Source organism: Heteronotia binoei, chromosome 7, assembly GCF_032191835.1.
Source record: "Heteronotia binoei isolate CCM8104 ecotype False Entrance Well chromosome 7, APGP_CSIRO_Hbin_v1, whole genome shotgun sequence".
Taxonomy (NCBI): domain Eukaryota; kingdom Metazoa; phylum Chordata; class Lepidosauria; order Squamata; family Gekkonidae; genus Heteronotia; species Heteronotia binoei.
This window is the reverse complement of record NC_083229.1, coordinates 24,836,875-24,908,636: the sequence shown is the minus strand read 5'-3', so window position 1 is coordinate 24,908,636 and position 71,762 is coordinate 24,836,875. Positions and strand designations below refer to the sequence as shown.

The 71,762-nt window shown below is 47.3% G+C and overlaps 1 protein-coding gene across 1 annotated transcript; it reads right to left on the bottom strand.

Annotated features, from left to right (window-relative positions):
• Nucleotides 1–28,399: 28,399 nt before the first annotated feature.
• HAS2 (hyaluronan synthase 2) lies at nucleotides 28,400–46,424 on the bottom strand. The gene is made up of 3 exons (XM_060243258.1): nucleotides 45,798–46,424; nucleotides 35,210–35,311; nucleotides 28,400–30,179 (listed from the first exon to the last, which is right to left on the bottom strand). Exons 1-3 carry the CDS (start codon nucleotides 46,422–46,424, stop codon nucleotides 29,250–29,252), a joined length of 1,659 nt encoding a protein of 552 aa, XP_060099241.1. The 3' UTR covers nucleotides 28,400–29,249.
• Nucleotides 46,425–71,762: the final 25,338 nt, after the last annotated feature.

The following is a 71,762-nucleotide window of genomic DNA, read 5'->3' as shown; positions in this document are numbered from 1 at the left end:
TTCAGGGACATCTCATTCGGAAAACGAGTATAAACATAGCAAGTTTGGCTACAGGGTAAAGTTGGCCTGATCCAGCAAACTCTCCCAGCCGTTATGGTTAGGATAGCTTGAGAATTATTGGCTATTCTAAATAATCAAGTTGGGGTGTTTTTTTTACAGTTGGCGCTACAAAAAAGTGAAATATTCACACACACACACACACACACCCCTACACAAAATTCCTGTTATAAAGGGCAAGCTTTCTCATGACATCATAAAAAAGATGCATTTGTTTGTATTTCCAGTAAGGTTTCCTTCAGCCTTCCTGTACCTCAAGATGGGCAAACACTGATGTGTTATTCTCGGAGAGATGTTTCTAAAACACTGGCAGACGCTTGTTAGAGAAGGGGCTGTACTTTTCCCGAGTCTGAAGCCGCACCAAAAAAAAAAAGGTGGTACAGAGCTCCAGAGATACAAGGACTTAATTGTCTTGATGTTTCACTCCACGATGTTCTTGAGTTTTCATACAGCTCACCCACAAGGATATTTTAAGAACATGAATTTTATGCCTCTTAACTGGAAATAGTTTGCAATGGCAGCGAGGTTGGACTCGATATTGTTTTAATGAAGGGAGGTTTATAAAGTCCACTGAGAGAACAGAGGAACCATTTTGTAACTTGCTTTCCTGATTTAGAAGAATCATTGGGCTGGTGTAAAAAAAATTGGGCTGGTGTAAAGAAAAAGACAGCATCAACTAACTGTAGCAGCGAAGGAATCTGTTAGGAGCTCAGCCCAGCAACTTCTCAACCTGAGGGAGGGGTAATGGGTTTTTCTCACCAAGAGATATGACTCAGCCTGTAGGTACAGTACATTGAGTCCTTCAAGTCTTCTTTAGGCACAAAAATCAGCCCTATGGTTGGCAGGCAGTATTGAAGCTCTGGATTGGCCAGGCCTGCTGTAACCATTAAGAATTTAGCAATCTGCACAGTACCTGCTGCCTGGTGGACATCAGGCTCAAACCCTCTGGTGAACCTTGTGGCTTAGGCCTCAGATCCAAGCACCCAGCTTAAACATCCAACTTCAGCAATTGATGCTCAGTTGGAGAACTTAAACTTGAGCCTTGATGTATTCAGCTCTAGCCTAACCCAAGCTAGAATCAGTGAGGTAAGTATTGGTGGTGAGGGAAAGTACCATAAAGTCATATCCAACTTATGATGACCTCTTAGGGTTTTCAAGGCAAGAGACATTCAGAGGTGGTTTGCCATTGCCTGCTTCTTTGTAGTGACTCTCACCTTCCCTGGTGGTCTCCCATCCAAATACTCACCAGAGCTGACCTTACTTAGCTTCCAAAATCTGATGAGGTTGAGCTAGCCTGGGCTATCCAAGTCTGAGCAAGATAATTATTAATGCATCCTAGTTCAGGCCTTAAAGTTTGACTCTGTGAGGTATCAGCAAGCTGTGTCTGGTGACCCAGAACTGGTGATGCTACCTCAATATCCACCCAAGCTCTGTCCACCTAATGAAGTCTCTCCTCTTTTCACTATCCCTGCCTCTTACTGACCAAAACCCTCCCACTGCCTCAATGCCGGTTCCATCTGCTGCTACATCATCAGCAATTGTTCTCCAGCTTTGTAAAACATGGTCATATATTTCTCTGTCTGTATATAATGGACTGGGAACTTTATCAAACTACAAGAGTTTAAACTTTACAACAGGAAAAGTGTCATATTTTGCAGGTCATTCTCTGGAGCCTAGGGTTACCAACTCCAGGTTGGGAAATACCTGTAGTTTGGGGAGCGGAGTCTGCGGAGGACAGAGTTTAGGGAGGGGATCGACCTCCATGAGGTATAATGTCACAGCCCCCCCCCCCTCCAAAGCAGCCATTTTCTCCAGGGGAGCTGATCTTAGTAGCCTCAAGATCAGTGGTAATTCTGGGAGAGCTCCAAGTGCCACCTAGAAGCTGGCAAAAAATACTTATCATTATACCATACATTTAAGCCTGCAATACCATCTGTTTTCTGTTCTAAGAATGTTATAAACCACATGCCGACTTAATCATCATCTTCTTTCTCTTCCTTTGCCCCTGCTGTGGTGTTGAGAGCCAGTTTGGTGTAGCGGTTAAGTGTGCGGACTCTTTGATTCCCCACTCCTCCACTTGCAGCTGCTGGAATGTCCTTGGGTCAGTCATAGCTCTCACAGAGTTGTCCTGAAAGGGCAGCTGCTGTAAGAGCTTTCTCAGCCCCACCCTCCTCACAGGGTGTCTGTTGTGTGTGTGTGTGGGGGGGGGAGAATGTGAAGGAGATTGTGACTGCTCTGAGACTCTGAGATTCAGAGCATAGGGCGGGATATAAATCCAATATCATCATCATCTTCTTCTTCATGATGTGTGTGTGTGTGTGTGTGTGTGTACTTACTGGATAGCTTTTCATGCTATTTTGTCAGACTTTGGTTGATCTTAATAAGGATATTATATTACTGTTATTTTTAAATCCTGCCTATTTAAATTTTTGAGTAGCAATACCATAATGTAGTTTAATAGAGTAATTGCTTAAGTTTGGTTGCTTTAATCTGTAACCCAATATTGTTTTTTTTAAATGATTGTTAGCTGCCCTGAGTCCACTTGTGGAGAGAGCAGGATATAAATCCAAGGTAAATTAAAAACGAGTGAGCATGTGGCTGGTGCTCCATGGCCTGTACTGGCTGCCCATAGAGTACCGGATCCGCTTCAAGGTGTTAGTTCTGACTTTCAAAGCCTTATGCGGCCTGGGACCAGCATACCTGCGGAACCATCTCTTCCCATATATGCCCCGGAGGTCACTTTGCTCGGCCTCCCAAGATAGGCTGGCTGTCCCCGGCCCAAGAGATGCCCGTCTTGCCTCTACCAAGGCCAGGTCCTTCTCGGTCCTGGCCCTAACCTGGTGGAATCAGCTCCCTATGGAGATCCGGGCCCTACTTGGCTTGCTAGCCTTTCATAGGGCCTGTAAAACGGAGCTGTTCTGCCAGGTCTTCAGGTAAGGTGGAGGGCATCTACCCATTAGATCGGTTGGCCTCCCCTACTGTACTATCTTGCTGTGCTGATTTGCTGCACTGTCCTGCTTCACCGTCACATCATATTGTTCTGCCAGGCTATTTTGTTCTATTGAATACTGAAATTGACTTTTATTATTATATGATTTTATTGTAATTTTTTTATTATTATGTTACGTTCTGCCCTCAGCCCCTATGGGGGAATGGGCGGAATATAAATAAACTAATAATAATATAAAATAAATAGATTTTAGATGTAGTAGCTTTAAAACCATTTATCTAGGTAAGTATTGTCTATTTAAAAAATTGTTAGTGTGGGCGTGCGCAGAGGAACTCTTGGAGAAATGCCCTTGAATTAAATTCTTCAAGACACCAATGAAAAACAAGGGGGCTCACATTTCAGACAAATAAGCAGGCCTCAGATTCAGTGGGAGCTCACAGGAGCACAGCTCCTGAACCTTTCTGAAAGTTCCACCTCTTCCTTCTGAGAGTTCCACCTCCTTGTCCATTGAATAGTAGGTGCAGCTGCATAACAATCCCTGGATGAGCTCCACCACCTTTTTTTCTACAAAATGACCCCTGCAAATAGGTGTTAATTACCCTTCTACTGAATGGAAGACCTTTGAAATGCCAAAGTCTACATCTACAATGATTCAGATGGGCAGGCTAGCATGTTAGTCTGAAGCAGCAGAATGAACGCTTATACCATGAATGAAACTTTGTTGGTCTTAAAGGTGCCACTGGACTCGAAGTCTATGATGGTTCAGCTTCCCAGAGAACAGGCTATGAAGTGACATCCACACCAGCAATAAAGCTAAGCTAATTGCCTGCTTTAATCCCAGAGAAGATGCATACAAGACCAGGTCTTTAACACTGTGGTTTGAAGAATCTGCTTCTTACTCTTCTATCTTTTAAAATTTTGTTAAGGTCCAGCCCAATAAAGCTTGTGCAATGTTTTGGGTTAGCCCTATTTTTAAAAAAAAAACCCGTATTGCACAGAGTTCATTCTTGGTTTTGGATTTTACACAGACCAGCATGGCTGTACAACTTTTGAAACAGCACACTGAGCCACTTATCTCAGCTCATAAAAACCACAGACTGACGTTTGCATAGTTGAATGTTTGCAACAACTGTTGCTTTTCCTGGTGCTGAGCAAATGCCAGAGTGTTGTATCAGCTAAGCCAATGAAAATCCAGAAAGTAAAGGTGCAATTTCTTCATCGCTATCAAATTCAGCTTCCGATGCTCATCCAGCACTCATATCCTGAGAGGTGATCAGAGGAATTAGCATGTATGCCATTCAGGGCTTTTTTCATAGCAGGATCTCCCTTGCATATTAGGTCACACACCCCTGATGTAGCCAATCCTTCTGGAGCTTACAAGTAGGCCCTGTAAGAAAAGCCCTGTAAACTCTTGGAGGATTGGCTACATCAGGAGGGTGTGGCCTAATATGCAAAGGAGTTCCCGCTATAAAAAAGCCCTAGGGTTTGGGGAGGAGAGCGATTTTATTTCAAAGGAGGTATGCCATAGATTCCACCTTCCAAAGTAGCCATTTTTTCCAGGTGAACTGATCCCCTGGGGATCAACTATAACTAGTCATCACCTGGAGGTTGGAAACCCTACACTTTAAAGATTAATAGCGTTATTTGAGCATAGGTTTGCATGGTTTAGAGCTCACTCCATTGGATACACAGAGTGAACTGCCTCTCTGGAATTTGTCATCCACTCCTAGTTTCTCCAGAGGGATCTGACAGTGGCATAAGATCTTGATCGGTTTCCGTCACTGATTCTCCTGTGCTTACTTTAAAGCCATATCTGACCCCTTGGTGTCTCAAGGCATGCAGATGTGGAAGGATCCTTCATGACATCTCAAAAGAAGTGATAAGAGCAGGGGTGGAATTCTAGCAGGAGCTCCTTAGCATATTAGGCCACACCCTCTGATGTAACTAATCCTCCAAGAGCTTCCAAGGCTCTTTTTTGTAAACTCTTGGAGGATTAGCTATATCCAGGAGTGTGTGACCTAATATGCAAAGGAGCGCTTGCTAGAATTCTACCCCTGGATAAGAGGGACAAAGGAAATGAAGGGGGACGCAAACTGATACAAGGTATTCAATTCTAGGCCCAAGAAACAAGAAAATGTTTAGGAAGAGTGGAACTTGCCAGAGTGATCTAAACCAGTGGTGGTCAATGAGATGCACCTAACTGTGGATACAGCTTATCCTCACTCCTAGACACAGACCACAACATCAGCTTCATGTTAATTCACCTGAGAGGGGTCATTTTGTAGAAAAAGAGGTGCCAGAGCTCATTAGCACAACTTATTTGCATAACTCATTTGCATATGCCACATACCCCTGACATCACCAGAAGGGGTACTAAATTACAGCAGCTCAGCATTCACCTTAAAATGTTTCTTGAATTATAATTATCATAAGAAAACCTTACTGCCATCATACTTTTAAAATTACTTTCTCCTATGTGGCCACAGTGGCATGAGAAAGACTTCCATCTGTCTGCTTTGTATGTTTTGGTTATTTTTTGTGGGGGAGAATATTAGAAAGTTTGTCAAATCTTAGAGTTCAGCAAAATTCTCACAGGGGGTTTGAACAATGGAGCCTAGAAGCTAGTATTTGGGGGGGGGGGGCAGTAAGAAAGAAAGAGGACAATAAAATTTAGAGGTTCTGGAGCTCTGCTCCTGTGAGCTCCTGCCCAAAATGAGGCCTGCCTGCTCAGATGTTTTCCATAAAATAAAAGAGAATAGAATCACAATGATTTTCCAGCCAACCCTAAATAAATGAACTTTGTATTGTATAAAATAACAGCGGGAATAAATTACAGTGGTTTGAATCCTGCCTAGAATTTCCATGGGTATGAACAGTGGAGGTGATTTTTACGTTACACACTATTGACACTTAGGGTTGTCAAGTCCAATTGAAGAAATATCTGGGGACTGTGAGGGTGGAGGCAGGAGCAAGGGTGTGACAAGCACAATCGAACTCCAAAGGGAGTTCTGGCCATATCATTTAAAGGAACCTTTTAAATGCCTTTCCTCCATTGGAAATAATGAAGGATAGGAGCACCTTCTTTTACGGCTCATAGAATTGGACCCCCTGGTCTAATCTTTTTGAAACTTGGAGGGGTATTTTGAGGAGAGGTGCTGGATGTTATGCTGCAAATTTGGTGCCTGTACCTCAATAAACAGCTCACCCTGAGTCCCAGATACCCACAAATCAATTCTCCATTATACCCTATGGGAATTGGGCTCTATAGGGAATAATGGAGTGCCCAACAGACATTTTCCCCCCCCCCCGCTTTCTGGTGACCCTGAAGTTGGGGGAGGGCCTCCAAACTGAGGGATCTGGCCTTACTTGGGGATTGGCAACCCTATTTGCACTCCAATTAGGGTTGCCAAGTCCAATTCAAGAAATATCTGGGGACTTTGGGGTGGAGCCAGGAGACTTTGGGGGTGGAGCCAGGAGACATTAGGGGTGGAGCCAAGATCAAGGCTGTGACAAGCATCACTGAACTCCAACGGGAGTTCTGGCCATCACATTTAAAGGGACGGCACACCTTTTCAATTCCTTCCTTCCATAGGAAATAATGAAGGATAGGGGCACCTTCTTTTGGGGTTCATAGAATTGGACCCCCTGGTCCAATCTTTTTGAAACCTGTGAGGTATTTTGGGGAGAGGCACTAGATGCTGTACTGAAAATCTTGTGCCTCTACCCCAAAAAACAGCCCCCCCCCAGAGCCCCAGATACCCACAGATCAATTCTCCATGATTTTCTATGGGAATAAATCTCCATAGGGAATAACAGAGTTCCCAGCAGACATTTCCCCCCCCCACCCCGCTTTTTGACGACCCTGAAGCGGGGGGGGGAGGGCCTCCAAACCAGGGGATCCCCTGCCCCCACCTGGGGATTGGCAACCCTAACTCCAATAGACTTAAAAAAGATGTGACTGTTTAGGATTGCACAGTTGCTCTATTATAATGCCACTCAAAGATCTCAGTGAGGCAGCTGTGTTAGTCCTTTGCAGCAAAACTCCTCCCCTTCCCCCAAGTGAATTGCAGCACATTAAAGACTAGCAGATTGCTTGAGGCTTGAGCTCTGGGGGACTGGATCCTATCAGAGGTATGAAGTGTATCCTAAGTTGGCAGATAGATAGGTAGAATGGGGGGGGGACTGTAAACAGGGTCAAAGAGCAATGAAATGGAAAAGGAGCACAGAGCGTTTGTAATTGATTTCATTCAGTTGGCAAGTTTTAGCCTTGCACACAGGTTACAGTGAACATGCATATGTTGTGCACGCATGAACATATTTTGGTTTGTAAGGGAAAGCTGATGTGCATTTGATTTAATAATGCCATGGACCAGCAGTTGGACCAATGTGGGTTCCAACTGTATAGAATCATAGAGTTGGAAGGGACCTCCGGGGTTATCTAGTCACCCCCTGCACAATGCAGGAAACTCACAAACACTTCCCCCTAAATTCACAGGATCTTCCTTGCTGTCAGATGGCCATCTAGCCTCTGTTTAAAAACCTCCAAGGAAGGAGAGCCCACCACCTCCCGAGGAAGCCTGTTCCACTGAGGAACCGCTCCAACAGTCAGGAAGTTCTTCCTAAAGTTGAGCCGGAAACTTTTTTGATTTAATTTCAACCCATTGGTTCTGGTCCTACCTTCTGGGGCCACAGAAAACAATTCCACACCATCCTCTAGATGACAGCTGTTCAAGTGTGATCACTGTGTAGAAAATAATGCAAGAGTTATTTGAAGGGTGCACTTCAAGTATGGTGTCCTGGTTGCAGCGTTAGACTAGAGTGCAGGCAACTTAGGTTTATAGATCCACTCTGACATGAAGCTCATGGGGTGACCATGGCCCACTGGGGTTGCCAGTTCCAGGTGGAGAAACTCCTGGAGATTTGGGGGTGGAGGACAGGAACCTCAGTGGGGTGCAATGCCATAGAGTTGAGCCCCCAAAGCATCCATTTTCTTCAGGAGAACTGAAGGCTGCAGATAAACTGTAATTCTGGGGACCCCCAGGTTCCACCTGGAGGCTGACATAACTTCCCTGTGCTAAATGCTCCTTTAGAATAAACTACCTCCCAGGATTGTTGTGAGGATAAAATGGAGGGAAGGAGAATGAAGTACTCTGCTCCAAGTTCCTTGGATTAAAAAAAAAGTGTTAAATCAACAAGAACCTAAAGAAATAGGCTCCCGTTTGCAATAGCTTATTCTGTTGCAAATCTGATTAAGTTGTCCTAGGCTGTGTTCACACACACTAAATAATGCGCTTTCAATTAACTTTCAGTGCACTTTCCGACCGGATTTTTATTTATTCCAGAGTTGGAGTGCCTGCCCCACCACCCCTGCCGCAGCCTGCAGGCACCTTATCAAAAGCCCCTTTGACAAAGCTGCAGGGGAGAGGCAAAGAGAGGCAAACTTGGCCCCACCGCCAGCAGCAGCTGCACCAGGCAAGCTGGGCAGAGTGGCTCAGTTACTGGCTGCGCATAAAGACTGAAAGGGCTGCAAGCAGGGGGGAAACCAGGGGGGAAAGCTGGCTTGGGACCCCTAAAGCCATGGGGGCCCATAGGCCAGTGCCTACTTGGCCTAATTGTTAATCCAGCCCTGCTTTGGCTGCTTGATAATCAAACTCAGAAGGGACTTTCCCATTGGTTGCAGCATCCCAACGGTCTTCTGTCTTGGATTTTAAAAGTGGCTATTATCAAGCGCCAATGGAACCAGCAGATTGCCAGAAGGCAGCAATTACCACCCCGTTTGGCAATTTAAAATGATGCCCCCCCCCCCGAAGGCGAACCAATGCTCTATCAACGTTTCAGAAAATGATGGAAAATGTGATGCAGGTTTTGAGTCTTAACAGAAACAGTTGCCTTTTGGAAGGACTCGATTGTACTCTCTGCAACTATGGAGGACAAGAGGGACGTCTCCTCGTCGCAAAGACTTCAGAAGCGTGGATCGAAGTCGGCCCCTTCTAAATGTAAACTATTCCACTCCTCAGTGAAATACCCATCATCATCATCATCATCATCATCATCATCATCATCATCATCATCATCATCATCATCACATTTTATTTGTATCCCGCCCTCCCCGCCGAAGCAGGCTCAGGGCGGCTAACAACAAGAATTCAATACATACATTGTACAATACAACATTTTAACTACAATTAATTAAAATCTATTAAAATTCTAAAAACAGTAAAATTAATATTTTTGTGCTATTACCTAGATGGCAAACTTTACTTAGCAGTTCTAATCAGTGAAGGCCATTCGAAACAAGATGGTCTTGCAGGCCCTGCGGAACTGTTCAAAGTCATGTAATATCTGCATCCGGAATAGAGCTATGCTTTTTTTCAAATTTTGGTCACGGAGATTGCAAGAGCAACCTGAGAAAAACGTAGGGGAAAGGCATCTTTTCAGGCTTCAGTTGGAGGTTGTAGGATTGCCTTGAAATTAACTGCAAGTGTTTACTTAAAAAAAAAAATTACACACAACAGAGCTCTATTGAAGTGCTTATCTCTCCCTCCTCCCCACTGCCTGGTAGGCCAGAATACTTTGTCAGTAGTCTATTGTCAAAATAATTCATTGGCCCTGGGGAAATCAGAGTTCAGAAGCAAAGCCCGTCTTTGGTTCAACAGAGGTCAGCCACATCAAAGGGGGAAGGAGACATGTTCAGTCTCAGGGGTGGGGAAGGTGGTCTTGCCTGCTCTTGAAGTTGCCAGTTTTCCTTTTTCAATTCGGGGCAGGAAATTTGCTTGAAGAGATGGGAATCTGGTCAAAGAAAAGGAAGACAAAAGATAGTGGTTGGCGTTGAATCCTGAATGTCAAATGGATCGCTTTGGGGTCTGAAATTTTTAATGCAGCATCACTGGACCTGGTGGATCATACAGGATTGCCAACCTCCAGGTAGTGGCTGGAGATCTCCAGGCAACCGAGATCAATTCCCCTGGAGAAATTGGGAACTGAAAAATCTGTTCCCCCTTGGATGGTGAAGGGCTGTCATATAGAGGATGGTGTGGAATTGTTTTCTGTGGCCCCAGAAGGTAGGACCAGAACCAATGGGCTGAAATTAAATCAAAATAGTTTCCGGCTCAACGTTAGGAAGAACTTCCTGACAGTTAGAGTGATTCCTCAGTGTAACAGGCTTCCTTGGGAGGTCGTGACCTCTCCTTCCTTGGAGGTTTTTAAACAGAGGCTAGATGGCCATCTGACAGCAATGAAGATCCTGTGAATTTAGGGGGAGGTGTTTGTGAGTTTCCTGCATTGTGCAGGGGGTTGGACTGGATGACCCCGGAGGTCCCTTCCAACTCTATGCTTCTATGGAGAGCCAGTTTGGTGTAGTGGTTAAGTGTGCAGACTCTTATCTGGGAGAACCGGGTTTGATTCCCCACTCCTCTACTTGCACCTGCTGGAATGGCCTTGGGTCAGCCATAGCTGACCTTGAAAGGGGTTGTCCTTGAAAGGGCAGCTGCTGTGAGAGCCCTCTCCAGCCCCACCCACCTCACAGGGTGTCCGTTGTGGGGGAGGAAGGTAAAGGTGATTGTGAGCCGCTCTGAGACTCTTCAGAGTGGAGGGCGGGATATAAATCCAATATCATCTTCTTCTTCTATGATTCTATGGTGGGTTTTATGGCATTATACCCTGCTGAAGTTCCTCTCCTCCCCAAACGCTGCCATCCCCAGCCTCTATCCCCCAAATCTCCAGATATTGCCCAACCCAGACCCGGAAACCAATACTCCCTCTAAGCTGTGGAGTCTTGTGAGCAAGAATTCTACTTCATGAGCTACTGGCAGTAAAGCTGTGAGCTACTGCATAAATTAGCTTGCTCTGGGGCTATTTTTCCTGAGTTAAGATAAAAGTGTATGAGCCGGAGCCTGGAGGCTAAAAAATTGTGAGCTAGCTCACACTAACGCAGCTTAGAGTAAACACTGATGGCAACCCTATTAAATCATGCAGTTGCAGGCATTAAACAATTTTTAAAAACCTACACATTTTCTGCCCCTAGGAAGCCACACTTTATATTTTGATTGTGGGAACCGAGAAGCAACAATACCTTTTGCTGGGGTCCCTCTCCACCCCAAAGGCTATCCTTTTCAAGCTCCACCCCTAAATCTCCAAGAATTCCCCAGGCTGGAGTTAGCAACCCTGCTCCCTAAACAATGGCTGACTGAGCTGCCATCACTTGAAGAAATCCAGGCCTTCTAGTCACTCAAACCCATCTGCTTGTCAGTCCAAGAGCATGACAGAAAGAATCTGGTAAAGCCGTTTGCTTAACCCAACAGCTTGTGGTGTTTATTTTTTTGTTTCCAAGCTGGGAAAAGTTGTAGAAACTGGCTTAAGACCTTTTGAATGGAGAGAAATTGGAAGAGGGTGGTATTGTCATCAAGGTTGTCAGGGGACAGTGCAGATTTTTGGGCTCAAATATGAGGGAAACATTAAAATGTTCACAAGGAGAACGCTTGCCAATTGAACGGCCTGTTGCTGATTCAGGAACACCGCTGATGCCAAAAGACTTCATTCTGTGTCCTTGTTATTACAAACACTAACTTCTGAAAAACAAGCCTACCTTAAATTCATCTTTTTTATTTCCATCTTTTTGCAACTGATTGTCTATACCAGGGGTGGCCAAACTTGCTTAATGTTAGACCCACACAGAATAAATGTCAGATGTTTGAGAGCCGCAAGACATAAACGTCAGATCTTTGACAGCCACAAGGAAGGAAGGAAGGAAGGAAGGAAGGAAGGAAGGAAGGAAGGAAGGAAGGAAGGAAGGAAGGAAGGAAGGAAGGAAGGAAGGAAGGAAGGAAGGAAGGAAGGAAGATGGTGAGGGAGGAGGGAGGGAGAGATGGAAAGAAAGCAACTTTAAATGCATTCTCCAAGCCACCAGCTGACTTGGCTTGGAGAAGTGATTTAAAGAGACAAATGCCTTCTCCAAGCTGGCTGATGGGGCAGTGGGGACTTCGAGAGCCACACAATATTTATGAAAGAGCTACATGTGGCTTCCGAGCCACAGTTCGGCCAACCCCGGTCTATACATTTACCTAAGATACGCAATAGCTAACTGACAAGGCTTGTCCATTTTTAACATGGATTGTAAACGGAACACCTTGTATTTTTTAAAAAATAACTTAGCTACAGTCATAACTCAGAAGTACTATCACCCAAATCTCACAAGAGGCAAATGGTGGCAGTTACCCAGGTATCAGAAGAGGGGCAGGCACCCCCCCCCCATAGGGGGATGCACAACACCCTCCTTGTTCCACCTCAAAAACAGGGGTTAACCAAGCAGACTGGGCCAAAAAAACACAGCTCTGGGACTCTTTGGGATGTGGAGTGATGATGTCATCAACTGGTGCACTTCCTGTCCCCTCACCCAGTGTTGAGATTCTTGCCACAACTAGGATTGCCAACTCCAGGTTGGAAAATTCCTGGAGATTTGCAAGTGGATACTGGGGAGGGTGGGGTTTGTTGAAGGAAGGGGCATAATGGCATAATGGCCCTGAGCCACTTGTGGGAAGGGCGGGATACAAATCATAAATAAATAAATAAAAATAGAGTCCAGCCATTGTATTGCCACCCCACCACTGGTGGAGCCACCTCTGTGGCTTCACAATCCTCATTTCTATACCTTCTTCTTTGCAAGTATGCCAGTCTCTATGGGTAGACGTTATGTTTCTTTAGGAGCATGGGCCAAAAATATTCTACTACAGCAATAAACAATGTTTTTGGCCCTGGTTCTCAAAGAAACATGGTGTCTACCTGCGGAGACATGTCAGAGTGCAGCAAAGAAGAGAATGTAGGGTTGCCAGGTCCGACTCAGTGAATATCTGGAAACTTTGGGGGGTGCAACCAAGAGCAAGGTTGTGACAAGCATGACTGATTTCCAACCGGAGTTCTGGCCATCACATTTAAAGGGACCATGCTCCTTTTAAATGCCTCTGTTGGAAATAATGGAGGATAGGGGCTCATAGAATTGGACCACCTGGTCCATTTTTTTTTTGAAACTTTTTTTTAGGAGAGACACCAGATGCTATACTGAAAATCTGGCACCTCTACCCAGCCCCCCAAGCCCCAGATACCTATGGCCAGGGTTTTTTTGTAGAAAAAGCCTAGCAGGAAGTCATTTGCATGTTAGGCCACACCCCATAATGTCGAGCCAGACAGAACTGTGTTCCTGTGCATTCCTGCTCAAAAAAAAGCCCTTCCTATGGATCAATCCTCCATTGTACAGTATGGGGACCAGCAAACACTTCCTTCTCCCTTTTCTGCTAACCCTGAAGCGGGGGCGGGGGGGCTCCAAATCAGAGTACCCCTTGCCCCTACATGTGTTCCCTGTGATGTTTCCCAGGAGACTTGTTGCAGCCCTAAAAATGCTTTCATGGGAGAGAGTCCACTGAATCAAATGGGATTTGCTTCTGAGCAGACCTGAGGCACCTTCACTCTCTGGGGAAGATGAAGCTACATGCTTGGCTTTGTCAAATGGTTTTGGACAGGGGTGGAATTCTAGCAGGAGCTCCTTTGCATATTAGGCCATGCCCCCCTGATGCTCCTGCTAGAATTCCACCCCTGGTTTTGGAGCATGAGTTGTGAAACCAGCTAGTACCTGGTGAACTTCCAGGACATCCACACACTTTTCTAGGCTATGCTGGAAAAAATAAAATAAAAAACCCTACTGGCATGAAGAAGTGCAAATGACACCATGAACCCCCAATGTAGAAGAACAACTTCGAACACATTTAAAAAATCCAAAACCATCTTTTAATCACTTTGCATGACAACAAATCTAGCTGTTTATTGCTGGGAAGAACACTTTACAGAAACTAAAAGGAACTGGCGAGAGTGGGGAGAAGCTTTAAGAATGGAGTTGCACTACAGCCCATAATAATAAAAGGTTTGAAGTTTAATCCCATGATAGTGTTATGTACCAGTCTGAGAGACGCACGTAGGGCAACATAGTTTATTGCATGGTACAAACACGAGGTAAGAGAGAGAACACGCGGGCCGGGTCCCGCATATATACAGGTCCGGAACTATTCACCCTGCTGGCCAGTCCAATGCTGGCCAGCCATATTTCCCGCCACTCGCTGTGATTGGCGGATGACCAGCGCTCTTCGCGGAGGCGTCGGGTTGTCATCTTTGCCTCCGCGGCTTTAGCGGACTAACGCTTTATCGATGGTACGTTATAACGAAATGGTTGCGCTGTCAGGAATGATGGCGTTCTACGAACGCCATACACTACACCCCTCCCCCCTTAGTTAGTAACATAGTCCTGTAGGTAGGTGGGAGGCCGGCGCTCTCGAGTCGAACGTCGTGGGGTGGCTTGCGGAGTCGTGATGACTTCGGGCCCCGGCGCCTCCTCGGGAGCCTGAGCATCCGAGGGTTGCGGGGCGAGTTCGGGGGCTTGGTTGGCCCCTGTAGGAGGTGGCAGCGTCATGGATGGCGGCGGGGTTGTGGTAGGCTCCTCGGGTTGGGCTGCCCCTCTTGTTTCTGTGGGTGCTTCGGGTAGGGTTCTGCGGCGCATCTGGTCGATGTGCCGGCGCAGGATCAGGCCCCCCTCAGTGGATACTTCATAGTGACGGGAGCCCACGACTCGTAGCACCCGCCCAGCCACCCATTCGGGTCCCGCGGCGTAGTTGCGGGCGAACACTGGATCCCCGGCAAAGAACCCCCTGGCTGCCTCGCGGACCTCGGGGGACCCTCTTGTGTCCGCTGCACGGTCGGGGTGCAGCCTGTCAAGCCTTGTGGTGAGCTTGCGCCCCATGAGGAGCTCAGCTGGACTGACCCCTGTGGCTGGGTTTGGGATGACCCTGTTGTCAAAAAGGAATGCGGCCAGCCTGTGATCCCAGTCACCCTGCACGATCCTGCCCAGGGCCTCTTTGGTGGTGCGGACCATCCGCTCGGCCTGGCCGTTGGTGGCGGGGTGAAAGGGGGCCGACCTGATGTGCCTTATGAGGTACCTCTGAAGGAAAGCCTGGAACTCTCCCGAGGTGAAGGCGGCCCCGTTGTCCGAGACCAGGGTGTCTGGGATGCCGTGGGTGCATAGGACCCGGCGCAGGGCTCGGATGGCGGCTGCTGAGGAGGTGGATGCTACAGGGAGGACCTCCAACCATTTTGTGTATGCATCCACGATTATAAGGAATATCTGCCCCTGGAACGGCCCCGCGAAGTCTATGTGGAGCCTGGACCAGGGTTTCCTAGTGGTTTCCCACCTTGTGGTCGGGGCGCTGGGTGGGTCCGGCCGCGATTCCTGGCACGCACTGCATCTCCGGACCCAGTCCTCTATTTCTCCGTCCATTCCCGGCCACCACACATAGCTCCTGGCTAGGGCCTTCATCCTCACCATGCCCGGGTGCGTTTCATGTAGTGATGCAAGGACCCTTTTCTGAAGGGGAGGGGGAACCACCACCCGGCTCCCCCATAGCAGGCACCCCTTGTGGGCCGCGAGTTCCTCCCGCCTCATTTTGTACGGTTTGAACTCTCCCCCCAGGTCCCTCTCTGGCCACCCCCTCACCACCCAGTCGAGCACCCTCGCTAGGGTTTTGTCTTTCCCTGTGGCCTTTGCCACTTCGGCAGCGTGTATGGGCTGGTCAGGGAGTGCCTCTATTGACATCACCTGGTGGGCTGGTGCTGGGTCGGGCCCCGTGTCTGGCAGCGGTAAACGACTGAGTGCATCGGCGTGGCCCATTGCCTTGCCCGCCCTGTGTACCAGTGTGTAGGTGTATGAATTTAAAAATTGGTTCCATCTCAGCACCCTCTGAGACAGGATTTGGGGGGTTTGCCAGTCGGGGGCTAGCAGACCCAAGAGAGGCTTGTGGTCGGTCGCTATCGTGAACTTGCGACCGTACAAATAATCGTTAAATTTGTGAACCCCCGCTACGATCGCCAGGGCTTCCTTATCTATTTGAGCGTAATTACGCTCCGCTGACGTTAAGGTGCGGGAATAGTAGGCGACCGGTACCTCCCGGCCGTCCGATAGTTGGTGCCCCAGAACAGCGCCCACCCCGTACGGCGATGCATCGCATGCCAGAATGACTGGAAGGCGCTCATCAAAGTGGTGAAGCACCGCGTTAGAGACCAGGACGTCCTTCACTGCCTGGAACGCAGCGGCTTGCTTCTTCCCCCACACCCAAGGAGCTTTTTTGTCCAGTAACCGGTGTAGGGGTTCCGCGATGGCCGCTTTGTGGGGTATGAATGTGTGATAAAAGTTGAGCACCCCCAGGAAGCTCTGCAGCTCCGCTTTACTCGTGGGGGCTGGGGCTTGTACGATGGCCCTGGTTTTCTCCTCGGTCGGGTGGATTCCCTCTGCGTCCACGGTGAATCCTAGGAACTCCACCCGCGGTACCCCCAGCAAACACTTCTCCCTCTTCACCTTGAGTCCAGCGGTTTGGAAACGACGGAGCACCTCCCTGAGACGGTTGCTGAACTCCTCAGGGTTCGGGGCGGCGATTAAAACGTCGTCGAAAAAGGGCTGGACTCCTGGGATCCCTTTGAGGAGAGCGTCCATTATACTTTGGAAGATCCCCGGAGCTACGCTGACCCCAAACTGTAGCCGGTTCACCTTGAACGCCCCCCTATGGGTCACTATCGTCTGTGCCTCGGCCGTTTTGGCGTCCACCGGAAGCTGCTGGTAGGCTTGTGCCAAGTCCAGCTTCCCGAAAATTTTGGACCCCGCAAGGGCGGCCAGGACGTGGCTGACAACCGGCACCGGGTAGGGGTTATCCTGGAGCGCCTTGTTGATTGTGCACTTGTAGTCGGCACAAATCCTCACGTCCCCATTCGGTTTGACCGGAGTCACTATGGGGGTTTCCCACATGGCGTAATCGACCGGCTCTAGGACCCCTTGTGCTACTAGGCGGTCCAGCTCAGCCTCGATTTTAGGTTTTAGGGCGAAGGGGACTCTCCTTGCCTTAAGCCGGGTTGGTCTGACCGTGGGGTCGAGCGGCAGGGAGATGGCCGGGCCCTTGTAGCTACCCAACGACCCGTCAAAAACCTCTGGGAATTCTCGGCACACCTCCCCGAACCCCCCGTCCATGGTCGTTTGTGACACCTCAACTCTGATTCCTAAGGGGCCGAACCACGTGAGGCCCAACAGGGTCGCCAGTGGTCGCTTGACTACCAGGATATCTAGCGGGCCTCTGAAAGACCCTCGCTCCACGCGCACCCTCGCCCACCCCGCGATCTGGACCGGGTTTTTCTGGAAGTCCCGCAGTACAAAGTCGGCCGGCCGCAGCAGTCTCTTGTAGCCGGGGTGTAACCGCCTCAGGGTCTCCTCCGCAATTATGGAGATGGAGGAGCCTGAGTCCACCTCCATGAGGCAGGGGGCCCCCTCTATGCGGACCGACACTTTAATCTTGTTGGGGGTGGCTAGGGGCAGGTTCAGTACCTGTAGCGTGGTGGAGGCCGTGGAGGGGAACTCAGCGGCCTCGTGGTGCGTGGTTGGCCACGGGCGGTGGGGCTTGGCTCGGCAAGCCCGCGCTATGTGACCGGTCTTCCCGCAGCTCCTGCAGTCCCAGGTCCTGTACTTGCAGTCCCGCCGGTCGTGGGGGTCGCCGCAACTGGCGCAGTTCGCTCCTTCGTTGTTGCGTTGGTTCGATCTTTCGTTCGCCCGGGGCCGCTGTGGGGCTCGGGAGGCTGGTCTTGCAGAGCGGTGCATCTGGAGCGCTTCTCCTTCGTCCGGGTGATGGGGGTCCAGCTCCTCGTGGTGGACGGCTTCCGACTTGGCCCTGGAGAATGTCCGGGAGGCGCGCTCGAAGGCCACGGCCTCGCTGAAAGCGCCCTGAAGCGTGAGCTCTTCCTTTGCGAAGAGCTTTTGCTGGAGCCTCTCGTCGCGGAGGCCCCAAGCGAACCGGTCGGCCAAGGTCTCTTCCAAATTTGGGAAGTTGCAGCTTCCGGCGATCTGGCGCAGGGCGGCCAGGTAGTCTGCAGCAGATTCTCCCTGGGCCTGGTCCCTCTTGTGGAAGAGGAACCGTCGGGCCACCCGCGACGGCTGCGGCAGGAAATGGCCCGTGAGGAGGCGGACGACCTCCGTGTACGTTTTCTCCGTGAGGCGGGCGGGCGCCGAGAGACCCTTTGCGATCTCAAAGGTGGCGGCCCCGCAGACGCTCAGGAGCACGTCCCGCTTCATGCTGTCCTCGGTTACTCGATTCGCCCTCAGGTAGCAATCGACTCTCTCCGAATAGGATTCCCATCCCTCGGGTTTCGTGTGGTCGAAAGCTTCGATGTGACCGGTGTTCCCGCTGGTACTGGCCATGGCGGCGGTCGTTGCGAAGTAGCGATACAGCGATGAAGCGATGGGACGACGAGTTGCCCGGGCGTCTCCTTCGTAGCCCTTGTCGAAGGACTACGATCCCATCCTCGTCGCCACTGTTATGTACCAGTCTGAGAGACGCACGTAGGGCAACATAGTTTATTGCATGGTACAAACACGAGGTAAGAGAGGGAACACGCGGGCCGGGTCCCGCATATATACAGGTCCGGAACTATTCACCCTGCTGGCCAGTCCAATGCTGGCCAGCCATATTTCCCGCCACTCGCTGTGATTGGCGGATGACCAGCGCTCTTCGCGGAGGCGTCGGGTTGTCATCTTTGCCTCCACGGCTTTAGCGGACTAACGCTTTATCGATGGTACGTTATAACGAAATGGTTGCGCTGTCAGGAATGATGGCGTTCTACGAACGCCATACACTACAGATAGCCAGGATTTAGCTACAGAATAGGGTTGCCAGGTCTGTGTTGAAAAATACATGGAGACTTAGGGGAGTTCAGTCATGCTTGCCACACCCTTGCTCCTGGATCCACCCCCAAAGTGCCCAGATATTTCTTGAGTCGGACCTGGCAGCCCTAGGGACTCCACGTGGATGCATTGTCTTGAGCTTTGCGATCAGTTGCGATCAGTTCAGCAGTCTGTCTATCAAGCTCCCTTTGAAATTCCTTTGTGAGATACTTGCTCCAAGTTCCAGGACATTCAGTTGCTGACCTAAACGTTTCCTGTTCCATTACCTCTCTGCATATCACATCTAACCCAGTCACACCTTCTATTGCCATTTGCCTGCTCATGTCATTTGGCATCTGAAATCACTCCACTTTCCAAAACATAGATCAGAGGGACTCACATTCTAGCTGTGTCAGAAGAAGGCAGCAATTACTCACGAAAGCTCCTATCCTGCCACAAGTTTTGTTAGACTTTAAGGTGCTACTGGACTCTTTTCTACTGCTACAGACAGAGTGACATGTCTACCCATCTTGATCTAAATACAAAATAACAGGCCTCAGATTCAGCTCCACCGCCTATTTTTCTACAAAATGACCCCTGCATTCCTGTTCTGATTAGTTACTTCCTTTTTTCATTGAATTGTTTAAAAATATTTACCTCATTACAATGTTCAAGGCGGCTTATGCCCAGAAGGAAATCTGTGGACTAGAAAGCTACATCTTGAAAATAAGAGAACGCAGTCACCAAACTGTCCTCGTCTGCCATCATTTCAGAGGATCCTGTTTGTTTAAAGTGAATGATTACCTGGCTCCCTTAAGCCATTGTTCTGCTAGCAGTTAGTAATTGAGATTCCAGTCAGTAGGCATTTAGTGCTGAGGTGTTTAGTCATGAAGTATTTAAGAAAAGTTTTTTAAAAAATACCCAGAGACCTTTTGTGATCATTATAAGAACATAAGAGAAGCCATGTTAGATTAGGCCAATGGCCCATCCAGTCCAACACTCTGTATCACACAGTGGCCAATTCCTGTTGTCTTTTCCTGGTCTCTAGCATGGGTGGTGCATTTAAAAAATGTGTAACTTGCAAATAAAGGTACCAGTGAATTTTTTTGCCTAACTTCATTTCTAATTCAGATTTGTCTGTAATTTTATTTTTATTTAAAAGGTGAATTATTCTGTTTATTCCTTTCTGTTCCCATGAATGAAAGGTGTTTTGTATGCATCCTGGAACAAACCATTTTTGTGCTATAAGGGAAGCTTGATAAGAGATCCCAGGTGCCAATTGTGATGCTTTCCTGTACCAAAGCTTTAGAGAATTTTTGAGGAAATTATATGGTAAAATTTTAAAAACCTTCTGAATGTCTTTATCCCATAACTGATTATAAAGTGAGTTTTCAGTTCTATTTCCATTTTCCACCTGGAACCATTCAGGTGATTTTTGTGCAGTTGCTGCTGTCACTATGTTTGCAGTGTTGGATGCTTCATAATAGAGTAGTACAGGGGTGGCCAACAGTAGCTCTCCAGATGTTTTTTGCCTACAACTTCCATCAGTCCCAGCCAGCATGACCAATGGCTGGGGCTGATGGGAGTTGTAGGCAAAAAACATCTGGAGAGCTATCATTGGCCACCCCTGGAGTAGAAGATCAGGTAAGTCTCATAATACAAGGCATAATCATTGTAAATACCTCTGAAAGTGACTAAAACAATTCACATTGGAGACCAACGCTCCTATATTCTGCAGAAAGACAACGGCATAAAGGGAAGGACCAACATGCACTTATACAACAGGTGTTGAAGATTACAGCATTTCTTAAAGTAACAGACGATCAAGTTTACAGTGGCGAACCTAATACATAAAGAACTGAAATTCTTTCATAAAAAGCACGACAAGTCCCAGTCATTAGTAAGTCCATGAGGCATCAGAGAATCCAGTTTAAAAATCCACCGCATTTCCTACTTTAGCAGCCACTTATTCATATCTACTTTCTGTGAATCCAGACAGGAAACTTTTTCCAGGACAAAAAATCTTAAATCATTGGGATCATGTTTCAAAGTCGGAAATGTTCAACAAGGGGAGCCTCAGAAACAAAAATTTTTACGCAAGGTTTGTGTTCCAAAATTCGAGTACAGACCGCACATGGACATAAAATAACGTATACACAGCTCTTAGTGGAACAGGTTGTAGTATCTTTCAACTTTATTTTAAATCCTGATTTAGGGTGTTGGAACTCCCTTATTTCTAAAGATAATGGACAAGCGGAGCAAATTTCACATTTATGGTGCCCCCCCGCATGCATTGGAAGCGAGATTTTATTAAAGTCAGATCGCACTAAATGGTCTGATGGGCTTTTTCTGCGCAGGAATGCAGTTCCGGCTGGCTTGGTGTCAGGGGGTGTGGCCTAATATGTAAATGAATTCTTGCTAGGCTTTTCTCACAAAAAAGCCCTATGTGAAACAATGGTGACATCAGGGGGTGTGGTCTAATATGAAAATGAGTTCCTGCTGGGCTTTTTCTACTAAAAAAGCCCTGGGTGGGACCATGGGCTGAATATGCTTTTATAAAGAGGCTGTTCTCTTTTTCAAGGGCCCTTTTGCAGCATCCCGAACTGTGGCTGAATGAAAACGCACAGCAATTAGGTAGGACTGAAAGCATTTGCTTCCCCTCTGTTACACCTGTTGTCCTCCCAGTTCATGTAACAGGGCCATGTATACATAGTTCTTTTTAGTGTGCAGACTCTCATCTGGGAGAACCAGGTTTGATTCCATCCCCACTTCTCCACTTGCACCTGCTGGAATGGCCTTGGGTCAGCCATAGCTCCGGCAGAAGTTGTCCTTGAAAGGGCAGCTGCTGTGAGTCCTCTCAGCCCCACCCACCTCACAGGGTGTCTGTTGTGGGGGAGGAAGGTAAAGGAGATTGTGAGCCGCTCTGAGACTCTTTGGAGTGGAGGGCGGGATATAAATCCAATATCTTCTTCTTCTTCTCCTCCTCCTCAGTCAGAACACACAAATCTGCCTTATATCCTTGTTGCTAGCTTGCTTAAGACTGATCATGCAGGCTTTCGTTCTAGCCTGCTTAAGATCCAGCCCATGACTGTATGGCTGGGAGGAACATCCCAGGTCATAGCCCAATGGGCACATTCACACACACTAAATAATGTGTTTTGCAACTGGTTTTATCCATTGCAAGAATAGCAGAATCCACTTGCAAACAGTTACCATGTGAAAGCACCCAATGTCTTCCCCAATTGACTCCATACTGAAACTGAAACTGCCCTTGGAATCTTCTTCTTCTGTATCACATTGATACCCCCCACTGTCCTCTCAAGTCGCTCTGAGCAGTAGAGAGGGTTTCCCTGGGCATTTTAGCCTTATGACAACCAGGGCTTTTTTTGTAGCAGGAACTCCTTTGCATATTAGGCCACACCCCTAAGAGCTTACAGGGCTCTTCTTACAGGGCCTACTGCAAGCTCCAGGAGGATTGGCTACATCAGGGGTGTGCGGCCTAATATGCAAAAGTCTTCCTGCTACAAAATAAAAAGCCCTGAGACAACTCTGTCAGGGAGACAAGGCTGAAGAAGCATGACCAGCCCAAGGTCAGCCAGTAGGTTTCACGGATTAATAGAGACTGGAGCCTGGGTCTCCCCAGTGCCAGTCTAACAGCTGCAGATTTCTTTGTTAATCCTCAGGGGTGGTCCATCCACTAGGTGGCCCTAAGCGATTGCTTAGTACACAGGAAGTGGTGGGGCACCACCAGCCTGGCTTCCTCCTACTTCCAACTGGCTGCCCACCTGCAGAAACAGGGTCTGCTGTGGGGGTGCCCCCAAACCCCAGTGACTATTTGGCAGGGGGGAGCTCTCCTCCCTTCTTCCATCTGTTGGGATGGAGGTAGGCCAAGCCTGGGCCTCCGCCTGCTCCCCACCACTGTACCTCACCTTGCCTGACCATGACAGAGGGTGGGCAAGGAAGTGAATGGTAGATCACTGTCCTGCCAGGCAAAAGTGGGCAATTCCTTGCCCCAACCATGGGCCTCAGCCTGCTGCTGGGAGACAAGGACAGGCAGCAGCTCCTTGCTGTGGCCCAGTGGGGACAGGTTGGAATGGATGGGTGACATCTTTCTACCTCCTCCTGGGAGGAAGGGGGGGAGGGAGAGCTTGCTTTGCTATGCTCTCTCAGTCCCACAGAGCTACTGAGCCAAGCCTCTTATCCTTCTATTGGCTGAGGCTCCTTCCCCTCCTGGTCCCCTGGAGAAGGAAGGAAAGAGCCAGTTTCCTTTGCCCAGTTCCTTGGATGCCATGGGAGAGATACAAAGAAAGCACCTTTAAGGCCAACGAATGTTCATATTTTAATCATGTTTTAAGTTGTTTTTTTAAAAAAAAAATCTTTGTGTCCTTTATCTCTGCTACCTGGCATTACATTTTATTACACACATGGCCTGGCCAGTCTCATTTATGTCATATTTGGCCCTCATAACAAGTGAGTTTGACACCCCTGCTATTAGGCTGTCCCTGTTCATCCTAATTCTTGATTCCTAATCTAGAGGTGGTCTCACCTCCCTTAAAGGCTTGTTGTGAGGATAAAACGAAAGAGGGGCAAACACTGTAAGCCACGCTGTTCCCCACTGGAGAAAGGCAGGGCATAAATGAAGTAAACAAATAAAACAAGTACACAAAAAAACAAGCAGGTATAAGCCACATAAAATTTATAGCCTTTTCTGAACATCTCAAGCTATTTCTAGACAGTCACCTCACGATTGGACTACTGTAACGCCCTCTACATGGGGCTGCCTCTGTGCCGGACCCGGAAGTTACAGCTAGTGCAGAACGCGGCGGCCAGGCTGTTACTTAGTCTCCCAAGATGGGAACATGTACGGCCGGGGCTACGCGAACTGCACTGGTTACCGATTGTATACCAGGTCCAGTACAAAGTGCTGGTTATCACCTTTAAAGCCCTATATGGCCGAGGACCAGCCTACCTGAAGGACCGTCTCTCCCCGTATGAACCCCAGAGAGCACTGAGGTCAGTAGGAAAGAACAGACTGACTACCCCTGGGCCAAGACAAATTAAACTACAGAACACTCGCTCTCAGGCCTTTTCGGCCGCAGCCCCACATCTCTGGAACCAACTCCCAGAGGAGGTGCGGGCCCTGCGGAACCTTGATCAGTTCCGCAGGGCCTGCAAGACCACCCTTTTTAAATTAGCTTATGAATAACTGAAAATCCGCCATCAGCATCAACTAGAAGAGTGTCAAGGATAGCGTTTAATATGTTTTAGTTAATTGTTTTAATTCAGGCTTTTAAGGTTAATTCAATGTTTAATTTAATGTTTCTAATGTAACTGTTTTACTGTTGGTGCACCATTGGTCACCGTATTGTTAGCCGCCCTGAGCCTGCTTCGGCGGGGGAGGGCGGGGTACAAATAAAATTTATTATTATTATTATTATTATAGACAGCGGCTTGTGTCTTGCCCACTCAGTTCAGCAAAGTTTGAGAACAGTGAGCTATGGAGACCTGTGGTCCAACTCCTATCCACATAAGAGATGCTTCACATATTCAAGTATTCATGGGTAGCAACCAGATTTTTTTTTTTAAAGCAAGAACACAGAGAAATGCAGTTCTGGTTGGCTTGGTGTCAGGGGTGTGGCCTAATAGGCAAATAAGTTCATGCAGGGCTGTCTACAAAAAACTGCGCGAAGCAATGGTGATGTCGGGGGTGTGGCCTAATATGCAAATGAGTTCCTGCTGGGCTTTTTCTACAACACCCCCCCCCCGCAGCGACTAAAGATCTTGGATGGATTTCCCAATCTTGTCGATTCTGTAGACACTTAGGCTTTGAGACTAGGTAGTAGCCACTGTAATAAATTGGCTGCCGAGGTGGGAGGCACGCAGCCAATCACGAAGGGCTCACATAGGGGTGTGACCAATGCAAAAATGCGGGAGGTTCCAACCCAGGTGTTCTTCTCTGATGGGAGGCAGCTCTTTCCAGTTGGGTGCTCCCTGCCATCACAAAGCTGATTCCTCTTAGACTTTTCTTGAAGCAACTCCAGAGTCCAGCTCCTAATAGGAGCCAGGATTGGAAAGCCAGGAAAGATGGAGACTCAGCGGTAGGCAATATGGCACCCACAAGTGCCATTTTGGGGATCGCTGATTTATCAGTTTGATGGGACCAGGTGAACATCTAGTTACAGACGGGAATGCAAATCCAGGAATGAACTGGTATCAGTTTTCCGTGCAGAACCTGCATCCATGTGCAGATCTTCCATGCTCCATACCATGTGTTCCTTCCTTCTCTTTCATTTCTTTCCTTCCCTTGTTTCCTTCCTTCCTTCTTTCATTTAATTTCATTTCCTTTCTTCCCAAAGTAAAACAACAGGGATTCCCAGGAAAGAACACAAAATGCTCCCAATCTTATAAAAATATTTTATTTATGAAAGTAACAATCGTACTAAACAACCTATACTTGAAATGCATTGAATAATTGCTAGAATAAATACAGGCAATTGATTCAATCTTTTATAGAATGCGGGGATTTCATTTGACACTTGAACGGTATTACCCCCCCCCCACACAAAGCTTTAACTTATACAATATAAATAGTTAAAAGGCAAAGTCAAGTTTCTTTTTTATCTTTTATCATTTGCATCTTTTGAGTCTGATAGTTTAATACTGATCCATTTGGTTACCAAAAAAGGATTGATTTCCCCCCCCTCTCAGTTGTGAACATACATCAAGGTCGGTATGCAAGCAAACATGTTATCCCTGCTTTTTCAGAGTAAACAGCACATTCCACAGCAGGGATATCTAACTCATTTCTGCATTTATAAGAAAGTAGAGAGACTCTCCAGATATTTCTTTAAAAATATCAGATGGACTTCTGGACTGATTTTGCACTAAGCTTGTTCCGGATGGAGAGCCCTTTTGCTACCGGAGCTTCTCTCCATTTTTGCACATTGCCCCAGAGCTGTGAGTTGGCGCGCCACTATTCTGCAGCAAGCGGAAACCGCTTGTCAGAGAATCTCACTTGCTGCAGAATAGTGGCGCGCCAAGTTGCAGCTCCGGGGCAACTTGTGCGAACGCGGAGAGAAGCCCCAGAAGCAAAAGGGCTCTCCACTTGGAACAAAAGTAGTGCGAAATCAGTCCTGATTTACCACAGCGTTTTTTAAAAAGCAAGAATCCAAAAGGCCATAGATTTGTGTATGTTACCATCTTTCTTTCAGTCCTCAGCAAATATTCTTAAGGATTAACAGTGCAGGTCCTAAACAAGAGTTGCACCTCTCTAATCATATTGACTTCAATGGAGTTGGCAAGGTATAACTCTGTATAGGACAACACTGCAGTGCTACTTCGCTTTGGCTATGCAGGATCTGGGCCCCAAATGATCATTTTTGCATTACCTCTTGGCAGGGTGGGGAAAAAAGCCATAGTACATATAAACAGACTGCCTCTCTGCCGGACAGAGAAAGCAGGAGTTAGAGATGAAATGAATTACTACAGCACAGAGCTGTAGTAATCCCCACTACAATATATACACAGAAAACCTCTCCAGAATCCAAGGGATTACCATTATACCCAACAGTCTTTTCTTCTCTCTCTTCTCCTTCTTAAATCTTGATTCTCACTGCAGGCTATCGAGGATTTCTTTGTTGCATTGGAACTGGGTAACTGTGCTGCTAACTGCCCTGGTTAGTTGCACTGCCAGTTCTGAGGATTCAAGTGAATACCCATTTCTGGTCTTTTGATGTTAGCATGCATTTCCACATCTTACTTTTGTGTCCTCTTGATTCCCTCACCCTGTTTAAAATACTTTTCCTGTCTCTAAAGCTGCCTCTCTCTGCAGCGACATGTGCTAACCAATGGGGACCTGCTCTTTGCCTTAGGACTGCAAAGTTAGTACCCTATTTGGAAAGAGAAGCAAAATGCCTTAAAAGAGTAAAACCTGCAAGGTGGTGCAAATGGTTTTTACCCAGACTTTAGCATTGCCAGTTTGATTTTAAGAAGATCTGATTTGTAAATTAGTTTCCTGGGACTACCAGACAACCTGAGCCATTGGTCTTATGAGCAGGGAAAGTCCACTCCACTTGCAACCTGGACCATTCACTTCAGTGGTATATGAACATAAAGAACTGGCTTGTCCACTGGATTGAATGCAGAGACCTACTTTTGGAGGAACACGGGAAGTAATGTAAGCCACACTCCAGCAGTAAGAAGAGTGCCTCTGAGCATATATTGTTCCTTGCCCCTACTGTAACAATAAGGCCACAATATTCTAAGTTCTCTTATCACCCTAAAACATCTGGCAAGGTGGAAATTCTAGGACCTCTTCATTTTTAGAATGTAAACATTGGTCTTAACAGTCACACAGGTGTAACTTGTAGTATTCACTTAATATCTGTAGAATGCGAAGTAGGCCGGGGGGGGGGGGTGAAAACTGTTCCAGTTTAACCAACGACTTGCAACGCATCACAGGATTCTAAAAACAGAAACCAAAAACTTCACTCTTAACAATGGTGTTCAAGTAAAGAAAGAGGGGACGGCAGGGTTGCCAACTCTGGGTTAGGACATTTCTGGAAATTTGGGGGCATAGTCTGTGGTAGAGTTTGGGGAAGGGCGGGAGCTTGGCAGGGAAGTGATGTCAGATAGCCCGCCCTCCAAAGCTCTCATTTCCTCCAGGGGAACTGATCTCAGGAGTCTGGAGTCCAATTAGAATTCCAGGAGAACTCCAGGCCCCAGCTGGAGCTTGAACAACCAATAACCTATGCAGGTATTAGTGATCAAAATTACTAAGCTGTAATTACAGTGCTTATATATAGAAATTGAATCAACCAGGTATGTTTTTAAAAACATTTCACAAAAAAAAAGTTAATTGAACAGTAAAAATAATTTCTTTTCAAATCCCATGAAAGAGTAGATTGCGACAGGATTGTTAATTTATGCTTTCTGTTTCATTCACCGATTTCTTCCGACTTGAGATTTACTAAAACTGTGAACAAATAATCAAAACTATAAATGCAGTCTACTCTTTTCATGGGATTTGAAGAGAAACCATTTCTACTGTGAATCTATTCAACGAACCTTTTTTGTGAAATGTTTTTAAAAATATACCTGGTTGATTAAATTTCTATATATAAGCATTGTAAATACAGCTTAGTGATTTTGATCACTAATACCTGCATAGGCTATTGGTTGCTCATTGTTCATGTGATCACTCTTTTTGTATTTCGTTCCCACCTGGAGCTTGGCAACTCAGAGAGGTCAATATTTTTTAAAGAAAGATGTGAATCCCGGATGACTTCATAAAAACTCAAAACAATGAGGCTCTTAAAATAATGGCTATCAAGGCATATGTTTCATTCTCAGGTGTCTGTCAGAAATTTGTATTTTCTCTTACCAAATTTCAAGCGTGGGGGAGGGAGGATTGCACATATCTTTCCCTTTGGCCTTTATGGGCACAATCGCACCCCCCAGAAGTTGTCCTGAGCACTGACCAGAACGAGCGCAAACGCCTACACACAATTTCCCATTCGCTTTGAAAAGTCAGTGCGTGAAAACTTCCAGGGAGGCTATGCAGTCTATGCACATAACAGGGCTTGTCTCTGAAAAAAAAAAATAATCTAACAATGGCATTGGGTGACATTTTAAATACTTTCACAGAAATAACCATTCATCAGTTTAAAAGTACAAAAAGACGTTTTATTCTTTTGCATTGTGAGGGGGGGGATAATATCAAATCAGCATCCATTTTCACATTGTGGGGTTGACGGGGCTTTGTTGTTGAAAAGTAGCAATTCTTCAATACCTATTTAGAAAAGAGGAGAAAATATAAAGAGTGGCAGGGGAGAGGGAGGCGTGTACCTTTTTTTTTTGGCAGAAATATAAAATATAAAATATGAGATTTTTTTTTAAAAAATGATGTAAAAAGTAAACAAAGACAAATAATTACACTTATAAAAATACAACAAGTCATCAAACCTCATAAAAATTTGACTTTGGAATAACGTTTGGCAGCCTATTGCATAAACACACACAAGCACACACACACACACACACACAGACACATACAAACCTTCCTAGAAAAAAAAAATCACAGAACAAGAAGTTCATAAATTAGGTTGCAAGGGTTTGCCAAATCCTTTGCTCGAGTCTCCCTTTCTTCCCTGTCCATCCACATGAGCATGGCCAATGAGGTATATAGGACATTAACACTTTTGGGTGTATGCACAACAGAAGAAAGTGCATTAATCAGAGACCACCCACAAGAATGGGTTGAATCCATGTTTTTTTTTAAACAACAACAACAATCCCCCCAAAAAAGGCACAATCACATTTTCATATAGATTTTTTTCTTGTCTTTTGCTTTGGCATGGTCATGAAATTGTTTTTAATGTCTTCAAGTCCCAGCAGCAGTGATCCTTTTCCTTTTGACGAGATCTTAATTCAGTGCCACGATTGCTTCGGTTTGTTGGGTCACGCGGAGAACTTCCCACACGTAGCGGGAGATAAAGACACCAGCGGTGGGGATCATACGTCAAGCACCATGTCATACTGTTGTTCTTTCTTTCGCCGGCCACATTTGGTGATAAGCACTAGGTACAAAGTCAAGAGCATCACCCAGTAGCACGCGTAGAGTATCGTGCCGATGATCAACACTGTCTGTTTCGATTCAGAAAATGGCTTTTTGGATTCCTTGTAGATTGTGAAAATAACCCCGCCTAGGAGGATTGTAAACCAAACGGACACTGGGATGAGCCCTATGAAGTTGACCACAATGGTTTTCCTGCCCGACGTGCCCCATCCTGCCTTATTGATGGTGGCTATTGCAAACATCTTGGCTGGAAGTAAACTTGACATGTACAACACTGAGTAAAGGGACATAAACACCATGACCACGTTCCCTCTAAGGCAGCTAGCAAAGGAAGACTTTATGAGACCCACAAGCTGAACCGTCAGCAGGAAGAGGAGGATGTTCCACAGCTTCCCCCGGTAGAAAAGCTGGATGACGGTGGCAATGAGAAAGAACGGGAAGAAGCCCGTGATGACCGCCTCGTAAGTCATCCACAAGTGATGCTTGTGGAACCACATCGCATTGTACAGCCACTCTCGGAAGTAGGACTTACTCCAACGGGTCTGTTGGTTCAACCACCTGAGATATTCTATCGGCGTTTCCGTAAGGCACTTGGATCGAGCAGTGTATTTCGTTGCATAGCCGAGGCTCAGGACTCGGTTTGTGAGATGCCGGTCGTCTCCAAAGCTACACTGAGATCCCATGAACTCCTGATTGTACCAGTCTTCTACAAAGTCGTGGAGTAAGGAGTTCCTGTACATCCCCAAAGGTCCACTGATGCACTGAACGCAGCCAAAGTAGGACTGGCAGGCTCTTTCAATATTAAATGCCATCCAGTATCTCACGCTGCTGAGAAAGGAGATCCACGAGTCGTACTTGTTCAGTATCTGCAAGTGGCAACAGTGGAAAGGAAATTATATTACAATTAGTTCCTAAGAGAAAGGACATAGGATTGGTTTTAGGTAAAAGCCTAACTCACAAAATCATGCTGGTAACATCTACCCACCTACCTACCTACCTGATGGCCATGACTCAGTGGTAGAGTATCTGCTTGGTAAGCAGAAGGTCCCAGGTTCAATTCTCAGCATCTCTAATGAAAAAGTTCAGGTAATAGGTGATGTGAAAGACCTCTGCTGGAGAGCCACTCCCAGCAAGAGTAGAAAATACTCACTTTGATAGACCAGTAGTCTGATTCAATATAAGGCTTCAAGTGTACTTGCCCCCCCTTCATTTAGAGGGATTTCTATTCTCCCTTTCTACTGAAAACGGCACTCAAGCCAGCTTGCAAGTAAAAGTTTAAAAAGACATAACATAAAGCTAATACTGTCATCCTAAGGAGAGTTACAGCTTTGTAAATCTAGTGGTTTAGAGGGGTACAACTCTGTTTCAGATTAGAACAAAATTTGAGTCCAGTGAGATCTTCAAGACCAACACAATTTAATCCTGGCATGTACACCTCTTCAGATACAGTGGAACAGACTTTCTCAAGCCTTACATATAGGTGGAGAGAGGGTGGGGTGGGGTTAGTTGCCAGGAAAGCCTAGTTAAAGTCAAGATGCCTAAGTAACTGGGTGATAAGCAGGGTTTTTTTTGAGCAGGAATGCACAGAACGCAGTTCCGGCTGGCTTGGTGTCAGGGGGTGTGGCCTGATATGCAAATGAGCCTGTGTTGGGCCTTTTCTACAAAAAAGCCCTGGTGATAAGTATAGCTGAGACTGGATTAAAGCAGTTGGTAAGACCTGCTAAACAATGGTGACATCAGGGGGTGTTGCCTAATATGCAAATGAGTTCCTGCTGGGCTTTTTCTACCAAAAAAGCCCTGGTGATAAGTATAGCTGAGACTGGATTAAAGCAGTTGGTAAGACCTGTGAATAGCAGCAATTTAGCACATATAGACAAGAGTTAACAAGTGAGCAGGGGTCATTTCACAGAAAAAGAAGTGCCAGAGCTCATTAACACAACTCCTTAGTATATGCCATAGACCCATGACATCACTGGGGAAGGAAAGGTCCCCTGTGCAAGCACTAGTCATTTCCGACTCTGGGGTGAAGTTGCTTTCACAACGTTTTCACAGCAGACTTTTTACGGGGTGGTTTCCCATTGCCTTCCCCAGTCATCTACACTTTCCCCCCAGCAATGGTGACATCAGGGGGTGTTGCCTAATATGCAAATGAGTTCCTGCTGGGCTTTTTCTACCAAAAAAGCCCTGGTGATAAGTATAGCTGAGACTGGATTAAAGCAGTTGGTAAGACCTGTGAAGGACCTCGGAAGGATGGAAGGCTGAGTCAACCTCGAGCCGGCTACCTGAAAACCCAGCTTCCACAGGGGATCAAACTCAGGTTGCAAGCAGCGCTTAGGACTGCAGTACTGCGGCTTTAACACTCTGCGCCATGGGGCTGACATCACTGGAAGGTGTACTAAATTATAGCAGCTCAGCATCTACCTTAAACTGCTTCTTGAGTTACAATTGTTATAATAAAATCTTACTCCCGTCAGACTTTTAAAATTACTTTCTCTTATGAGGCCACAGTGGCAGAATGAAGATTTACATCTGTCTGCTTTACATGTTTTGGTTATTTTACCATTTTTTTTGTGGGGAAAAATATTAGAAAATTTGTCAAATCTTAAGAGTTTGGCAAAATTCTCACCAGTGTGTGGGGGGTTGAACAATGGAGCCCAGAAGCAAGTATTTGGGGGAGGGGTAAGAAAGAAAGAGAACAATAAAATTCAGAGGCTCCAGAGTTCTGCTCCTGTGAGCCTTCTGCCCAAAATGAGGCCTGGATGTGAGAACTAAGTTTGAGTAAATCTGTTGTATTTGTAAGCTAAGTCGGTGCTATTCATAGGCCTTACCAACTGCTTTAATCCAACCTCAGCTATTCTTACCACTTACTTTTTTTGTAGCAAGAACTCCCTTGCATATTAGGCCACACACCCCTGATGTAGCCAATCCTCCTGGAGCTTACAGGAGGCCCTGTATGAAGAGCTCTTTAAGCTCTTGGAGAATTGGCTACATCAGGGGTGTGTGGCCTAATATGCAAAGGAGTTCCTGCTACAAAAAAAGGCTCTGCTTATCATCCAGTTACTTATGCTTCTTGATTGTGACTAGTCTTTCCTGGCAACTAGCCTCCCTGTCACACGCACTATATGTAAGGCTTGAGGACGTCTGTTCCAATGTACCTGAAGAAGTGTGCATGCACACAAAAGCTGATACCCAGAATAAAACTTTGTCAGTCTTAAAGGTGCCACTGGACTCAAACTTTGTTCTGTTGCTTCAGACCAACATGGCTACCCACCTGAATTTTTCAGACTGCACAGTGAAAACCCAGTATAAAGGGGAAAAAGGACAAAAGTAGCATAACAGCAGCATGTCTATTGCATTAAGCCTGTTTAAGGCTGTGATCCTAACACCATTTAGTAGGAAGTAAGTCCCAGGGTGCAGATCTGCCCTTAGCTTCATAGCCGTTTTCATTTTTTTTTATTATTTTACTTCTTCAGTTTTCCTTGAAAGAATTCCGAATGTGTAAGTAACTTTTTTTTAAAAAATTCAAAAGTGGTCTGGCTTCTCATAAAATGTGTTTTTAAAAGAAGAATAAGAATAAGAAATATATGTGTTTAAAGTCACAAATGTTGTATGTAAACCCCTGCTGATAAAATGCTTCTTTATTCAGGAGCCTCATATTTTTGCAAACTTTTTTGGGGGGAAAATGTTTGACAGATAACCTAGGCTGGAGTATTTTCAGGAGGCATCAAAAGGCAGAAAAAATGTTAAAACGCGCATCTTTCCTACTTCACAGTCAACTAAGCCCCTCGTATTGCATTTTGAGGCTGAAATCTTTTCAACTATCGGGATGATTTTCATTTTGTTGTTTTGTTTATGGAGCCTCGTGTAACCTGATCTCTCCAGCCATGGTTTGGAACCCACTGAATGTACTTCCTGTTCAAAGCTTTCTACACCTACTAAATTAATGTCAGGTTGGCCAAGCATATTTAAGCCACGGGATAATTGATGAAGAGTAAGCAGAAGTGGCATTTTACTGCTGGGTAACTGCGACCTCTGCCACACTGGTAGCTCCTTATTTGGGACAGCACATGTCCAAGGGATGCCAGCCTCCAGATAGTACCTGGAGATCCCTGGGAATAACAGCTCATCTCCAGACTACAGAGATCAGTTCTGCTGGAGAAAATGGATGCTTTGGAGGGTGAACTCTATGGTATCGCTCTCCACTGAGTCCTCCCTAGGCTCACCCCCAAACCTCCAGGAGTTTCTGAACCTCAATCTGTCAACGCTGTACCCTCCCCATCTCCAGCCAGAGGGACCTGGCAGTCTAGGGTTGCCAGCCACCAGGTGGGGCCTGGAGATCTCCTGCTTTTACAACTGATCTCCAGCTGGCAGAGATCAGCTCCCCTGGAGAAAACGGCTGCTTTGAAAGGTGGTCTCTGTGGCATTGCACTATGTTGAGGCCCTTCCCCAAACCCCACCCTCTCCCGGCTCCACCCCCAAAGTCTCCAGGCACTTTTCCAACACAAACCTGGCAACCCTATGGCCATCCTAACATGTCCCGAAAGTGACACGTTCAAGTGGGAAGGCAGAAGAATAAAAATTGCAAAAAAGTTACTTGGGAACTATTGTTGAATGAGGGAGGGGCTTGGTTCAGTCATAATGCGAACCCAGTTTCTTGTAACTACAGATAGTTTGTGAAAGAGCAGGATTTGGTTGCAGGTGGTTGCTGGAGCAACTGCTTGTTGTTCAACAGGTCAAGGAGTCTGCTAGTGAGAGGTGGTGAAAGGTGAGAGAAATTTTGATTTTTCAGCAGCTCTGCCCAGGAAATGCAGGGTTTCTGATCTTCAGATGGGGCCTGAGTTTCCCCCAGAACTACAGCTGATCTCCAAACTACAGAGAGCAGTTTCCCTGGAGATAAAATATGGCAGCTTTGCAGAATAGATTCCATGTAATCACAACCCCGCTGAGCTCTTTCCCCTCCCCAAACCCCACTTTCTCCAGGCTCCGCCTCCAAATATCCAGGAAACTCCCAACCCAGAGTTGGCATCTCTACCCAGCATCTATGTAGCCTGCAGTGGTTCCAGGAAATAAACCGGAATTAATGTCATGATTAAGCAAAGATGTCTGCACGGATACTTCAGGTGAAACTAAGAGTCCATAGTACCTTTCTAATAAATGAATTTCAGACTGTGGTTTGAGACCCTGCTTTGACTGACCCTAAATAACTGTAGCTCAAAAGTGTTCTGCATTTGAACAATCAACAAACCATAGTTAATTTAAATAAACCAGGTTTTCTTCTGAAGCAAGCCATGGAAAGACAAAGAGATTCCTGGAGGGCTAAAAAGCAGGAGCCCCATGTTTAAGGGACATTATAAACAACAACGAGGAGAAGGAAGAGATACTAATAAAAAACATTCAGTTTAACGTTACCTGCCTATGGCTGGCAACAAGCAAGAGACTTACCAGGATTGGGGCTTACGGATAATGTCATGCTGATGTCATTTCTGGCGCCTGTGGGAAGTTATGTCATCACATTGGGGCACTAAATCTAACATTCACCTAAAACTCTATGGTTAAACCAATGCCAGAACATCACCCCAACAGAATGACATCAGCTCTGGGTCATGCCGGAAGTGACATCAGCACATTGTTGGCACTGCCAATCCCCTTCCATTTCCTCCCTCCCAGCCCAGCTAGTGGCAGATGGGGAAGAAAGATGTCAGAGGGAGATTGCCAGCCAACCCAGGAAACATGGCAGCCTTATCTAAATTGCCTTTTTTTTTTTTCACTGCAGTGCACAGACAAAGTAGTTGGTATGAGCAATGCATTATAATACATGTGCTCTTAGGAAACTGTAACTAAAGTGGTCCTAAGCACAGAAGCAGTTTTTGGTGCAATGCCTAAATCTTATATTCACCTGTACATCTCCTCCAACGCCACCAACCATCGGATCTTCTTCCAAAACCTTCACCATTTCCACAGACGAAGCTGGATCTAGCATTGTATCGGAATCACACACCTGTCCATTAAGAAAGATACAGGGAATCATTAGAGATAGCAGAGCCCAGATTGTCAAAAAGTAAAATGAGAAGCAATCAAGTGAGTGAAGATATCAATTATCTGTTGCTGCTAAAAAAAAAAAGTCTGGTTAAAAAGTGTATGAGCATCACCAATATTGAAATTCAAGTCAAATCTATGAATTTTTCTGTTTAGCTATTTATTACATTCACAGCCCATCTTTTTCCTCCATGGGGACACAAAGCATCATACATTGTTCTCATGACCTCATTTTTTTACCCTCACAACAATCCTGTGAGGTAGGCTAGGCTACAGCAGGAGTGTCAAACATACAGACTGGGGGAGGAATCAGCCTGTCCACAGCTCTTATCTGGCCCATGAGCAACTGGTGCAAGGGGGGGGAAGGCAGGAGGCTACTGAGGGGGGAACAAGAGTGGGGGGTGCACCCAGTGAAGTGTGTTTGGTCAGGTTGTCAAGAAGTGAAAGGCAATGGCTAGGGGGTGGGTATGGTACCCTTGGGGAAAAAAACTAGTCTTGCATATGACTGAATATATTAATTGTGGCTTTTGTGGATTCCCCAGTAAATTGTTTTCACTCTTAGGAATCAATTCCTTTTGCTTGTCTTTTGAGTTAAAAATATTGTTGATTGAAGAGAGGAGAGATTAGATTTATACCCTGCCCTTCACTCAGTAGAGCACCATGGCACAGAGTGTTAAAGCTGCAGTACTGCAGTCCTAAGCTCTACTCATGACCTGAGTTCAATCCACGGCAGAAACTGGGTTTTCAGGTAGCCGGCTCCAGGTTGACTCAGCCTTCCAAGGTCGGTAAAATGAGTACCCAGCTTGCTGGGGGGAAAGTGTAGATGACTGGGGAAAGCAATGGCAAACCACTCCGTAAAAAAGTCTGTTGTGAAAATGTTGTGACAGCAACATCACCCCAGAGTCGGAAACGACTGGTGCTTGCACAGGGGACCTTTCCTTTCCTTCAGAGTCTCAGAACAGTTTACAATCTCCTTTCCCCTCCCCTCCCCACAACAGACACCCTGTGAGGTATGTATGGCTGAATGCTCTGAGAGAACTGCCCTTGAGAGGAACAGCTCTAGAGAATGTTGTGACTTGACCCAATCGCTCATGGAGGAGTGAGGAATCAAACCCGGTTCAGGGGTGGCCAATGGTAGCTCTCCAGATTTTTGCCTACAACTCCCATCAGCCCCAGCCATTGGCCATGCTGGCTGGGGCTGATGGGAGTTGTAGGCAAAAAACCCAAACATCTGGAGAGCTACCGTTGGCCACCCCTCGATTAGAGCCATGCACTTAACCACTACATCAGACTGCTAATTGGGTTGCCTGCATCTTTTCTAAAGTTTGTATCTCCAGTACCTGTCATTACATTTTATGGGACATGCAGCCCGGCCTGACACCTGTGGGCTAGAGTGTGTGACTGGCCTACTAAGGGCACCCAATGAACTTCCATGGCAAAGAGGAATCTGAACTTGCGACCTCCATCTCAGGGGTGTTGAACTCATTTTTTATGAGGGCCGGATCTGACATAAATGAGACCTTGTTGGGGCAGGCCATGTGTGTACCTATTTAAGATTAGGTAGCAGAGATATAAATTTTCTTGCTTTCTTTGTATTTCTCCCATGGGAACCAGGGAAGTAGGCAAAGGAAGCTCTGGCTCTTTCCTCAGCTAATAGAAGGAAGAGAGGCTTGGCTCAGTAGCTCTGCTGTGCAACTGAGAGAGCCTGGCAAAGCAAGCTATTTCTCCCCCTGCAATCCAAGGGAAGAGCCTCAGCCAATGGAGAAAATAAAGGTTTTCCACTGTAGCTCCTGTGCAATTGAGCAAGCCTTGCAAAGCAAGCTGTTATGCAGAAGGAAGCAAGATATAGGGAGAAGGAAGCAGATGACAGCCAGTTGCTCAGGGGCCTTATAGGAGTCCTCCGGGGGCCTGATTTGGCCCCTGAACTACATGTTTGACACCCCCTGCTCTAACCACTACACCACACTGGCTTTTCTATAAGGAATCATTGGTAGTGAGGGGCAAAATTCAGAACAGGGATTCTGACACTCAACGATTCCTTTCTGAAAGGCAGCAGAACAGACCCCAACTCACTTCCAAAGCCAAGCTCTGAGCTGCAGGCATTAAAACATACATCTTCGCGCCGCTGAGGATTTGAATCCAGTGCTTTAATATTCGTTTCCTCTTTGCACAGCCACCTCTGCTTGATGGGTTTTTTTTAAACCCACCCTGTTTCCTTTGTATTTGCATTGTTCCTTCTTTTCAAAGACGGTTTTTCTTGGAAAAGTGGGCACTGGCTTCAATGAAACGGCAGTAATTGAAGTAGTCTGACTATAAAGAAAGTCTGTTCCTAGAATCAGATGTATTTATTTTATTAGCACACTGGGTTGACTTTGTTTGAACAAGGAAGGTGTTCTTGGGGAAGGGGGAACAGGGGAAACTCTGTGTGGGTTCGTGCCTGCAGAAACAATCTTTTGCAGGTGGTTCTGCACTTCTCCTGTTCCCATTTAACTGGGCAGGAGGAATGGATGCATTTGATGCCCCAGTTCTGACATAAAATTGGCAGGAGGTCTGGGAAGAAATACGGCAGCCCTTTTATTCACAGAAGGTTTCCCCATTCATAAGAACATAAGAGAAGCCATGTTGGATCAGGCCAATGGCCCATCCAGTCCAACACTGTGTATCACACAGTGGCCAAAAAACCCCAAGTGCCATCAGGAGGTCCATCAGTGGGGACAGAACACTAGAAGCCCTCCCACTGTGCCCGCCCCCAAGCACCCAGAATGCAGCGCATCACTGCCCCAGACAGAGTTCCAACGATAAGCCGTGGCTAATAGCAACTGATGGACCTCTGCTCCATATGCTTATCCAATCCCCTCTTGAAGCTGTCTGCGCTTGTAGCCACTACCAACACCTGTTGCGGCAGTGAAATCCATGTGTTAATCACCCTTTTAGTGAAGAAGTACTTCCTTTTATCAATGCTAACCCGACTGCTCAGCAATTTCATTGAATGTCCATGAGTTCTTGTACTGTGAGAAAGGGAGAAAAGTATTTCTTTCTCTGCCTTCTCTATCCCATGCATAATCTTGTAAACCTCTATCACGTCACACCGCTGTCGACGTTTCATATGAGATGCGTATGCTGGATTTCAGAGGTCAATTTTTTGGCCATCTATATCCCTGTAAATGCACATTTCATACGGTTTGCCAGCAAATGGTTATCAACCACATGCATCTTTGAAGATTGGGGGTAGCCAAATGATGGCCTCTCAAACAGGGCCGGCTCTGCCAGCAGGCAAACTAGGCAACTGCCTAGGGCGCCAACCTTCTGGGGGTGCCAAATTGGGTGCCCCCAACATGACTCAGAGCTGGCCCTGCTCAGCTTCCGAGATCTGAGAAGATCAGGCTTGCCTGGGCTATCCAGGTCAGGGAGCAATTTCCAGTTATGTGCTTTTCATTTTCCCCACAAGTCATCAGTTTTTGAAAACTGGTTATCAGTGCAGGGTGGGGGGCATCAGAAGCTAGCCTTGCCTAGGGTGCCGGACAGTCTAGGGCTCTGCTCCCAAAACAAATTTGTCAGGCTCCTGGTGCTCCCTATCAGTTTGAGAGCCAGCATAGTACAGTGGTTAAGAGTGGTGGACTCTAATCTGGAGAACCGAGTTTGATCCCTCCTCCACGTGAAGCCAGGCAGGTGACCCTTGGTCAGTCACAGTTCTCTCATAGCTCTCTCAGCCCCATCTACCTCACAGGGTGTCTGTTGCGGGGACAGAAAGGGAAGGCGATTGCGAGCCACTCTGAGACTCCTTCGGGTAGTGAAAGGACAGGGGATAATACCAACTCTTCTTCAAATTTTAAGCAAGGCATAGAAAAAGCTGTATATGCTGGAATATGGGAGAGCTTCAGTGGAAATGGTGCATTGAGAAGCCCACCAGAGAATCCACAGCGAGGAGGAGGAACCATCCTCTTGCCAGGGGTGGAGTGGGGGGGCGGATCTTAAGAATGCAGAGAATTTTAGAATATCACAAGTCAGATTCCACATGGGAGAGAACCTCTCTCCAGGCTTGGAAGGTGGGCGGCACTGCCAGGTAAAAGCAGTATGATGGTCAATCAGAGAATCCTCCCACAAGAAGGGAAAGGATGTATCTTGGTGCCAAATTGAGGACACCATTGAAAGATCTAAGACTGGGTCTCCAGTCTGTTTTTATTGCTAAATACCAGCAGGGATGGGTGGGGAGTGTCTGCAGATTAGAGCTCTGGCATGGGAAGAAAGGTTTGGATGCCCCCCTTGTGCTGTTTTCCCAACTTCAAATGCCACCACCCCCCAGCCGCTATCTTCCTTCCTTGGGAGAAACATTCATGGAACACAACTGGCTCACTGGAGGTCATCTGAGGTCAGGAAAGAGCCAAGGGAAATGACTTCCCCTCCTACTGTGCTGTGGCCCTTGGAGCTAAATCAAAGAGTTGTGTGGCTGCTTTTTAGCAACTAAAAACATGTGGGAGATCCTATCAAAGTTCTTTCAGAATCTTGTCTTACTTTGACCCTCAGAAAACATGGGGAAATTCACCTGAAAGAGCACAGTATTCTTAACTGCACTGAGCAAGAAGATAATGAATTTTTCTCTTCCACAAACCCTCTCTCCCGTTTGAAGCCGACCAGCCTTTGCCCTGACCTACATAGCCCAGGTGAGCCTGATCTCATCAGATCGCAGAAGCTAAGCAGGTCGACTTTGGCAAGTACTTGGATGGGAGATCTCCAAAGAATACCAGCAGCTGGGAGGTGGGGGCAGGCTTTATTTAGTCAACTCCCTGAATATCCTCCAGGCCCCCAGGAGGGGTCAGTCACCAGAGGTTGTCATGACTTCCAGGTGCACACACACATACACACATAAAAATAAAACAATACTAAAAGGAAGAAGAAGAAACAGGCCAGCCCTTCATATCAGAAGAGCAACTGGCAACATAATCTGGTTGCTTCATTTCTCCTCCTTCCCAAGAATTGTGAGGTTCAAGGTAAAAACTGAACTGCTCAAATTAAGCTGGACAATTTTTTTGCCTGAGCCCTGAAGACTTTGCATTTGGTTTCTTTTCCCAGAAGGTCTCAGAAGCAGGGCCAGCGCGTGGGAGTCAGCGAGGTAGGCGGCCACCTGGAGCGCCACCTCACTATGGGGGGGGCACCCCCATCCCCACTTGCACTGACCCTTCCCCGTCCCCACTGGCACAGCTTCCCTCCCCATCTCTGCTGCTTCAGATACTCTCTGAAGAGGAAGAGGGCTGGGCAAGGAGAAGGGAAGGAAACAGCTTTGCTGGCTGGGCAGTGGCCGCCTGCGTCCTTCTTACTTCAGCCTCTGCCCAGCCAGCTCCCTCTGAAGAAGGGGAGAGGGCTGGGCAAGGGGGTGGGCTGAGCGAGAATGCTTGGCCCGCTCCTTGCCCAGCCCTCTCCCCTGCTTCAGAGGGAGCTCAGCTGGCTGGACAGTGGCCGCCTGAGTCCTTCTTCCTTCGTCCCAAAGGAAGAAAGATGCAGGTGGCCACTGCCCTGCCAGCAAAGCCCGCCATCACAATGATGTCACTTTCAGATGACATCATCAAGCCGCGCGTGCTTCGTAGGGGCACAGGACTCTTGCCTGGGGCGGCAGAACCCCCAAGCACCAGGGCTGCTCAGAAGGTCTATAGATCAAAACTGATCATCATTTAAGCATGTTTGTATTTTGAGTAAAACTAATAATTTTGTTAATTGGGTTTGCCTGTGTCCTTTATGAAGTTTATATCTTGGGTATCTGGTGTTACGTTTTATGGCACGCACAACGCAGCTCAACAAAGTGACATTTATGTCAGATCCAGTCGTAACAAATGAGTTCAATTCCTCTGCTCTTAGTGTTCTGTTCTTTCTCTAAAGTGAAAGTAGGTTGTACTGAGTCAGGACTTTAAATGGAAATACCTGGCCCTTTAAATGGAAATACCAGGGACTGAATCTGGCATTTTGTGCAGCAAAGCGTGCATTTCATGAGTGAGCAAAGGGAGAAACAGAAAGGAATAAGAGGGACATGAGGATCTCTAGATAGTTTCAGGCCAAACAACATGTTACAATTTTTCATGCACAGTGTCTGGATTTCCCCAATCTGACTGTGACTCAGAAAGTCACATGTCAGGTGCAATGGAACTGATTTCCCAGGTGTGCAAGGCCCTGATTCAGATTAGAGTTGCCAGGTCCAACTCAGAAAATATCTGGGGACTTCGGGGGTGGAGTCAGGAAACATTGGGGGCGGAGCCAGGAGACTTTTCCATTCCCTACAATCAATAAATAAAAATACAGGTGCGGTTCCCCTGAATACAATCTTCATTTCCTCAGCCCCGAGCAGCTGTACGTCCACTAAATGAAAGTGAACATGCACATACACATACACACGCACTCACAAAGCAGCCAAAATAAACAGTTATCACGCACACACTTTTGTGATCTCACTGGGGCAATTTACTGGGAGAGGCTGGTAAGCCTAATTCAGATCAGGGTGCATGAGGAAAAATTAATTCAGCACCCCCACCATTTCCCCTATGGGGGGGGGGGGGTTGCTGAACATATACTGATATGCTATTTCATTCAGTGGAACTGCCAGGGATTGAACCTGGGTCTTTTTGGGGACAAAGAAAGGTGCTCTCCCTCTGAGCCATAGCTGCTCCCCAACCAGAGGGCAAAACTGATGCCAAGCCAAGATCAAATTGCGACATATGTGCCCCATTTCCAACCTGGTGAAAAATTCTGCTCCTGCTTTTCACTCTTTACCCACTCAGCAGCTTCCCTCCTCTGGGGCTGACTGCCGACTACCCAAGGACAGTGTTTCATGACTCCCTCGCAGGACTGAGAATACTTTGTGTAATCCTTTGAAGAAGGGAGGGGGGGAAACCTTCAGGTCTTGCAGAACAGAGTGGCGGGAGGAGAAACGTCTGCCAGACGTCGCACAGCTGGCCAATAATCCCTGCCTGCAGCTTGTGCTTTTTGGAAATGGAGGAGTGGGCCTTGCCTAATTCATTTTTAAGTGAACGGTGACACAGAGGCTCCCAAAGCCAAGCTTTTGCCTCGAGTGAGGTAATGCAGCTGTAAACGTGGAAGCCAAGCCCTGCCTGGCTGAAGGAGCTTGCTTGTTTGTATTTCTAAGCGCAACCCCCCCTGCCCAGCCCCCTCCCCACCCAGCCCCTCTTCCCCTCCCTGCTTCTTAACAAGTTTTTATAGGGCTTTAAAAACTCTCCGTTTTCACAGACTCTGCCAATCCTTTGAGATGCTCTTTGAGAAGGAGAGGCGAACCTATGTAAGGGGGCCTCCAAGCTTTTTTTTCACAAGATGAAAAATGACCTTGAAGCCCCGGCTTACATCTGGCAAAGCAGGGAAGTTCTTAAGATGTTGTTTTGTTTTGGGGGGTTTTTTTTACAACAAGGAGAGGTCATTTTTGATGAGAAATACTACCCCAGTCCACATGTTAATGTGAACTCACATGCATCCTGCATGTACGTGTTTACCATCTGTTTGTAAGAAAAAGAAGAAGAGATTGGATTTATACCCCACCCTTTACTCACCAAAGGAGTCTAAGAGTGGCTTACCATCTCCTTTCCCTTCCCCTCCCTACAACAGACACCCTGTGAGGCAGATGGAGCTGAGAGAGTTCTGACAAAAGCTGCTCTTGAGAGGAACAGCTCTGTGAGAACTTGTGACTGACTCAAGGCTGCATCAGTAGGTGCATGAGGAGTGGGGAATCAAACCCAGTTCTCCCAAATAAGAGTCCATGCACTTAACCACTACACCAACATGCATTCACTTTTTGTACAAACAGAACTGGGCGCTGGTACCTGGATATATGTGCAGCTTATGCCCAGTGTTCCCTCTGAGTTAGCGTGAACTAGCTCAGATTTTTAGCCTTTGGCTCTCACATTTTTGTCTTAGCTCTGGAAGGATGACCGCAGAGCACAATAATTTATGCAGTAGCTCACAGCTTGAACAGCAGTAGCTCACAAAGCAGAATTTTTGCTCACAAAAGCGTACACTGTACATAGATGGTATGTGCATTTACTACTAACTTGCAAACACGGCTAACGGTAAGGTTGCCAGCTCAGGATTGGGAAATATCTGGAGATTTTAGGGGTGGAGCTTGAGGATAGTGAGGTTTGAGGAGACGAGGGACTTGGATATAATGCCATAAAGTCCACCTTCCATAGTGGTCATGTTCTCAATGGACACTGATCTCTGTTGCCCGGAGATCAGCTGTAATCCCAGGTGATCTCCAGCTACTACCTGGGGGTTCCAAATTTTGTTTATAAGATTACAAGCTCTTTGAAGCCTGCTTTGGCCTTACACCAAAAGTGATAATTATTAAGATTATAAACTCTCTGAAGCCCAGGTTACAGGTCCCATTTCCAAGAGATACCAAGACTATATATTCATTCAAATTGGACCTGATGAAGCTTTGAAACGGTGCACTTTGGATCAACTCACCATTGTCCATATATGTGTCAGTAGATTTGAAATTTATTTCTGGAATTTGTGTATTCATATATTTGGAATTAATATTAATATTGTGTTGCGTGTGACTGGCTACCAATGTTCCCTCCAAGCTGCAGAGTCTTGTGAGCAAAAATTCTATTTTGTGAGCTACTGGCAATAAAGTTGTGAGCTACTGCATAAATTATTGTGCTCTAGGGTCATCCTTCCTGAGCTAAGACAAAAATGTGTGAGTTGGAGGCTAAAAATCTGTGAGCTAGCTCACACTAACTCAGCCTAGAGTGAACATTGCTGGCTACCACTAAATTGCTCTTCTCTGAGTGCTGTCAAGTTGTCTGTTTATAAAATGTTTTTATTGTATTTTATTGTTTTATCATATGTTGTACAGAATAGAAATATACTAAAATAAATAAATTTTAAAAATTATTTTTGTGTTGTAGTGCCTGAAAGCAGTGTATTTTTGATTTGGATTCTCCACACTGCAGTCCATTGTTTTGACTACTACCTGGAGGTTGGCAACCCTAAACTACTGGTTGTAAATCTCATGGAATATATTATACAACCCTGCCATGGAGGTTGCTTGTATAATGTGAACAGACCAGACTTCTGATGCAATTAATTCCAAGTCTACAGCCTGGGAGATTCACCTGAACCTGTGTGACACAGAGTGTTGGACTGGATGGGCCATTGGCCTGATCTAACATGGCTTCTCTTATGTTCTTATGTCCTGCTTGCTAGTTAGTACAAGCAGAAGGGAAAGAATATAAAAACGGTCTGGGAGGGAAAGAGAGAAACTGCAGCTGGCTTCTTTCCTTATTCAGCCCCAATCTAGGTTTTTAATTCAATTATTTGAGTTAAGTTTTTCATTCTCCTCCTTCCTCCTCATTCCATTTGCTATCATGGCTGTAGATGGACTATGGATTTTTTTGGTTCTCTCTGTGGTAGGACTTTTACAGTGGCACTGTAAAGTAGACTATCCACTTTCTACCCCCCTTGACTTCAATGGACTTAGTGGCACTGCTAGTCAGTTTGTTTTTACAAGTGATGCCCAGTTTGGCTTCTCATGTTGCATCTGTGCCCACATAAGCTTTGGTTCTGAACGAGCAGGAAATTCGCAGAGCAAAGGTTTGTGTGATGTTGGCAGAAGACACCACAGATGGAAATACCAGATAGAGACGCCAGACTCTTGCACAAGCAGGGAAGAAAAAGAAGACTGCAGATTTACACCCTGCCCTTCTCTCTGAATCAGAGACTCAGAGCGGCTTACAATCTCCTATATCTTCTCCCCCCACAACAGACACCCTGTGCGGTGGGTGGGGCTGAGAGGGCTCTCACAGCAGCTGCCCTTTCAAGGACAACTCCTGCAATAGCTATGGCTGACCCAAGGCCATTCCAGCAGGTGCAAGTGGAGGAGTGGGGAATCAAACCTGGTTCTCCCAGATAAGAGTCTGCACACTTAACCACTACACCAAACTGGCTCTCAAAACTTAGAAAGACTTAACCATTACACCAAACTGGAACCCAGGGAAGAATTTGGACAGCAAAGCAAAATGAATGAAGGAGGCCAATTAGGACCAAGGACAGAAGGGGCTGTGAACTCACAAAAAATACAGAGAGGCAGAAGAAACTGCATTGTTGTGGACCAAGAAGTGGACTTATTTCATTTACTGCACTTACACACCCCTTGTCTCCCAATGAGGAGCCACACTGGCACAGATCTGGGGCGCAGATTTGCTTAGATTTTCATGTGCCTTTATATAGAAGGGATAATTCTGCCAAGTAAGACCTTTTCCAGTCTTGCAACTCTGTGATGGGAAAACCAGGACCCATTGCTGTTTTCAAGCGGAGAGTAAAAAAGGGGCGCTCTGTTCACAGAAGGACCGGGATGGGACATGCAACACCCAGCCCAAAAATATACAAGACATGCTTTCTTTGGAGGCCTTGTTTGACTTGGCAAGGAAGGAGGGAGGGCTTTTAATACCTACCTGCACATAATCCACGCTTCTCCCCAGCGCTTTGAATGCCGTGTACATGACTTCTCTCTTCCCGCCCCATTTCTGCATGATGCACACGCTTTTGTTGGACAGGACCAGCTGGGTGACATGCTGCATGCTGTCCCGGTGGGCTTCTTCCGTCTCCTCGGGGCCTTTGTGGTGGAAATTATTCCTCCAGATGTACGTCGCGGATCTATCCCTGCCCATGATTTCGCTGAAAATGTCCATCATGTAAACATCGTCTTCTGAATTCCCATCGATCACCATGATCACCTTAATCCCAGGGTAGGTGAGCCTTTTCACTGAGAGTAAACATTTCCGTAAGTAGTCGGGGTCCTCTTGGTAGGCAGCGATGCAAAGGGCCACCGTTTTGTTCAGCTTAATGGGCGTCTCGAGGGATCGCTTCATTTTCCGATGCTCGAGGAAGGCAAAGAGGCTTTGGATGATGAGGTGCGAGGCCAGGATGGCACCGTAGAGCCCAAAGGAGAAATAGTAGTTGTCCGTTTGGATAAACTGGTAGCCCACAATGTAAGCAGCTGAGATTCCAAGCAGGAGCGACACCCCAAACAGCGTGGTTCCGAGTATTCTCAAGATGCATATAAATCTCTCGCAATGCATCTGCAACAGAAAGGTCATGGTCACTCACACGCAGTCACATGAGAACAGTAACAAACGGGGCTTTTTTGGTAGAAAAAGCCCAGCAGGAACTCATTTGCATGAGGCCACACCCCCTCACACCAAGCCAGCCGGAACTGCATCCCTGCTCAAAAATAGCCCTTGTAGGAAACATAATCTGGTGAACACACCAACACACAAAGCTGCCTTATCCGAATCAGAACTTTGGTCCATCAAGGACAGTGTTGTCTCCTCAGATTGGCAGATAGCCATTTTGGGGTAGCATTTAAGAGTGGCAGAGTCTAATCTGGGAGAACTGGGTTTGATTCCCCACTCTTCCACATGCACCTGCTGATGTGACCTTGCATCAGTCTCTCAGAGTTGTTTCTCTCAAGAGCAGTTCTCTCAGAGCTCTCTCAGCTCCGCCTACCTTACAAGGTTGTCTGCAGTGGGGAGAGGAAGGGAAGGAGACTGTAAACAGCTCTGAGACTGAATGAAAGGTGGGGTGTAAATCCAATCTCTCCTTCTCTCCAGGGTCTCAGGTGTTCTTTCACAATACCTACTACCTGGTCATTTTAACTAGAGATAACAGGGACCGGACCTGGGACCTTCTCCATGCCAAGCAGATGCTCTACCACTAAGCCACGGCCCTCAGGACTGGGCCTTCCTGGTAGTTTTAAATGGCCAAATTCTTCTCTAAACTGGTGCTGGCATCCATGGGTCAGACCTGTCATTGCCCAGAGCATCTGGTCTGGCCCGCAGTGGCAAGCACATCAAGAAACCAAATTCTGAAGGGGAAAGAACTCCAGGTTGAAATATGAGAGCTATCAAACTGTGTCCAAAGTGACGGTAAAAATTCACGCGGTAGCTGGTTACACCTCTGCCCAATATACCGTATATAAAATGACAGCATTCATTAACTGTTCATTGCTAGAAACAGGGCCAATGTGTCAAGTGCTGAGGTAGAAAAGCTCAAAAACTCAGCCAAATTTTCATTCAAAAGAAGATCCAGCTCATAAGCAGGGGTTTTTGTAGCAGAAATTCCTTCGCTTATTAGGCTACACCTCCCGATGTAGCCAATCCTCCAAGAGCTCACAGTAGGCCCTGTAAGCTCTTGGAGGATTGGCTACAGAGGGGTGAGGGTGTAGCCTAATATACAAAAAAGTTCCTGCTACAAAAAAAGCCCTGCAAAAGAGCTCTTCCCTTGCTGATGAGTCAAGGTGGGCAGACATCTTGGTCTGAAGCAACAGAACAGAGTTGGAATCCAGTAAAGGTGGCAACAAAGTTTTATTCAACGTCTGAGCTTTCAGGTGCAAGCACACTTAATCAGATGTCACTTTCTGATGATGCACTTCCACACACAAGAGCTCACACCTTGAATAAAACTCTGTTGGGCTTTAAGGTGCCCACTGGACTCTTAACTTTTTTTCTTGCTGCTGAGGTTACTCAAGCTTGAAATGGGCTGGCTTTGGTCAATCAAGGTCATTTTGCAAGCGTTAATTACTCTTATTTGATTAGCTAGATTCAAGTTCCGTAGCACCTTAGAGACCAACAAGATTTTGAGCTTTCAAGAGTCAAAGCTCTGACAAAGAGACCTTTGAGTCTCAAAAATCTATACTCCTCCAAAATTTTGTTGGTCTCTGACATGGTCCTGGACTTGAATCTAGCTGTTCTACTGCAGATCAACAAGGCTACCCCCTGAAACAAGGCTACCTGAAACATGACTACCCCCCTGAGCCAGTTTGGTGCAGTGGTTAAGTGCGTGGACTTTTATCTGAGAGAACCGGGTTTGATTCCCCACTCCTCCACTTGCAGCTGCTGGAATGGCCTACAGCTATTAGCCACAGCTCTCGCAGAGCTGTCCTTGAAGGGGCAGCTTCTGGGAGAGCTCTCTCAGCTCCACCTACCTCACAGAGTGACTGTTGTGGGGGAAGAATATAAAGGAGACTGTGAGCCACTCTGAGATTCAGAGTGAAGGGTGTGATACAAATCCAATATCATCCTGTTATTATTATTATTTGATTTACCTTGACTCATAACCAGGTTTCAGTCTCTGCTTAGTCATGAACTCAACTAAGACCTTAAGAGATCCTCCACATGTTAAATGACGGCAGACAGCCATGGCTGATCCCAAACTCTAGAATGCAAAGCTAAAACATTTTACACATACCTGTAAAACAAATACAGGTCTCTCTGGCTGTGATCGTAAGAACACTTTCCTGGGAAGACACCCCACTGAAAACAATGGGGCTTGCTTTCCAACAGACCAGCCTAGGCTCACTCCCATGGTCTCTCACCCTCAATTTCCCCATCTGATACGTTGTTCCTTAACATTCGTTCTATGCCAGTACACGTTCTTCAGATAATCTGGGTTTCTTTCTTGATCCAACACCAGAGCTTGCCGTTGCATTGTCTTCTGCGGTCAGCATAGCCCGGGATACATTCAGCGGACAATTGAAAGCAGCTGCAGAAAAGACGCACGCCAGCTAAAACCCTGGATGGCCCTCTGAAGGTTGCCTAGCTCCTTTCCACAAAAGCAGCATGGCATAATTCTTTTTTTCTTAACAACCACATTTTATGTTGCACAAACCAAAATCTTAAAAACGGCAAGGTAAATCAAATTGTTCAACCAGAAGACGACAATCCTTCCAGTGAACAATTCGTGCAAAATGTCCTATTCCAGTAATTAATTTAAAAATGGCCCTATTTATCATGAAACTACCATTCATGGAAGGGAGAAAGGCAGCACAGTATAGACTGGACATGTCAGATCTCAGAAGCTAAAAAACAGCTGGTACTTGCATGGGAAACCACCAGGACTTATTTTGTAGCTGGAACTCCTTTGCATATTAGGCCATACATCCCTGATGTAGCCAATCCTCCTGGAGCTTACAATAGGCCCTGTAAGAACAGCCCTATAAGCTCCTGGAGGGTTGGTTACATCAGGGGTGTGTGGCTTAATATGCAAAGGAGTTCCTGCTACAAAAAAGCCCTGGAGACCATCAAGTAAGTCTGTGCTAAGGTCAGCAGTGGGCAAACCATCTGATTCTTCCTTCCCTTGAAAACTCCTTGCTGGGGTCACTGTAAGTTGGTTTCAACTTGAGAGTACTTACATATACACATACTCTTCTTGGCCCGTGGCTTACAGGCGGCCTTGCATATGCCAACCTAGTGGGACTTTTACCGGCTCAAAACATCCTTGTGGCTCATTGTCTACTTTAAGGTGTGTATACACAGAGTTGTTGCAAGTATATGTTCTTATACATTGTATCTTTATGTTGATTTTGTTTTGTACACTGCTCCGAGTCCCCTGAATGACAGAAAGACACATATTGTGGCCAGGACTGCTGGGAGCACAAAATTCCAGGAATCCAGAAATCAAAAAGGGCAATAGTAACACAATACATTTTCTAAACAAGTGTCTTGTTGTATTCCTTTGAATTTATGGAGAACCTAAATAAAGCAGCCCCGCGGCACAGAGCGGTAAAGCCGCCCTGAGCCACTTGGTGGGAAGGGCGGGATACAAATTACAAATAAATAAATAAATAAAATAAAAATAAAGCTGCAGTACTGCAGCCCTAAGCTCTGCTCATGACCTGAGTTCAATCCTGGTGGAAGCTGGGTTTTCAGGTAGCCAGCTCAGCCTTCCATCCTTCCAAGGTCGGTAAAATGAGTACCCAGCTTGCTGGGGGGAAAGTGTAGATGACTGGGGAAGGCAATGGCAAACCAGCCTGTAAAAATGTCTGCCATGAAAACGTTGCGATGCGACGTCACCCCAGAGTCGAAAAATGACTCGTGCTTTCACAGGGGACTACCTTTAAATGAAGTGCTGGCGAATGACTCCCATCTTCTCTGATCATGACAAGGTGTCAGTATAATGTTAAAACATTAACTATCATAATACGCTTATTAAGCCATCCCAATAAATGGACCCCTAATTCTGAGATAAGATCTCACAATAAAACAAGATGATAATATGTCAAACAGCAGAGTTCATTATAATAGTGGGTTAGAGTCAGATCCTTCAGGACCTGGGAGAGCTCCTGGAAATTGCAGGAGTGGACTCAAGATCCATTCAGGGCCAAACCCCATCTCTGCAATGGTAACTCTTACATTTAAACCTGGATCTGCTGCAATTACGCAGGAGGGGAGGGGAGAGGGGTGTTGCTATTAAGAACAAAAGGGGGCTGCAGATGCAGGAGCAAGCCCACAAGATGGACTTGCGGTTTGCCAGTCCCACCTTTATGAATCTGCCTGCCAGGAATGTAAGAACATAAGAAGAGCCCTGCTGGATCATACCAGCGGTCCATCTGTCCAGCATCCTGTCTCACATTGTGATCAACCAGTTACTCTGGAGGGCCAGCAACAAGGCATAGCGGTCATTGCCCTCTCCCCATGTTAACACCTAGCACTAGTATTCAAAGGCTGACTTTAGTCACCACTAGTAGCAAGGACCAGAATCATGAGAAAATGAGGTAGCCAGCCTCAGTTCTATCTCAACGAGATACTCCAGAAGAGTATCAGTCCCAACAGCTTTTGAGCTGTTCAGAGGAGCCAAGAGTGATGCACTCCCCTGGGCCATTTCCTTTTGTGTGTGTGTCAGTGCATGCACATCCAAGCCTAGAAGACATGGCTGACTTCTGGCAACCCCTCGTGGGGCGTCAACATTTCAGAGAGGTAGCTTGCTAATTCCTGCCTCTGCACCTTGGCCTTGGCATTCTTTGGAGATCTCCCACCCAAGTACTTGCCCGGGTTGGCCCTGCTTAGCTTCTGATATCTGATGAGATCAGGCTTGCCTGGGCTATCCAGGTCAGGCCATTTCCTGATGCAAGTCATCCACGGGGTCCAGAAACCAGAGTACACTTGAGCAGAGACTCACGAAAGCTCATCCCTTGCCACAAATTTTGTTAGTCTTTAAGGTGCTACCAGACTGTTGCTCTTGTCCACTGCACGCATTAAATGTTCGGTGCATTTGAAATGCAGCACATAAATATTGTGTTACGTGTCTGTAAAACAGTACTGGGAGGTCTTTTACGTGCATTATGGTTTTAGATACAACTAATACTACTAGCTGGAATGGTACACTGTGATAGTTAACATTCAGGTGGCACACTTGATACACAGTTCAGATCAATTCCTGCATGCAATCCATGGATACTTGTTCACAGGGCTTTTTTTTGTAGCAGGAACTCCTTTGCATATGAGGCCACACAACCCTGATGCAGCCAATCCTCCTGGAGCTTACAGGGCTCTTAGTACAGAGCCTACTGTAAGCTCCAGGAGGATTGCCTACATCAGGGGTGAGGCCTGATATGCAAAAGAGTTCCTGCTACAAAAAAAAGCCCTGCTCCTTTGGTAGATCAATACTATCCTCTTATTGCAGGGCGGGGGGCGGAGGCTGATGAAAAGTGATTTATTTGAAACTACTGAGCTACGGCAAGATTGGAAGCTGGGACCTCCTAGACAGCATCTCATTCTGCCAGTTACTACATGACACCACCTCCTCTTCAAGCCCGAGCTTGCCAATAAAGCTCTAAGTGGCAAACCAGCTTCCTTCAGTGTGGCACTCCATTCTGCGAATACGAGTATTAGAAGGATTTGTGGCAGGGAGGGAGAGGTGACAGACAACGTCTCGAGTCAGCCTCCGATGCTTTTCAGGACTCGCAATGGAATCGGACGGCTTCTGGCATTCTTAGCTTGGCTGTCTCAGGAAACGCCAGCCGTAATACTAAACTCTTGAGTTATGCATGATCTAACAAGAATGCAAGATCTAACATGAGTTTGCGCCGCTGACAGACCGTAATAATGAACAAAGTGTAAAAAGGGGAGGGGGGCTTTTGTGGATAGGGAGAATAGATGGTGCAAAAAAGAAACCAGAAGTCTCTGTTTTGACAGGGAGAAGCGCAACAACTGGCAAAATTTTTTATCTTGGTTAACGCAAGGCTAAATCGTGAAAACGTACAACGTTCTGAAGAGCCAAGCATTGTACTTCGTTGTGATTTCTCAAACAGAATTCACTTGCCTAGCAGCCGTCTGCTATTTGTTGATTTCAATATACAGCCTGTCCCTTTGCTGTTAAGGTACTGGAACAAAATCTGATACAATGTTGGAACCAAGGCCTCCTGGATATTATACTCAGCTAATTATATCCGTGGAAACTATAGCAATGTTATCAGCAGACTTAACACACACACACACACACACACCAGCCTCTCTTTTAAGCAAAGGACTTTGTTTTGCTTTTTTGCTTGCTTACCTGTTGGGGGCAGGGGATCCCCTGGCTTGGAGCCCTTCCACCCACTTCAGGGCTATCAGAAAGCAGGGGCCGGGAATAGCCACTGGGTGCTCCATTATATCCTATGGAGACCAGTTCCCATAGGGTATAATGGAGAATCAATCCATGGGTATCTGGAGTTTAGGGGGTTGTTTTTTGAGGTAGAGGCACCAAATTTTCAGCATAGCTGCTGGTGCCTCTCCTAAAAGAACTCCCCAGATTTCAAAAAGATTGGAATGGGGGTCCAATTCTATGAGCCCCCAAAGAAGGTGCTCCCATCCTGCATTATTTTTATTAGAGGGGAAGCATTTAAAAGGAACACGGTCCCTTTAAATGCGATGGCAGTTCACCCAGAACTCACGTCAAGTTCCCTCTCCCGGATCCTCCAGATAAGTCTCCCACCTGCTTGTTGGCCTCACCTGGCAACTCTAACCAGGGCTTTTTTTTGTAGGAGGGGCTCCTTTGCATATTAGGCCACACCCCCTTGATGTAGCCAATCCTCCAAGAGCTTACAGGGCTGTTATTACAGGGCCTACTGTAAGCTCCAGGAGGATTGGCTACATCAAGGGGATGTGGCCTAATATGCAAAGGAGTCCCTCCTACAAAAAAAGCCGTGACCCTAACCCAGCAGCTCTTTCTGCAGTTCGACATTATGCAAGTGTTCCAGGTAACTGGGCATAGGATTGCAGCCTGGGGAGATCTTAGGCAGACACTCTCACTGCAACCCTATTCCTTAGTAAACCTATCCCTCCTTTCTCAGGATAACACACGGGACTTATTTCTTGCAGCTGCACCCACGACTGAACAGCCTCCAACATATCCTTGAATGGAAGCCCCCGGTAGTGCAGCCAAAGAGATCTTTAAAACTCTCTCCCTTTCCCATTATTCATCTTTTCCTTGCATTTATCAAGGTCCATATGGACGCTGATAATTTTCAGCCCCACCATCTGCTGGCTCCATCTGATTTGAGAACGACGCCCTGTGACATCATGTGAGCTCGACGGACCATCCCTTTGAACGGCTGGGAAAAAAGAGCTCCTCTTTAACCACAGCCATACACTGCTCATCAAATGTTTACATTTCTGTCTGAAAACTTGCAGCCTTCGGGGACGGGGGAAGGTGGGAGCGGACGCCTCCTTTTAACTTAGAACTGGGTCCGCCCATGTAAAAAAGCAAACATCCGAGCAGATCATGGGGCTCGGAATGATAAAACGGGGGACCCTGTTTTGTTTCAGAGACCTCCAAGGCTGTGTTTTAAGGAAGGCAGGAAGCATCCAAAAATTCACTGCAGACCAGAGCTTACTCCGGATTCCATGACTTGAAAAAATCTCAAAGAGCCAATTTACGCCTGGCAGCCACCAAAGAGTCACACCCTGAATTTGTGGCCAACAGCCTAACATGTTTGGGCTCTTTCATTCATGCATGTTGGTGATTTGTCTGATCGGCGCCACAGGACTCATAGCTGCATTGCCCTCTGCTGATGCTACGGTGGCATTCTGCTCAGATGTTGTGGGAGCCTGCCAGCGACAGACATGTTTCGGAAGTATAATACAATTCAATGCCATAAACCAGGGGTGGCCAAACTGCGACTCGGGAGGCACACGCGGCTCTTTCACACGTTGTGTGGCTCTTGACGCCTCCACCATCCCACCGGCCAGCTTCAAGAAGGTATTTCTCTTTAAATCACTTCTCCAAGCCAAGCCTGGTGAGAGCTTGCAAAATGCATTTATATTTAAAGTTGCTTTCTTTCCACCTCTCTCCTTCCCCATTTCCTTCCTTCCTTCCTTCCTTCCATCAAGCACCTGACATTCATGTCTGGCAGCTCTCAAACATCTGACATGTCTTCTATGTGGTCATCCCCGCCATAAACTGTGAATTGGTAGGGTTTCCAACCTTCAGGTGGGGCCTGGAGATCTCCCACTAGTACGACTGATCTACAGACAACAGAGGTTGGTTCCCCTGGAGAAAATGGCTGCTTTGGAGGGTAGACTCTATGGCATTGTACCCTGCTGAGGCCCCTCCACAAGCTCCATCTCCCAAATCTGCAGGTATTTCCCCACCCACAGCTGACCACCCTAGTGAACAGGGCTAATGCCTGGATTTTCCATGTGGAAAAAAGCTTTGATTCATGCAAACCAGTAGGTTTCTGTGAATGAAAGCTGTACCCACATTGTCCAATTCATCATATATTATGGGATTACATGCTTTTGGGACATTGCAGAGACTCACATGCTCCCACTCCATATGACTGCCAGGCTTCTGCGGTACATGAGCGGAACATCATCATAACATACAAACACGTTAATTTGTTCCCTTGAAAAAAGATTCAGGTGGTTAACCATGTTGGTCTGAAGCAAAAGAACAACTTTTAAGGCCAACAAGTTTAAATCTGGGTATAAACTTGTTTGTTTGTCAAAGCGATGGTATTCCCAGTAGTAATGTATGGCTGTGAGAGTTGGACCATAAGGAAGGCCGAGGGCAGAAGAATAGATGCTTTTGAGCTGTGGTGCTGGAGAAGAATCTTGAGAGTCCCTTGGACTGCAAGAAGATCAAATCAGTCAGTCCTCAGGGAAATCAACCATGACTGTTCCCTGGAAGGTCAGATGCTGAAAATGAAGCTCAAATACTTTGACCACCAAATGAGAAGGGAGCACTCCCTGGAGAAGATCCTGATGCTGGGAAAGACAGAAAGCAAAAGAAGAAGGGGGCGGCAAAAGATGAGATTGCTGGACAGCATTACTGATGTAACTAATATGAATTTGAGCGGACTTTGGCGGATGGTAGAAGACAGGACGGCCTGGCGTGACTTTGTCCATGGGGTCGCAAAGAGTCGGTCTTGACTGTACAACTGAACAACAACAACATAAACTTGTTGGTTTTAAAGGTGCCACTGGGTTAAAACTCTGTTCCCTTGAAAAGGATAGAGTTTGAAGGAAGAGGGTATGAAATGGTATTATACCCATGATGGCTCACAGAGACATCTGTTGTCATGGTAATCATGAAGGCTGGTCAGAAAACAGTTGTAATCACGAAGGCTAGTCAGGAAGGTTCAGAAAGGCTGTGATCACACATGCCAAATAATGCAGTTTTAATGCACTTTTAATGCACTTTCCAACTGGATTTTACTGTGTGAACTGACAAAACCCAGTTTGAAAGTGGATTTAAAGTGGGTTGAAACTGCATTATTTAGCATGTGTGATTGTGGCCATAGTTTATCGATTTTAGAAGTCTTGGGCTGTGATCACACGTGCTAAAGAATGCAGTTTCAGTCCAACTTCAAATTGGATTTTGCCAGTTCATACAGTAAAATGCAGTTGGAAAGTGCATTGAAAGTGGACTGAAACTGCATTATTGAGCTTGCGCGATTGCGGCCTTTCTGAACCTTCCTGACTAGCCTTCGTGATTTGTCAGGATTTGTCAGAATTGGGAGCAATTTTAAAGTGCAGCATTAGAAAGACTAGAGGGAAAGAGTTCAAGGCTGTAATTTTTTTTGCCAGAACTTAAAAACAAAATAGGCATTTCCTCCCCTTCTGGTGGGAGTTTCTTCTACAGAGAAGCTCACTGGGAGAAAAATGGCTAAATAAAGTATCTTTGACAAGAGCCAAAGTAGGATTTTTTTAAAAGTTACTATATCTATACAGTTTGCATAGTTCTTTTGTCCTCAACCAAGCCTATATGACAGGTTAGGCTGAGAGTCTGTGACTGGTCTAAGGTCACCCAGTAAACTTCTATAGAAAATGAGAACCATGAACTGTCACAAACTTTTAGTCACCGGATGAACTGGTTTGTGAGTTTCATGAGACAGTTAAACGCCGCCCCCCCACCCCCACCCCGGCTGATCTTTGGCTGACTCTCCTCTACCTGATCTCCAAGTACTGTGAGGATTGGATTTACGAAGTCTGAGCTACCACCCTGCCCCCCTAAGAAAGTGCTCTCAGGAAAGTGACTTCTGGAGACTAGCACAGGTTCAGGAGTGGCTAGAATTGATCCTGAGCAAGCTAGAGACATCAAAGTCACATGGACCTCCTTTGGATGCTCCTCTGCATGCCCGCCAAGTTCCAATCCATCCCCTCCATTGCTTTGAAGTTTGGTAAACATTTAAAATTGAGCAGAGGCAGTCTGTCTGGAAATGTATCCATTCACAAAACACTACAAATGGCTTGAATGTCTGTGGAAAGATCATGCCACTTAACCTGCCACGAACTTGAGTTTGCAAACCACGAACAGGACAAAATTCATCACAGGCTTTAGTTCATGAGCTGGTTTGTGCCCATCCTTATTCATCAGTTCAGGACTGCAACATCAAAGGGCGATTGGCATATGACAGTGAAGCCACCCAGGATCTAACAGGAAAGACCAAACTTTCTTAATAGGCATCGTCACCTTAAAGATGAAGAAGAAGGTATTGGGTTTATACCCCACCCCTCACTCTGAATCTCAGAGCAGCTTACAATCTCCTTTACTTTCCTCCCCCACAACAGACACCCTGTGAGGTGAGTGGGACTGAGAGGGCTCTCACAGAAGCTGCCCTTTTTCAAGGACAACTCTATGAGAGCTATGGCTGACCCAAGGCTGCAAGTGAAGGAGTGAGGAATCAAACCTGGTTCTCTCAGATAAAAGTCCACACACTTAACCACTACACCAAACTGGTTCTCACATCCCCACAGCATCATTTTAAGGTTGTCAATCTCCAGATGGTACCTGGAGATCACCTGGAATTACTGATCTCCAGATTGCAGAGATCAGTTCCCCTGGAGAAAATGGCTGCCTTGAAGGTCAAATTCTACAGCACTGTTTCCCAATGAGGACCCTGCCCTCCCCAAATCTCCAAGAATTCCCCAGCTCAAAAAGCATTCTCTCTTTCCATTCCTTCCTTCCTCTCTTTCCTTCCTTCGTTTGCTATTTCGTTTCATTTTGCAACGTCTGCTTGATGTACACAAAACTACATATAGCATCGTCAAAGGAGGAGAGTCCTGAATCCCCAATGAGTCACTGAGCCGCATGAAAAGGCCTTGGGTTGTAGCTGATTAAGCCCCTTGTTTCAAATGAATCAGACAGAGAGAAACAATTTTGGCTCCCTCTGAGTCTGCGGGATCTTTGCCACTTATTTAAAGCAGAGCCCCAGTCTGTGGGAATATATATTTACTCCAGCGGGTTTTTCATCAAATGGGGGGTTTGTGAGTTTAGCTAAAGATTTGGTAACAATGCGATCATTAAAGGCTTTTGCGCTGCCTGTGCTGTTATATTATAACCATCCTGAAGTTCTTTTCATTAAGCCCAAAGTAAATGCTGTATAAAGAAAATGGTGCATGGAATTAGTCCATGGGAAAGGGAACTTTAGAGGGTCCTTCACGGTCTCCCATTTAACCTCATTTTGACCGAGCAGAAGTGATTTGTGACAACATAGGAAATGACCAGTTGGATTAGACAAAGGGTCCATCTAGTCTAGCATTTGAACTCCACCCCCGCCCCTCTGCTTGAGCCAGAAGAGGTGTTGGGGTTTAGTGGCAGACCATCAGTTTTGCATGCAGGAAATCCAAAGTAGGATTGCCAAATCCAAGTCAAGAAATAACTGGAGACTTGGGGGATGGAGCCAGGAGCAAGGGTGTGACAAACACAACTGAACTCCAAAGGGGACTGCACACCTTTTAAATGCCTCCTCCATTAAAAATAATGAAGGACAGGGACACCTTCTTTTGGGACTCATAGAATTGGACCCCCTGGTCCAATCCTTTTGAAACTTTGTGTGTGTGGGGGGGGGGGGTCTTTTGAGGAGACACTCTAAATGCTATGCTGAAAATCTGGTGCTTCTACCTCAAAAAACAGCCCTCCAGAGCCCCAGACACCCATGGATCAATTCTCCATTATACCCTATGGGAATAGGGTGGCCATAATTTCTGCAGGCTAGCCAGGGACACCTTGAGGGGGGAAGGAATGTGTGCGCGCGCGCAAAGAGTGTGCGCGCGCGCCGCCGGAAACAGGAAGTGACGTCACTTCCGGTGATGTCATGCCACCGCCGGAAACAGGGCGGGTGGAGGCCCACGCGCGGGGCCCGGCGGTGGCGGAGGCGGCAGAGAGGCTGGGGAGGTGGCGGAGAGGCCGGGGAGGCAGCAGAGAGGCCGGGGAGGCAGCGGAGAGGCTGGCACTGGTCGCTGGAGGCCCTCCAGCGACCAGCGCCGGCCTCTCCGCCGCCTCCCCGTCCTCCGCCTGCAGTGGAGGCCCGTGCGCGGGGCCCGGCAGCGGTGGCGGAGGCCGGGGAGGCGGCGGAGAGGCCCTCCAGCGACCAGCGCAGGCCTCTCCGCCGCCTCCCCGGCCTCCGCCACCGCCGCCGGGCCCCGCACGCGGGCAGGGAAGGCGGCGAGTGAGGAAGGGAGCGTCCCCGCGCACGTGCAGAGCCCGCCACAATCGCCCTGTGCACGCGCAGGGACGCTCCCTCCCTCACTCGCCGCCTTCCTCGCCCCCGCGCGCGTCCCACCGGCTCTCTGGCTGGCTAAACCGGGACCTCTAATGGTCCCAGTATAGCCAGCCCGGGAGCTGGGAATTGGGGGCCAGAACCGGGACTTTCCCGGGTGACCGGGACGGTCTGGCCACCCTATATGGGAATCAGTCTCCATAGGGAATAATGGAGTGCCTCCATAGGGGATAATGGGAGTGCCCAGAAGACATTTCCCTCCCCCCCACATTCTGATGACCCCAAAGTGGGGAGAGGGCCTCCAAACCGGGGGATCCCCTGCCCCCACCTAGGGATTGGCAGCCCTAATTCAAAGGTCAAAAATCCCAGAATCTCTAGTTAAAAGGATCAGGTAACAGGTGATGTGAAAGTCCTCCGAGAATTCAGCACAGCCTCTGCCCCGAGAAGTAGACAGTCCTGACCTTGACAGAACAATGGTCTGACACGGCAGAAGGCAACTTCATGGGTTCACAAGTACTCACAAGAAGACACTAACTGAAGCACCAAAGTGATGGCATCTCCTGTCCCCATCATCTGCTTACTATATACATAGTAAAAAGGTAAAGGTAGTCCCCTGTGCAAGCACCAGTCGTTTCCGACTCTGGGGTGATGTCGCTTTCACAACATTTTCATGGCAGATTTTTTACGGGGTGGTTTGCCATTGCCTTCCCCAGTCATCTACACTTCCCCCCCAGCAAGCTGGGTACTCATTTTATCGACCTCGGAAGGATGGAAGGCTGAGCCGACTACCTGAACCCAGCTTTCACCAGAATCGAACTCAGGTCGTGAGCAGGGAGCTCAGACCGCAGTACTGCAGCTTTACCACTCTGCGCCACGAGGCTTCTCTACAAAAAGGTTCTATTTCCAAGTAATGGTTAACAGACCTTTCCTCCAGAGATGTTACCAAAGCGATCTCAAGTCCTGTTCACAAGCTACTGGCTCTCTGTTCACAAGAGAGCCAGTTTGGTGTAGTGGTTAAGCGTGCGGACTCTTATCTGGAAGAACTGAGTTTGATCCCCCACTCTTCCACATGCACCTGCTGGAGTGACCTTGGGTCAGTCATAACTCTGTCAGAGGCTGTTCTGGAAGGAGTAGTTTCTGTCAGAGCTCTCAGCTCCACCTACTTCACAGGGTGTCCATTGTGGGGAAGAGAAAGGAAAGGAGATTGTAAGCCGCTCTGAGACTCCTCCTGGTAGTGAAGGGTAGGGTAGAAATCCAATCTCTTCTTCTTCACTGAAGGCACATGCAAATCATAGACAAACCACAATGGACCTGGGCACTATCTATCCTGGACATCTGTATTTCATTTTTCCCCCTAGTATTTCATTTTTTTCCCCTAGCTTGAACCATTTGCTGTTCAACTGAAGGAGGAGAGGAGAAGAGATTGGATTTATACCCCGCCCTTCATTTGGATTCTCAGAGCAGCTTACAATTGCCTTTCCCTTCCCACAACCGACACCCCGTGAGGTACGTGGAGTTGAGAGAACTCTCCAAGAATTGTTCTTGAGAGGAATAGCTCTGAGAGAATTATAACCCAAGGTCATTCCAGCAGGTACACAAGGAAGAGTGGGGAATTAAACCTGGTTCTCCCAGATTAGAATCCGCTCAGTTAACCACTACATCAAACTGCACTGTGACCCTTGGTTATGACAGTCTGTGTGTGTTGGAGGATTCCCCCTCCCTCCAGGTGCTTTTATAGCGTCCAAAATTCCATTTCTGACTGTAATTAATTGCATGATTCAGGGGCGGGGGAAGAGAAGTAAAAGCATGTGACGTTTAGCTGGAAGACAGGAAACCCGAGACTTTACCTTCCCCCCTCCTCCCGCCCTTCTCCATGTTTTACGTTAACAATGGATTAGCGTTGAGGCTGAACAACATGCACTAATATCTTTCCAAATCTGCTCTACTCTGGAAAGGTTTGGCTGCCAAGAGATCTAGGCTACAATCCTAAACGGTTAGCTTGCTGAAACCTTACAAAAGCCGGCGGGTTATGTTAAGCGATCTAACAGCATGCAAGAATGCAAGCCCCGTCTAATCACTGAAACTTGATGTGTGAGGTGTGATACCAAAATGGGGTATTTGGCACTCGATGCCCAGGATTCAGTCAACAGTCAGGAGTCCTGGTTCCCAGCTGCTGCTTGGCCCAGTTCCAGCCACCATTCTGCTTGTTTCAAATTTGATAAGCCTACAAAAGGGGGGGAGGGATGAAGGCTGGAGCCATTCCAAACAGCAAGTAGATCCTACTTGAGGTCAAACGTAGCACTACCAGGAAATCCTTGGTCCATTTGTCTAGCCCAGGCAGGGTTTAACCTCCAACAAACTGAAAGAAGTATTTCTCACACCAAAACGCTCCACAAAATTTTTTTTTTAAGTGTCCTGAGTTTGTAATCCAAAAAACATCCCCTCACACCCTTTTGATTTACATTCTGCATTTCTCCAAGGGTTGCCAGTCCCCAGCTGGGGATCCCCCAGTTTTTGGTGCTCCTCTTCACCATGGACCAGCTGGGGGAAATCCCTCCCCTAAACAGGGATGCCACCACCCATGTAGTGATGACATCACCCAAAAGTGACATCATTGCAGCAGGGACATCAAAGCAGGAGACGCTCAGGTTTTGGGGGCAAACTCTATGGTTTAAGCCCAGTTTAACCAGAATGTTTGCCCAAAAACCAGAGTGTTCTCCACACGAAGTCCCCACTCACCCAGGAATGCCCACCAATTCCCCCACTGGATGGGCAAGGGGACAATTTTCCCCCTCAGTGAGCAACACAAAGTGGCTTCCAACTTCATTCTCTCTCCCCCCATTTTATCCACACCATAACCTCATGAGGCAGGTTAGGCTGAAAGCATGTGGTTGGCTCAATATCATCCAGTGAGTTCCATAGCACAGTGGTAGCTCAAATCTGTCTCCAATAGCCCAACTTGACACTAACCTCTTTCCCTGCTGACTCGGGATGTTATGGAACTTTGTGGGTATTGATATAGCCTCCTCCTGTTGCGGCTTTCTTACTGGGGCTAGCTTTCCTAGCTCTCCTCTCTCCCCCCCCCCATTATCTTCAGTTACCAAACCCCTTCAATTATCTCTTGAAATAATAAAAAAGACTGCGACATGTAGCTAAGTTTTCGTGCGCTCAGTGTGTGTGTGTGTTTACTCAGTTCTGTCTTATGGCAACCCTATGGATTAATGTCCTGCAAAGCATCTTATTGTTAATAGCCTTGCTCAGGTCTTGCAAATTCACTACCACAGGAGATGGCGGCAGCTGCAAGCATAACCAGCTTCAAGAGGGGATTGGATAAACATCTGGAGCAGAGGTCCATCAGTGGCTATTAACCGCAGGGTATTGATGGAACTCTCTGTCTGAGGCAGTGATGCTCTATATTCTTGGTGCTGGAGGGGGCAACAGTCAGAGGGCTTCTAGTATCCTGGCCCCACTGAGGGATCTCCTGATGGCATCTGGGTTTTTTGGCCACTGTGACTGGATAGGCCACTGTGGCTCCCTTGACTGAGTCCGTCCACCTCATGTCGGAGCTTCCTTCTCCCCTGCTGCCTTTAACTTTTCCTAGCACTATTGTCTTTTCCAGGGACTTCTTTTCTTCTCATAATACGATGGAAGTATGATCGCCTCTTAGTCATTTGAGCTTCCAGCAAGAGTTCAGGCTTGTACTGAGACCTGAAGTAAACACCCAACCCTTTGCACGTACAGTTTCAGTGGGATATTCTTTACCCAAAGTGTTTTGACATGCACGGGTAGAACTAGAAAATGCAAAAGGCAAATGTGCATTCCCTCACACTGCTGCTTTTTTTAGAGGTCTGGCAACAACCCTAGTTTTCAGGTATATGGGCCTGCTACCAAACATCGAGACTGGCCAAATTCCATCCCAGATTCTGTAAATAATGGGCCTCTTCATACAAACTAGTGACTCCTGCTTTAAAAAATGAGAAGGAAAGAAAAGCAGAGAAGGCTTTCGGTCTCTCTATATAGCTGCCTCCAAAGCACAAACTAATACCAATGCATACCCCTACCCTTCTGCCCTGCAAAGCTGTCGTCCAGCCTAAGGAGTTTATTTAATTCATTTACACTCCACCTTTCTCCCCTCGGGAACCCAAATTCACTTACATCCTTCTCCTCGCCTCCATTTTATCCTCACAACAACCCTGTGAGTAGGTTAGGCTGAGACTGTGTGCCTGACCCAAGGTCACCCAGTGAGCTTCCATGGCAGAGTGGGGATTCAAACCTGGGTCTCCCAGATGCTAGTTGGCCTACTACTGGCAGAAGAATCACTTCCATTGGTGGAAGGTCCCTTAGGCTGGAAGAAGGAGCCCAACTTTATCGAGCTGAGTGGTAGGGTATGGGCTATGGCTTAGATCCAGCAAAAGTCCAAAGGGGGATGTAAATGGATTTAGCACAAGTTCTGTTTGTCTAGAGGCCCCGTGACATAGAGTGTTAAAGCTGCAGTACTGCAGTCCTAAGCTCTGCTCACGACCTGAGTTCGATCCCCGGTGGAAGCTGGGTTTTCAGGTAGCCAGCTTGAGGTTGACTCAGCCTTCCATCCTTCTGAGGTCGGTAAAGTGAGTACCCAGCTTGCTGGGGGGAAAGTGTAGATGATTGGGGAAGGCAATGGCAAACCATCCCGTAAAAAGTCTGCCATGAAAACGTGAAAGCAATGTCACCCCAAAGTCAGAAATGACTGGTGCTGCACAGGGGACCTTTCCTTTCCTGTTTGTCCAAAACCTAACGCAACATCTAGTGCTTCCATCCCTATAAACGGCTTTTTTTTGTAGCCGGAACCCCTTTGTATATTAGGCCACACACCTCCTGGAGATTACAGTAGGCCCTGTACTAAGAGCCCTGTAAACTCTTGGAGGATTGGCTACATCAGGAGGGTGTGTGACCTAACATGCAAAGGACTTCCTGCTACAAAAAAAGCCCTGCCTATATATAACATTGCCGGGAAATTATTTGCAAAACTCGTACCCAAGTAGAAACTCAGATAAAACAAGTGCAACTTCACACAAGTGGAGACCACAGTCTTTTTCTTGCATTTCCATTTGCGTTAGAACTCTAACGCAAGCAGAAATTTTGCTCCGTGTTCAACCTCATGGCTGTATTCTCAGCATATCAACTTTTCTTCCTCACCCACTTCTGGAAGGAGACAACTGAATAAATCCTGCCAACATAATGATGCAATGGGACACAGTTATGTAACACAAAGAGCTTAAGCGCACATTTAAAATATAGCCCGTTAATATGACAAAGGTTGGGAAATGCTTATGGATCCATTCGTCAGAAAGCTGCCATTGGTTGTGATTTCCTGGTTGAGTGCATGCACACCTTGATGAGATTAGGAGTGGGAAAGGGGGAAAAGAGGGTGCTTTAAAACAAATCCAGCCCTTGACATTTTGGGAGCGAAACAGTGGCGAGCACCAAGACTCTACTTCAGCCAAGCCAGAATGACAAAAGATTTGTTTTGCCTCTTTCTCAGTACTTCTCCAAAACCTGCCTCTTCAAAGGCGGAATCCAAGGAAACCCCAGGTTCAGTTCTGGCTCTGTGGGAATGCCTGAATAGGTAAGCATGACAAAGTGCCAATGTGAAAGCAAGCTGGAGAAAATGACTCTAAGGACACCAGAATCATCTGCAACTCAGAGGCAGTACAACCCATAGTAACCATGTCCGTAAACAGCCAGTCGAGTGGCAGCCAACTTATGGCAAACCCTAGCAAGGAGCTTTTAAAGCAAAAGAGAAGCAGAGGTGGGGTTTGCTGTGGCCTTCCTCTGTGTTGTCCTTGGTGGCCTCCCATCCAAGCACTAACCAAGGCTGACCCTGCTTAGTTTCCAAGATTGGACAAGATCGGGCTGTACCATTCCATCCTTCCCTCCCTATAGGCAACTAGAACCTTTCACTTTATAGTTGGAACAGATTTTTTAAAAATCTTTTTTATTTTAATTTTCCAACATTCTCAACATATTAAAAGCAGTAAATCACATATCCAGGGCCTTTTTTTGTAGAAAAGCCCAGCAGGAACTAATTTGCAGATTAGGCCACACCCGCTGGCATCACCATTGTTTCACGGGGCTTTTTTGCCAAAAAAGCCAATCAGGAACGCATTTGCATATTAAGCCCTGGCATCACCATTGTTTCACACAGGACTTTTTGTAGGAATGCCCAGGGACTCATCTGCATATCAGGCTACACCTCCTAATACCAAGCCAGCCGGAACGCCGTTCCTGGTTTTAAAAATCCCTGCATGTGTCAAACAGCAATTTTAATGTTACATGCTATACTCATATAGTGGCAATGCACTAATGAGTGAGGCCATGTCTCCATAGTGCACTCTGCTTTGGATGCAGGAAATCCTGTCCTCAGCACCTTGCCTCTCCAGTTAAATAAGATCATGAAGAAGGTAACATGAAAGACCTTCAGCAGAGACTCCAGAGGGCTGCTGCCAGTCAGGGAAGACAATAATCACCAATCCCGACTCAGTATAGGGCAGGCTCGCATGTAGTCAAGTCACAGCTGACTTAAGGTGACCCCATAGGGTTTCCAAGGCAACCCTGTAGTGTTTCAAAGGCAAGAGACATTCAGAGGTGGGTTGCCATGACCTGCTTCTGAGAGCCAGTTTGGTGTAGTGGTTAAGTGTGCGGACTCTTATCTGGGAGAACCAGGTTTGATTCCCACCTCCTCCACTTGCAGCGGCTAGAATGGCCTTGGGTCAGCCATAGCTCTTGCAGGAGTTGTCCTTGAAAGTTGTCTCTCAGCCCCACCTACCTCACAGGGTGTCTGTTGTGGAGGTGGGGTGGAGAGAAGGTAAAGGAGATTGTGACCGCGCTGAGATTCAGAGTATAGGGCAGGATATAAATTCACTATCTTCTTCTTCTTCTGTATCATGATCCAGGGATTCCTGAAGGTCTCCCATCCAAGTTCTAACCATGGCCAATCCTGCTTAGCTTCCAAGATCTGATGAGATCAGGCTAGCCTGGGACATCCAGCTCAGGAATGCGGCATTACTAATAATCAGGGGTGGAATTCTAGCAGGAGCTCCTTTGCATATTAGGCCACACACCCCTGATGTAGCCAATCCTCCAAGAGCTTACAAGGCTCTTTCTTGTAAACTCTTGGAGGATTAGCTACATCAGGCATGTGTGGCCCAGGCCTCAGATTCAGTGGGAGCTCACAGGAGCACAACTCCTGAACCTTTCTGAGAGTTCCACCTCCTTGTCCACTGAATAGTATGTGCAGCTGCATAACAATCCCTGGATGAGCTCCACCACCTATTTTTCTACAAAACGACCCCTGGTGTGGCCTAATATGCAAAGGAGCTCCTGCTAGAATTCCACCCCTGCTAATAGTGCCCCTGAATTTAACCCTTGCATTTGACATCTCACTTTGCTTGCAAATTGACTTAACGACTAATCAACATTCGACAGCAACACAGGGATGTTCAGAGAGTGCAAATTCACATTCACACTTACTAGATACGCACGCAAACTCTATATGGACATATGTTTATTTGAACATTAGCTGGCAGCTGTGAAGTGGCGTTCCCATTCTGAGAAATGGGCTGAGCCTTCTTTTGGCAGGCCCAGTAAGTCAACCCATCCTTTGAAGTACAAATGATTCCCAGCGTTCATTCATTATGAACATAAAATAGCTGTCAGTGTTCCCCTGCCCTCCCCCACCCCCATCCAGTTTAACAGCCAATGGAGGGGAAACTGAACAGTTATGTTACATCTGTAGGGCTTTACTGCCCCAGAACAGTTGCCTTCTCCTGCTACACATTTATCACTTCCAGATTTTACATGCCATTGATCTTCCCGGCAGGGTTCAGACGAAGCCGACGTCAGGTTTCTGTTTTAAGTGCAAATTAAAGAACAGGAGAGGCCAGGTTTCAATAATGCTAAAATATCAGGCTATTATAAACATGAAACCAGCTGTGCCTTCTCATGTCCTGGGACAGTCCCGATATGGGGTCTCCCATGCAGCGCTAATTTAAAGGAGGGGAGGGGGCAATTCTGAACTTTCTTCCTCCCCTCTAGCTGTTGAACACACATGAGGTTGCCTTATATTAAACCAGAGCCTTGGTCCATCGAGGTTATAAGAACATAAGAGAAGCCATCTTAAATCAGGCTAATGGGCCATCCAGTCCCTATGAAGAAAGGTTAAAACGCTTGGGGCCCTTTAGCTTGGAGAAACGTCGACTGCAGGGTGACATGATAGAGGTTTACAAGATTATGCATGGGATGGAGAAAGTAGAGAAAGAAGTACTTTTCTCCCTTTCTCACAATACAAGAACTCGTGGGCATTCAATGAAATTGCTGAGCAGTCGAGTTAAAACGGATAAAAGGAAGTACTTCTTCACCCAAAGGATGTTTAACATGTGGAATTCTGTCACAGGAGGTGGTGGCAGCTACAAGCATAGCCAGCTTCAAGAGGGGATTAGATAAAAATATGGAGCAGAGGTCCATCAGTGGCTATTAGCCACAGTGTGTATATATGTGTGTGCGTGCGTGCATGTGTATACAAACACACACACATATATATGGCCACTGTGTGACACAGAGTGTTGGATTGGATGGGCCATTGGCCTCATCCAACATGGCTTCTCTTGTGTTCTTATGTCCAACACTCTGTGGAACACAGTGGCCAAAAGCCAGGTGCCATCTGGAGGTCCACCAGCAGGGCCAGAACGCCAGAAGTCCTCCCACTGTTGTCCCTCCAAGTACCAAGAATACAGAGCATCACTGCCCCAGACACAGTGTTCCATCCATACTTTGTGGCTAATAGACACTGATGGACCTCTGCTCAAAAAGAAAAGGAAATAAAAAGAAAATGAAATACTACTTTACACATGTGGAATTCACTGACAGAGAACGTAGCGACGGCCGCAGAAATAAATAGCTTTAAAAGAGGGTTAGACAGATTCATGGAGAATAAATCTATCAATGGCTACTAACCTCCACATTCGTAGCCACTAAGCTTCTGAATCCTAGAGCCAGGAGGCAACACGAGGGGAAGACCTTGACCTCTATGCCCGGTTGTTGGCCCTCCAGAGGAAATGGTTGGCCACTGTGTGAGACAGTATGCTGGACTAGATGGACCACTGGTCTGATCAAGCAGGGCTCTTTTTCTTATGAAGGCCTCGGCCACCATGTCTTGTTGTTGTCCCTCCAGAGGAACTGGTTGGCCATTGGGTGAGCCAGATGTTGGACTAAGTGGACCACTGGTCTGATCCAGCAGGGCTCTTCTTATAGTGAAAACCGTGGCCTCTATGCCCTGTTGTTGGCCCCATGCAGGAACTGGTTGGCCACCGTGTGAGACAGGATGCTGGACTAGAGACCACTGGTCTGATCCAGCAGGGCTCTTCTTATGGTTTTATATGGTTATCCAATCCCCTCCTCTTGAAGCTGTCCGTGCATGTAGCTGCCACCACTTCCGGCAGCAGCGAATTCCATGTTAATTGTCTACTCAGACACCACCAATTATCTCACTCAGTGGTTCCCAACCATTTCAGTACAGTGATCCACAAGTCCCTGCCTTCCTATCTTGCAGCTCTCAAACATCTGATGTTCATGTCTTGCAGCTCTCAAACGTCTGACATTTATTCTATGTGGCTCTTCCATTAAGCAAGTTTGGCCACCCCTGCTCTAAGCCGATAGAAGCCAACAAGCTCCGAAGACAAAAACAGTGGGATTTTAGTAGGGATTTAGGTAGGTAATTAACAATGCAATCCTGAATAAGAGTTACCCTCTTCAGAGTTTGTTGGCTTCTATAGGTGGCCAAACTTGCTTAATATAAGAGTCACATAGAATAAATGTCATTTGTTTGAGAGCCGCAAGACATGAACATCAGATGTTTGAGAGCTGCAAAACAGGAAGGGAGGGAATAGATGGTGAGGGAGGCAGAGGTGGAATGAAAGCAACTTTAACTTTAAATGCATTCTCCAAGCAGCCGGCTGGCTTGGCGAAGCGATTTAAAGAAACAAAACCGATGGGATTTAGTGCTGAATCCTGACTGAATCACGCCCCTCGTGGCTTCGACGCTTTCGCCTGAGTGGAAGCAGGTCTGTTTCCACGGAACCGGTTCCCCTCCCAGCCCCTTGGCGCGCCAAGCAGCAAGTCCCCACGGAGCTTCCGTTCCAAGCGCCCTCTCTTGCGGAGGGAACCCCTTCCCAACGCCTCGGGCCAATTAGGAGAGGGTGCGACGCCGCGTCACCCCCCGGAGGCGGGGCCCTGCCGCGCCATGACCTCATCGCCGGCATTCCCGGCTCTTCGCTGGGCTCTCGGTGCCACGTGGGTTCCCCGCTAGGCCGCTTCGCCTGGAGAGCTTTCCGCTGCTCGCTCTGCAGAAGCGGGCAGGGAATCTCCTCGCGCAGCCGGCGGGGAGACGAGGCGGCTCAGCTCTGCAGGCCGGGGCGCGTTGGAGGCAGCGCTTCGGGGCCGGGGGCGACGTGCGCGGGGGGGGGGGGGGGTGTCCTTTCCCGCTCCCCTCCTTTCCCTTCCCGCGGCTCCAGATGGAGCCGCTCCAGCTGACAACTGTAACCAGACACTTCGGGAGCTCCGGAAGAGCAGCACCTTGCCCGGCCCATCCAGCGCGCTGCGTCTGCCCGATGGACCGTTTGGCGCGTAGGGTTGCCAATTACCAGGTGGGAGCAGGGGATCCCCCGGTTTGGAGATCCTCCTTCCCCGCTTCAGGATTATCAGAAAGGGGGGGGGGGACATCTGCTGGGCACTCCATTATTCCCCATGGAGAGCAATTTCCATAGGGTATAATGGAGAATTGATCTGCGTGTATCTGGGGCTCTGGGGGGGGGGGCTGTTATTTGAAGAAGAGGCACCAAATTTGCAACACAGCATCCGATGCCTCTCCTCAAAAGACCCTCCAAGTTTCAAAAGGATTGGACCAGAGGGTCCAATTCTGTAAGCCCCTAAAGAAAGTGCCCCTGTCCTCCATTATTTCCAAATGGAGGAAAGGCATTTAAAAGGTGTGCGGTTTCTTTAAAAGGGACGGCCAGAACTCCCTTTGGAGTTCAATGATGCTTGTTACACCCTTGCTCCACCCCCAAAGTCCCCCAGATACTTCTTCAATTAGACTTGGCAACCCTATTTGGCGTCCTCTCCTTCGCCTTCCCGGGGATGGAGGATGCAGAAGCGGGTAGGAAGCGAACAATGGGAGTGGCTCCAGGCCAGGGGCTGGAGATAGGCATCTCGGAGCCAAACCGGGGCCGGGCCGGCGAGCCTCTCCCCTCCCCTCTCTTTTGACCTGCCCGGGCACGGGCCAGAAAGCGACGGTGCCCCTGCAAACGTGGCCTCCGCGCTGAATGCCACGTCGCCCAGTCCCTCCGCCTGCCAGTCTCCCGCTCCCCCCCAACAAAGAAGGCCCCCCCCCAAGATGCTGCTGCCAGTCTCCCCCCCCCCCCCCGAAAAAAAAACCCGATAGAAGTTTTCAGGGGCCATTTTGTAGAAAAATAGATTGTGGAGCTCATTCAGGGATTGTTATGCAGCTGCCACCCACTATTCAATGGACAAGGTGGGGAGGAGGAGAGGGAACCGTCAGAAAGGTTCAGGAGCGGTGTGTTCTCCTGTGCGCTCCTGCTGAATTCAAGGCCTGGGGTTTTTCCTCCGTTCTCCCATTCAAACGCCTCCCTCCCCTCCCCCCCCTGTACTCCGGATGTCTTTCAGTTGGGCACGCCTCCTTTGGGGGACCCTGGCTAAGAGCTCTCTGGTTCTGCCTTTTGCCCTCCCCAGGCGGAGTTCCCCCACGGGAACGGGGCGCGGCCCTTCCCTCCCCTCCCGCGCCCCTGATGGGCAGAGCAGACTGCCCCTAAACACGGAGGCTCAGCCTTCCAGCATCTTTTTTTTTAAAAAGCCATTTCAGATTTTTAGGGAGGGACGGTGGCTCAGTGGCAGAGCATCTGCTTGGTACGCATAAAGTCCCGGGTTCGATCCTCGGCCTCTCCAGCTAAAAAAGGGTCCAGGCAAGTAGGCGTGGAAAACCTCAGCTGGAGAGCCGCTGCCAGTCTGAGTAGACAATACTAACTTTGATGGATCAAAGGTCTGATTCAGTATATGATATGTACAATCATGTTCATACGTGCAATCAGATAGCGACCGTCGCCATGTGGCCGCGAGTTCCAGAGGTGAACCCCAGAAGTAGCCTGACTCAAAGAGGGGGATGGGGCTTGGTGGCGCCTGCCCTGCCAGCCAGGCGATTCTGGGCTCTCTCCCCATGGAATAAAAAGCATTTAATAAAGAAAGAGAAACTGGGAAATCTGACACCCGCCCCCCTTCTCTCGCTTCTTGCTCCTGCCCCCGCCGGTTCCGTCTCCCCCTCCCGGCCATCTGAAGGGGGAAGGCGGGACAAAGTCACGTTTCATGTTTTCACAAGTGTCTAAATAGCTACAGTGTCTGCAGTCCAAGAGAGGAAAGGGAAAAAGAGAGAGCCCCGCCTTCCGGGACCCGGGCGGCCGCCTCTGAAACCTGGAGCCGGCTCAAGGGCTTCCACCTCCTCCAAAGGGCCTTTATAACTCGGGCGAATAAATTAAAAAAAAAAAAAACCTGTATACGTTGGAAGGGGGAAAAGCATGGCCGTCTTTTTGGGGCCACGCAAGATCTTTACTCG

Excerpts from the sequence above, each read along its gene's own strand:
- HAS2 (XM_060243258.1), bottom strand. The coding sequence starts at position 46,424 with ATGCATTGCGAGAGATTTATATGCATCTTGAGAATACTCGGAACCACG. Across the intron at positions 35,312-45,797 it reads GAAGCGTGGATTATGTGCAG|GTGTGTGATTCCGATACAAT; the intron begins GTAGGTATTAAA and ends CTTAATGGACAG. Across the intron at positions 30,180-35,209 it reads GCGTTGGAGGAGATGTACAG|ATACTGAACAAGTACGACTC; the intron begins GTGAATATAAGA and ends TGCCACTTGCAG.